The sequence below is a fragment of the Chrysemys picta genome, chromosome 1 (genome assembly GCF_011386835.1).
Source record: "Chrysemys picta bellii isolate R12L10 chromosome 1, ASM1138683v2, whole genome shotgun sequence".
In the NCBI taxonomy this organism is placed as follows: domain Eukaryota; kingdom Metazoa; phylum Chordata; order Testudines; family Emydidae; genus Chrysemys; species Chrysemys picta.
This window is the reverse complement of record NC_088791.1, coordinates 198,782,304-198,840,836: the sequence shown is the minus strand read 5'-3', so window position 1 is coordinate 198,840,836 and position 58,533 is coordinate 198,782,304. Positions and strand designations below refer to the sequence as shown.

The 58,533-nt window shown below is 46.2% G+C and overlaps 1 protein-coding gene across 3 annotated transcripts; it reads left to right on the top strand.

Annotated features, from left to right (window-relative positions):
- Positions 1 to 4,643: 4,643 nt before the first annotated feature.
- LOC101934026 (cystathionine beta-synthase-like) lies at positions 4,644 to 56,063 on the top strand. 3 transcript variants are annotated; one of them, XM_065578126.1, is made up of 17 exons: positions 4,681 to 4,697; positions 9,637 to 9,697; positions 14,331 to 14,515; positions 25,207 to 25,313; positions 33,199 to 33,333; positions 35,673 to 35,752; positions 37,005 to 37,136; positions 38,771 to 38,840; positions 40,292 to 40,383; positions 40,934 to 41,059; positions 42,605 to 42,689; positions 45,005 to 45,110; positions 45,771 to 45,842; positions 47,681 to 47,815; positions 48,964 to 49,072; positions 49,641 to 49,725; positions 53,358 to 56,063. In XM_065578126.1, exons 3-17 carry the CDS (start codon positions 14,337 to 14,339, stop codon positions 53,516 to 53,518), a joined length of 1,674 nt encoding a protein of 557 aa, XP_065434198.1. In that variant the 5' UTR covers positions 4,681 to 4,697; positions 9,637 to 9,697; positions 14,331 to 14,336; the 3' UTR covers positions 53,519 to 56,063. The 3 variants fall into 3 exon arrangements, with proteins under 3 accessions (XP_023956309.1, XP_065434198.1, XP_023956308.1); XM_024100541.3 differs by lacking the exon at positions 9,637 to 9,697 and having other exon boundaries at positions 4,644 to 4,697; XM_024100540.3 differs by lacking the exon at positions 4,681 to 4,697 and having other exon boundaries at positions 9,637 to 9,660.
- The last annotated feature ends 2,470 nt before the right edge of the window (positions 56,064 to 58,533 follow it).

The following is a 58,533-nucleotide window of genomic DNA, read 5'->3' as shown; positions in this document are numbered from 1 at the left end:
CAATGAATATTTAGTTCACAAAAACGGAACCACTCCAAGAGAGTGCCTAATTGTTAGGGCACTCAGGTGGGTTATGGGAGCCCCATAGTCACGTCCTGTTTCAAATCAAGGAGTGCAGGGGATCTGGAACAAAAAGGACCGAGTTCCCCTTCCCCACCTCCTTTTGGGCAACCCCCTTAGGAATGTCTGAAATTAAGGAGTGTGCAATGCCATGTGCCATGACCAAAATGAAGTATTTACCAGTTGCAGTGGGAGGCTTGGTGAAGAAGAATGTGTTTTACCTGTGGGTAATGGCTCAAGGAAAACAGAAACATCCTCCGTGTTTTAGAACTGCACAGCACTGGATCATTCTCATAGAAAACATGAACTGTTTACTGGGGAAAATATAAAGAAGCACAGTTTATCCCGTGGCTTGTATTATAATTTTGCCAGGTAACAAGACACCACAGCTCCTTGACCACACTGAGCCATAGTCTTCTTTCCTCTGCCAAACTCTGAGGTAACACAAACTGGACATCTCTGAGGGCACCAGCAATGAAGGAACAGATGGGAAGAGGTATTGTACCTTAAAATTAATGTGCAGGTGATACAAACAAATACTAAAATCTTTTGAAAAATATGGGCCCTATTGAGCCCCACATTGTGGTAACTAAGAGATTGTTGCATTCAGTTGTTGTACTCATTCAATTTCTGTCTGTAATACCATAAAGATTAGGACTCGACTTTGATATCCTCACTCATGTTGAGCAGTAGCTTACTTTGTAAGTGATACCACTGACTTCAGTTGGATTAAACATAAAATCAGATATACTCAGCATGAGCAGAGGTATTGGAATCTGACCCTTAGTGAGAAGAACATTTTATTGTTTTTAAAAAAGACTTTAAAAAATTTCTTTTCTTAATGAGAAAAAATAATTGTTGCTAGATGTTGTTTTTCAGGTTTCAGCCATGGAGTGACGCTTTATGTTCATATAAGGATTGTCTAGCATTCAAATCACTGATATAGCCAACCGCTGTTTCAACCTTTAAACACCCGGAATTTATACAATGTGAAAGTGAAAGGATCAAGTCCTCTATTGGCTGGCATAATTCCATTGACTTCAATGGAGTCATGCTAACCAGTACAGAATTTGTCTCTAGGCTCTCACATCAAAACAACTTTACCTTAAGACACCCTTTAAAACCCAGTGAAAAATGTTCTGCTTTGAATGTTCAAACCTGTCATTTTCAGCTTTGCTAGACTGTTTTTCTTCACGTGTGGGTGGATTTCCCTCCTCCTGGAGGAAGGCTGCACTCACACCAAGCTTCACACTGTAGCTTCAGTTGCTTTTTAAAAAGCCACAAGGAAATGTGTGTGGTTTTCTCTTTCCACTATGGAATAAGTTTAAAAAAAAAAAAAAAAAAAAAAAGCACTGAACCGATCTGCCTCCAAGTTTTCCCCAGAATTCACCTTTGTGCTGCACCCATCCTTCCTAATGAGAATTGTAGATTCCCATCGAAGAGAGAATCAAGCTGAGAGGTTGGCTTTGTGGTCATGAAATTCCAAAGCAGCTGGGCACCCGGCGGTACAAACTAGTGGAGCCAGATCAGCGCTTCATCTTTTCAAAGGCAGAATAAATCGCATAGTACTCAATTAATCAATGTGGAATCTTTCAGATGATACTTTAAAAACAGAAGCCCTATCTGCTGCTCATGGGCATGACTTATTCTGTGATGTCTTTCATGAGAGCAAGGAATTTTCCCAGATGTCTTTGCCCAAAATGTGACATCTTCTCTCTGCTACTGTTCTATGACGTGTTGTAGTCTGGTTGTCTACCTTGCTGCAACTTTCCTGCCCGAGGTGGCTCATTTCAATGGGAAGCACTCTGAGGTCTTTCAGGGTAAAAGCTGGTATGTAAATACAAAATCTGAATGCACCCCGCCTCAGAAACAACTTCCATTTACTAGGGTTACCATATTTCCACAAGCAAAAAAGAGGACACTGGGGGGGAGGAGCCCCGCTGTAGCCCCGCCCATGCCCAGCCCCCATCCACTCCCTCCCACTTCCCACCCCCTGCTTATCCCCCTCAGAAACGCCCCCCGCTCCTTGTCCCCTGACTGCCCCCTCCTGGGACCCCTGCCACTAACTGCCCCCTAGGACTCCGCCCCCTAGGACTCCACCCCCTATCTAAGCCGCCCTGCTTCTTGTCCCCTAACTGCCCCCTCCTGAGAACCCTCTACGACCCTACCTGTCCCCTGACTGCCCCGACCCTTATCCACACCCCTACCCCATATTCACACCCCCGCCCCCAGACAGACCCCCGGGGACTCCCATGCCCTATCCAACTGCTCCACACCCCCTGACAGGACCCCCAGAACTCCTGACCCATCCAACCCCCTCTGCTACCTGCCTGCCTCAACGCCTCTCCACACCCCTGCCCCCCTGACAGCCCCCCAAACTCCAGACCCATCCAACCCCTCCTCCCTGTCCCCTGACCAGGGCCGGCTTTAAAGAGCCCAGGAATCGGGCTGCACTCTGGCCGGCGCTCCGGCCGGGGTTGCGGGGCTTGGGGCAGGGCCGGAGGTGCTTGGCCAGCGCCGGGCTGGCGTACTCGGCCAGAACCGGGGTCGCTGCCCTGGGTCCGGAACCAGGGCTGGAACCGGGGCCAGAACCGCTGGGGCCCGAGCTGGGCCAGAGCCGCTGGGGCTGCTGGGTGCCGCTCGGCCCGGGCCGCGCCTCCCCGGAGCTCTCCTCCTCATGTCCCCTCCCCCCCCCGCCCCTGCTTACCTGCTGCTGCCTCCCACCTGCCCCTGCTTCTTTTTAGACTTCCCGCGAAGATCTGATTCGCGGGAAGCGGGGGAGGGGGAGGAGCAGGTGGGCGGAGCGTTCAGGGGAGTGGAGGAGGGGGAAGACAGCTGCGGGGCCGGACAGCATGGTAAGGCTGCAGGGGATGGGGGAGCCGGGAAGGAGCTTTGGGTGCCCAGCGGTGCTTGGCCGCCGGTTTTCTGTCTATAAATAGCTGACCGGGGGGAAATCCCAGACATTTTTAGATTTTTAAAAATCCCCCCCGGACGGCTATTTATAGACCAAAAAGCCAGATATGTCCTACATTTACTTATATGATCTGTTTTTTTGTCCACTGTTAACATTTGCAAATGGAACTTGAACATTGCACAGTGGAAAGATAAGAATTATATAACCATGTACCACATTATATTTTTATTGTTATATACTCGTGGTGAGATTAATGGGAGTTGTTTGCATGTAATGAAGATATAATGGGGTGTCAGAGCTAAATTCTGTTCCCCACAAGGTGTGTGGGCTGAACTTCCCCATCAGCTGAGCGCACACATTGGCAAGGCAGCATCAAACCAATACAAAATTCCTGTGTCTTCAGTAAAGAGTGCGCAGGGCAGATCTGGCTGTGTGAGGAGGTTGCAGATCCATGCTGCTCAAACACACTGTTGATGTTCAGCGCTCAATCAGTCCCATATCTAGACTAGATTTAAGCATGTATTGGTTCAAGGTATATTTGTGAAGGGAGATATCAAGGCCAGAATGGACCCTTGGGTTGTTCTTTAACTGGAATGTACACAGAACATCATTCTTACTGGGACTAACATTATTTGGAGCACCTTTATGTGTGACCTGGAAGACTGGGTCACATCAGATAACTCACAGGATTGTTCCACTATGGATTACCCCTGGCAATGTTTTCCAGAGATTTCACATATCACAAAAAGGCCAAAGATAATGTCATTCCTCTGCTGGGGCCTCTGTCTGTTATGTTTATTGCCTAGGAAAGGTTTGGGTCCAAAACAAATAGTCATTGCTGCTTTTTATAACCTGCGTTCATGTACGACAGCAAAGTTTCCCACACACCTGCTTTTTAATAGTTGTTCATCTCAGCCAGCATGTAATAGGTTGGGAATCTTTATGGAGTCCTTTAGCTAGGGGTGCAAAGGATCCTTAGGTGCTAAACCCCGATTTAGTAATAAAACTGCTAGCAATAGGAATCCGGGGGAAAAATCCATAACTAACCTCTTTCAGCACCAGCTCATCAATCTTAGTGTATCAGATATGCTAGGCGGCTAGTCACGTAATACTGGAACTGTTCTCCCATGATACCATGACTTTGCATTGCACCTAAGGTTGTGATTCTGTTACCCTCATGGGAGTTGGTGCTACTCAATGTGAGTAAGTGCTGCAGAATCAAGCCCTGAAAGTGTGTTTGATTGTAGGGTGCCCTAAAGGCATGAAGGATATTCGTACAATGGGGTGCACCAAAGTGTTTCTTATCCTTCTGTTATGGTCTTAGTTTCTGACTCAGCAAGGCCCCTAAGCACATGCTAATCTTTAAAGTTAAGCACATGCTTAAGTACTTTGTTGCATTGGGATGGGTTTAAGCATGTACTTAAGAGCTTGCCGAATGGAGGCCTTAATGTACATGTGCCTAGTGAATTTTTAAAACTAAAGCTAAGTAAATAAAAACGGAATCAATAAATAAATTGCACATTCTATTTACATCCTGATCATTAAGATTTTGAGAGGAATCACATACTAAACCTGAGCAGGTATACATGCTATGAGATCACCCAATCAGTATCTTTCATGAAGTGTTCTAACTCAGCTGATTGGCTTTCTCTCTCACTGCTGCAGATATAAACAGGCGAGCTAAAGCATTAGGGAAGTCACTCAGCAACTACCTTGAGGCCAGGTAAGTATATCTTATCTAATACTATGATTTTACTGTAGCCTGTGACTTGCGGGCCACGTTCCAAGATTCATTGAGAATCTGTGTTAACAATTTCTGGATAATCCTATTTCGAAAACTAACCTTCTATTTGTCTAGCTTGGTGAGATTTTTAAGAGAAACATTTTCTATTCACTCACTTTTAAATTACACAAAAGATTTGAATTTTCTTTGAGTGCTGCAAAAGATTGAATGGGCAAATTAGTATGAAAATCTGTCTACTGTGCCAACTCCTTTATCTCTTCATTCAGTCTAATGTATGAAGCTTTCTTCACAGAGCAGGGACGTTTTCTTCCATTGAAGAGTTATCAGTGCAATGTGATTAAATAGCCATAAACTAAAATCTGCAAAGCACTTCATACGCATCAGCCAAGGTGACGTGTCCTGTGCAGCCTGCTAGACACAAATTGCATAGTTGCAGCACCACAATCACATGCGCTCCAAGCCCTTTTTCCACCTTGCTGCCTCTCCGTCCAGTATGTCCTGTGTTATTAATTTAGATATTAAATTCAGTACATTTTGTGCTTGCACAAATGCTTCAATTTTCAATGTGCTGCAGACTTTTTGTGTTGAAAACGAGTAACTGCATCACAGAGGCTGTCAGGGAGGGGGCAGACCTGGATTTTTTTTACTAGTTGAGTAGAGACCAAGTGGAGCTTTTGCCACATGCGGGAGGTGGGTTTGGGCTTTTGGCAGCAGGAAAAGTAAGATTTCCCAGCCACCTCTTTAAATGTTTGATTAGTTAATGTCAAAGGCCAGTATAGAATGTGATTATTTAGCCAGGTAAGTAACGTCCTGATTTCAGATTATGTTCAAAGTACTGCATAATTGTGTCCCAGAATTTAAGTTTACATTTAAAACAAAATAAGTTTCTAGCCTTTATGGCTGGGAAGATAGCCTTCAAAAACAGGACTCAAGTGTAACCGATACCATAATATCTGCAGACTCAGACAGACAGACTGAGACAATGCCTCTAATAGAAATGTGAACTCCCCTATCTGTTATGAAGCCTAATCATAACAAGAGCGTATTATTCTAGTACTGACTGCTTTAGCAATAATATCCAGCAAATGTGCTCCTTGCTGGATGTAGGGACAGGTACTGGGGCAGGGAGTGGAGGTGGAGGAGCAATGGAGCAACTAACTGCAGTCAAGAATGGTTAGGGTTAGGAATGAGGAAATCAAACACTCTCTCCCAAAATTTTAAGTGACAAAGAAAAGTTATACCCCCTTCCTAGTGCCAAGCTTGTCTCCAGTGACCCTTGGTATGAGAGCTGCTTGTTGGGAAGTGTGTTAATCTCCTTTCATACTTCTTCAGTTAATCTCTTCTTTATAGACAAGTGACTTGTGCTCCTTGTCCCTTAATTCACAAGGCAAATAAGGATTTGCTTAGAGAGACACTCCCAAGGCTGGCAAACCCAAATTGTAAAAACACTAACATTTTTAAAACTTTTTTTTTAAATCTCCAAACTAGCTGCAGGTTCAGTGCAAGCATTGGGAAGGAGTTCAGAACATACATTTTTTAGCTAGATTGATTCACGTGTTCTTAGTCATAACTAGTACTTAGTCACCCATTTCCTTCCAGTGCTCCTGGTCTGTAAAATGCTGGCTGGAGTGAGTGCTGCAGGCACCAACCAGTCTAAAGGATCAATGCATGTTCTTCCATGGAACGTTTTATAAGAACAAAGCACCAGTAACATCGCCAACCTATGTGAGTCTTGTTATTAGTCTCACAATATCTTGTATTTTCCTTAAAGTCCCAGCACCTGGAACCAGTTGATGATGTGAGACTCTGTTTTCTTTCTTTCTTTCTTTCTTTCTTTCTTTCTTTCTTTCTTTCTTTTAAAGGTCTGTTTTTAGCTTTCAAAGTTGTGGAGAAAAATTTGAAAATGTGAATCTCAAAGACCAGAAGACAAACTAAAAGAACCCCAAGATCATTGGCTTGAAAATAATGAGACTTTAAAATTAATTCATAATTTTGAATGCTTCAATATGGCTAATTTGGGAGTAGGAGGATTGTATCAGATTAATAGATTCTAAGGCCATTGTGATCATCTAGTCTGATCTTCTGTATAATACAGGCCACAGAACTTCCCCAAGTAAATTCCTGGAGCAGATCTTTTAGAAAATCATCCAGTCTTGATTTAAAAATTGGCAGTGATGGAGAATCCCCCACAAACCTTGGTAAATTGTTCCAAAGATTAACACTCTCACTGTGGAAAAACTACACCTTATTTCCAGCCTGAATTTGTCTAGCTTCAATTTCCAGTCACATTATACCTATCTCTGCTAGACTGAAGAGCCCATGTAGGTACCTACAGATTATAATCAAGTCACCCCTGAACCTTTTCTTTGTTAAGCTAAATAGAGAGACTCAAGGAGCTCAATCATTATATGGCAAGTTTTCTAATCCTTTAATCATTCTCATGGCTCTTGTCTGACCCCTCTCCAATTTATCAACATCCTTCTGGAACTGTGGACACCAGAACTGGACACGGTATTCCAGCAACAGTCACACTAGTGCCAAATGCAGAGGTAAAATAACCTCTCTACTCCTACTCGAAATGTTCCTGTTTCTTCATCGCAGGATTGCATGAGCCTTTTTTGGACACAACATCACATTGGGAGCTCATTTTCAGCTGATTATCCACCCCCATCCCCAATTTTTTTTTCAAAGCACTGCTTCCCAGGATAGAGCCCCTCATCCTGTCAGTATGGCCTGCGCTCTTTGTTCCCAGATGTATATACCTTTACATGTATAATGTATAATGCTTGCTTGTGCCCAGTTTACCAAGCAATCTAGATCATTCTGAATTAGTGACCTGTCCTTTTCATTATTTACCGCTCCCCCAATTTATGTCATCTGCAAACATTATCATTTATTTTATGTTTTCTTTTAGGTCATTGATAAAGATGTTAAATAACATAGGGCCAAGAACCAATCCCTGAAGTGTCCCACAGTAAACACACACACTCAAACACACCCTATGTTCATCCTTTTTACAATACTATGATAAATTTTGTACAAAGTATGCCTTGTGAGGTATCATTTGATAACTCTCAATCTGCTGAACATTATTGTCCTGGTAAAATATGTATGGCAGCATTATATATAAAGTTATAAAAGATTCCACAATCCAGATTGTACCCTGGGAAATGTCACAGTGATGTTTCCCCATTTACAGTTACATTTTGAGACCTAAAAAAAAGAAGAACAGGAGTACTTGTGGCACCTTAGAGACTAACAAATTTATTAGAGCATAAGCTTTCGTGGACTACAGCCCACTTCTTCGGATGCATACGAATATGCATCCGAAGAAGTGGACTGTAGTCCACGAAAGCTTATGCTCTAATAAATTTGTTAGTCTCTAAGGTGCCACAAGTACTCCTGTTCTTCTTTTTGCGGATACAGACTAACACGGCTGCTACTCTGAAACCTGTCATTTTGAGACCTAGGAGTTAGCATGACCCACATTACATGGATTAAAAATGACTAAGTTTATATCATTCTAGTTTTTTAATCAAAGTCTTATGCAGCAACCAAGTCAAATGTCTTACAGAAGCCTAAGTATTTTACATCAACACTATTACCTTTATCATCCAAATTTATAATCTCATCAAAATATATGTTAGTTTGGCAGGCTCTATTTTCCATAAATCCTGTTGATTTGCATTAATTACACTACCTTCTTTTATTTCTTTATTAATCGAATCCTATATCAGTCGCTACATTGTCTTGCCCAGGACTGATGTCAGGCTGACTGGCCGATAATTACCTCGGTCATCCCTTATTCCCTTTTAAAATTTGGCAAAACCTTAGCTTTCTACCAGTCTTTCAGAACTTCCCAACTGTTCCTAGACTTATTGAAAATCAACATTAATGGTCCAGTGAACCTCCCAGTCAGCTATTTTAAAACTCCTGAATGCAAGTTATCTGGATCTACTGATTTTAAAAAGTCTGAGTTTAGTAGCCACAGCGATAATAGTGGCATGCGAAGAGTATTATCATCACCATATGATGAAATTGCATCATCTGTTCCCCCCCCTCCCAATACAGAACACAAATATTTATTGAACACTTCTGTGTTTTCTACATTATTATTAATTCTACCATTTCAACTAGTAAGGAACCAATACTATTGTAAGGATTCTTTTTGTTCCTAGTATTTTTTTAAAATTAATTATTGTCCTTAACATTGCTGACCATAGATTTCTTCTTGTGTCACTTGGCTCCTCTTGTCAATTTTCTACAATTCCTAACTTCTTCTAAGTTTACATTCATTACTATCAACTTCCCCTTTCTTCTATTTCTTATATATATTTTTACAGCTGCCTTTAATTCCCCTCAACCAGTTTTGTTTTTTAACCAGGACAGCCTTCGTCCTCAGTTGTGGGATTGTGGCTTTTTGGGCAACTAGTGAAGTGTTCTTAAATGATTCCCAATTATCATTCACATTTTTCTGATTATATTTTTCCTCTCAGCTGATTTGGAACATAATTGTTTTTAAGCTTTGTGAAATTATCCCTATTAAACCACCAAGTATATATATTACTAGCCTGGACTAGCTTATACAATATAGATGTGATCAAGTCATGATTACTTGTACCTAAGCTCCCATTAACTTTTATTTCTGTGATCAGTTCCTTTCTATCTGGTAGGAGACGGTCAAATATAGAATTCCCCCACACTGGCTGCAACACTTTCTGAGTTAGGAAATTGTCATCTATAAAGTTCAAGGATGTTTCAGTACTGGCACGGTGAGACCTCCAGCACAGGCCACTCAAACTGAAGTCCCCTATGATCACATACTGTAGATAGCGGTGTAAGGAACTGGTCATCCTGTTCCTTACTGTGAGTTGATGGAGGCTCCAACTAGTACCACATCTTGTGCTTTATCTTTTAGGACATTGATCCATAAGCATGCAAGGTAATTTTCTTCTGAGTTATCAGTGACTTGGAAACAGGTAATATCATTTTGACATAGAGTTCCCCCTCCGCATGGGTGGCGCATGAACTGCCAGCTGGGGGAGGCTAGCCCCCAGCCCCACCCCTTCCACCCGAGGCCCCGCCCTTTCCCCTCCCTGCTGGAGCCCAGAGCCCATCCCATCTTGGCTACCAGCACAGTCCTGCCCCAGGCTAGCCCCCCAGCCCCAAAGGAGCACTGGGACGACGGTCGGCGTGCAGCCGCAGCGCCCCCTCCCCCTTCAGCCGGAGCACTGGGGGCTGGAGGACTGGAGTGCACACGGGGTGGTGGTAAGCAGGGGGCGGTAGTAAGCAGGGGGCCTCCCCCAGCCTATGCAACCCGCTGTCCATGCCCCTCCTCTCTTTTCCCATTCAATCCATCCTAAATAGATTATAACCATTTAGAAACAGGGGCACCAAAAGGCCCCAAACTGATTGGAGGCCCAGTGTACTGTGTGTGTGTGTGTGTATGCATGTGTAAACACACACACACAGAGCAAATGACAGTCCCTACCCCAAAGAGCCCACAGTCTTAAATTTAAGACCAGATGTAACAAGAGAATGGGGGTAACAGTAAAACACAGCTATCGGCATGCTGTGTAGGTATGATGTCATGTTTTATTTTTACATCAATAAAGCATGCGAGTAGAGTTGTCACATCTGGCCACTTGCCCAGTCTCTATCAGTTGGCAACGTTTTGTAGACATTATAGTAAAAGTGGGTCTCTTGGCGGAATTAGAAGAGGGAGTGGTTTCACAGATTAGTGCAAGGATGACAGGCCCGGATTAACTCTCCTGTGGGCCCGGGGCTATTTGATTTTGTGGGGTCCCTGTATATAAGTCTTTTTCCTGGGAGGGAGTTTGGTGCAGGAGATTGGGATGCAAGAGGGGGATTCTGAGCTGGGGTAGGGGGTTGGGGTGGAGGAGAGGGTGTGAGGTGGAGGCTCCGGCCAGGAGGCGCTTACCACAGGTGCCTTCCATAGCCCCAAGCTGCTCCCCGAAGTGGCTGGCTGCTAGCACATCTCTGCGGCCCCTGGGGTTCCTGGCCAATGGGAACTGCGGGGACAGTATTGGGGGCAGCACGCAGAGCCTCTCCCCATCCCCTCACCCCCTGCCAGGGGCCACAGAGACGTGCTAGCAGCCGGCTGCTTCAAGGAGCAGCGTGGGGCCACGGCATGCAGGCAGCCTGCCCGAGCACCCCACTGTGCCACGGGACTTTTAGCAGCCCGGAGTTGGAGATTGCGGCCTGTGATTTATTTTTGTGAGGCCCTCCTTGAGCCGTGGCTCTGGGCTGCAGCTCCTAAAACCCCTGCCTTAATCCGGCCCTGAGGATGATGATCGACATGTGTGTCAGTGACCCTCTGTAACTCATGTGACAAATGCTGGTTTCAGCATGCACTCCCCCTCTGTACCTTGCACTGCCCTTGATGGAGGAGAAGCTACGGCAAGGGAGCCAACAGGGCAGCAGGCCACAGTCCAACCAGGCTGCTGGGGGATGGGAGAATGAAAAACCATGCTGAGGGGCTGGCAATATAACTGAGATTGGGATTTCCCACAGAACTTTGGGCTCCACATGGTTATCAGGCCACACCTCTATCCCTTCCATCCTACAGCTTTAAATATAACTTTCCCTCTTCTGTGTGCTTTGGGTGGAAGGAGCTGATTTAGCTCTTGGAGTCTGCACTCTGTTCACATATCAGCATGTGCAAAACAAAATGTATTAGGAATGTTCAGCAACGTCTGATAATGAGGAACTATTCTCTTCAGATTTGGCCACTCAGGGTATTTTCTTCCCGAGCCTCAGTGAATTTACAGACCCAGGCTGCTCTCTCTCTGTTAACTTCCATTGATGTCAGTGGGAGTTAGAAGCCTAAATACCTTTGTGGATTTGGACCTTAGTGTGTCTGTGCTTCAATCTCCCATTCGTAGGCACTTCTCTATCTCACAGGGCTGTTGTGAGGATGAATAGGTAGCCGTCACACTCTGTTTCTTCACCAAGATGAGTATTTATCTGCACACTGCTTTGTTGGTGTTCCTCCAGCTGGGTTAAACTTGGATTTTGTTGCAAACACCCAACTCAGCCCAAGTTGGTTGAGGTTCACAGGCCTTTCAAGGAAACAAGCAGTTTTGAGCAGCCCTTGGCTGACAGTTTAATGACAAAACCACATGAAGCTTAGTGATTTTTTTGAATGAGTTTTATTGTGAATATTTGTGGTGGTTTTTGCACCTGAATTTCAAAGCAGAACTCATGGGCTGCAAACCTGTAATCCCAATGGAATCATGGCTGTTGTGTTTGGCACAGCTGTTTGTAAATCTAAACTGGTGACAGTAATCCTGAAGAGCATAAGAACACTTGAAAATAAAAGCACACAGAGAATTAGTGTCCAAAAGTGGGTCAAGTTTTGGGCCGTTCACAACTTGTAACAGTGCCCCTTTAAACTAAGATGGGATCAAGCAAGCAGTAAAATTTGGATATGGATCTGTGTTTTGAACGTCCCCATTTTAGTGGGTGTTTAAATTTGGGGTTTTGGTTAAGCCTATAATAAAGCTAGAGACCATTTGCAAAGGTCTCATCTGGATCCAGATTTGGAGTGTGAACACCTCTGATGTTCAGGAATGCTTGGATCAAATGCTTTGATCTGGCCTATTATTAGCAGACCGGCCATTTCTAAAATTAGGGTCTGGATCATACTTTGGTCCCATCTCTACTTTTTGACCAAACCCGGGTCCCACTGAAGTCAATGACAAACCTTTTTTTGCCTTTCCTGGGACTTTGATTTGGCCCTTTCAGAGATTTCAGAATTGAACCTTTGGACTCAAACAGAAAGTGCAGGAGTTGCAAACCCTCAAGACAAGTGATGACATTTCTACTTGCAGTAATTACATAATAAAGCACCACAATAATGCAATAAGATATGGCTAGAATAATCTGTGCTGTTAGAGTAACGTCAAACCTCATAAATTATCCAAGATGCATGTCTGTGACCTGAGACTGAGTTGCAAAGTATGTTCATTTAACACAGACTGAAACAGGATTTGGATGGATTACAGTGCCTCCTGGGGTGCACCACTGCAGAAAAGAGGCTTTTAGTTACTAAATGCACTTTTTCTTTTGTTTCTTACAATTAGTAAGTATTGTTTAAGTCTTGGCAGTAATCTAAACTTCCTTGCTTATCTCTGCTACAAAGACAGCCAAATCATGGAATCCAATTACAATACATTTGTCCCCTCCTCTGGTTACAACACAGTTGCAATTATTTATAGTCTAGACCAGTGATTCTCAAAGCCGGTCCACCACTTGTTCAGGGAAAGCCCCTGGCGGGCCGGGCCACTTTGTTTACCTGCCACGTCCACAGGTTCGGCCGATCACGGCTCCCACCGGCCGCAGTTCACCGCTCCAGGCTAATGGGGGCTGCGGGAAGGGCGGCCAGCACATCCCTCAGCCCGCGCCACTTCCCGCAGCCCCCATTGGCCTGGAGCGGTGAACTGCGGCCAGTGGGAGCCGTGATCGGCCGAACCTGTGGACGTGGCAGGTAAACAAAGTGGCCCGGCCCGCCAGGGGCTTTCCCTGAACAAGTGGTGGACCGGCTTTGAGAACCACTGGTCTAGACAGAATCTTATTCATGCCCCTGACTTAGCTGTATTTGAAGTGTAGATAGGCCATAACTGTTTATCCTTCTACTTTTAAGCTGTTGTCAGTTGGCTCCTGAAACCTACAATATATCCCTCTGTCCCTTTAAGGCCACCAATCAGCTCAATCTGAGATACCTAGACCTGTTGTCAGAGTGTGCGGATGCCACAGCAGGAGATGGAATCTGACCCTCTCTTTTGCTTACCTTGCTGCCATCATTTCACAAGTTCTCCAGTCATCATATTTTTCAATCTGGACAAGATCTGAATTCCCAATGTAATAATCAAAATCTTTAAACACCAAAGCACTTTCTATGGGCCCATCTGTGTATCGTAAAGTAATAAGGAAAGACTAACCTCGTTTTACCCTTTTGCAGATCACCTTTAAATGCAATGCAAGTTTATGATGCTTTAAAAACAACAAATGTTGTAACATACATTATGGACCTGCTCTAGCATCCATTCAAGTCAATGATAAACTCCCATTGACTTCAGTGGGAGTGGCAGTGGGTCCTGTAATTAATGTCAGATCTCTGCAAACAGGTACAAGGGAGGGGAAAAGATTTGTTAATTTCGGAGGCATAGAGAACAGACAATCAAATTTCTACAGAAATCATCCTTAGGTGGCTTACTTACTATAAGTCTTGGAATATTGGTTTCCAGACTGTAAGAGTCACTGGGCTTTTCTGTAGTTATTTTTTTATCCATGTTTTGGTTTGGTTTTTTCACACTTACATTGCCAGCTGTACCATAATTAATTACAACTGAGGTTCCAGTTCCTTAATTGTGATGGTGAAAAATATTCCCCTAGACTAGATAGGCCCTCAATTCTTCAGTGCTATTTCCAAACTTGGATGCTCCAGTTACGGCACCCGGTTCGGCATTGAGGTCACTGTGTATCAGCTCAAGCGCCCCCGTGCAAACTGGTTACCCAGCATACACGCGCAAGGTTGAAAATCAAGCTCCCTGATTCTAACGGTTGCTTTTTCCACTCTTTTTCTCTCAGCTCAAGATGGCTTTTGTGTCCACACTGAACAGGAAGATCAAGAGCTCTCATTTGCAGAATGGCATTGATACGGAAAATCAGGAAACCAAAACCAATTATACATGGCTTCCTCCCAACTTGCCCAGTAAGTGCACATGGAAGCCAGGGAAGCCCATCTCCGACTCACCTCATTCCCATGTGCCCTTGTAAGTAACTCTCTTGTGCTAGTTATGTTCAGACTGTTTTATCTCCTCCCTACTGCAGGAAATTCCTCTGTGCCTCAAGGTTCCACTAGAACATTCATAGTCAGAATTCAGCATTTAAAGCAATGATTTTATGTATAAAAACTGCTATTATTTTTCCCAAAAGCGGGTCCTCTGATCCGTTAATATTTCCAGTCCACTCACGACTGCCCCTTCTCTTTCACCATGAAGAGCATTGACTTAAACTGGAATTGTGGATGCTCAGCAGCTCTCCTGCAAACCAGACCCGTAGGGATCTGAAGTTAGGCACCAGAAAACAAGGCACCCAACATTAGTGGGCACTTTTGGAGACTGCAGCCATAATGAATATAGAGCCTTCTAACCTATTGCTCCCACCCTCTCTCTATAGATTTATTAATGTGTTAACTAAGGGCCTAGTTCTATCACCTTTACTCACGTTGAGTGGTACCTTATTCTGGGAGCAGTCCATTGACTACTCATGGAGTAAACTACTGGAACTCAACATGAGTAAGGATAGCACCATCAGGTGGTAAAGGAATATTCAGTTTCCTCAGATCAGTATCGAGGCCACAGTCCTTCCTCCAGCGCCCAGACCAAGTAACTTGGCAGGAAGGAAGGGGGCATCTATTCTCCCAACCCCAAAGGCTGCATCATGAGAGCAGGGTCCACTTCATGGCTGCTACCTCACAGCCCTAGCATTCCTTTGCCATAGAGAAGGGTGTCAGTGTCTTACCAGTCCAGTGTTGGACCTTGTCACTGCCTCATTTTCCCCTTTTGGAGCTTCCCAATAACTGCCCCCAGACGCTCATATGGGAAAAATAACACCCCTTCTTGGGCCTCGTTTATTAAAGTATCGCAGTTCAAATATCTCAAATCCAAACAAGGTTTCCCCCACTCCATGGTTTGTTCAGTCCTTTGTTGGGCTCATAAGTTCTTTCCAAATTCCAAGTCCTGCTGCCTGATGTTTCCTCAGCCTCCTCCCTCATCATGCTTCTGCTCCGGCCCTTTGTGGCAGGTATCTCTAGCCAGCCCCTTTCACCTGTCTGGAGCTGGGAGCTCCATCCTTTCAGAGCCTGGATCCCCTCTTGATCCCTTGCAGAAGCCTCTCTGAATGTCTTTCACCTTCATTGCCCTTGTGTCAGGGTTTCAGGCCCCAGGGTCTCTCAAAGCTCCCTCTAACCAGGGGAACTCTGTCAGGCCTACTCAGATTCTCTGGAGAGACCTCCCCTAAGTCTTTCCTAGCCCCTTGTCTCCCACTATCTGCTGGAGTAGTCTCCATCCTAGAGGAACCCCATCTCCTGGCCTACCATCACATGATTCCTGATGATCTGACCCAACCACCAGCCCAAACCCGGGACCAGATGACAAGGCACAGGGGAGGCTGAGCCCAAATCCCTTAAAGGACCAGTCCACCCTATGACAAGGAGGATCTACAAAGTAAGATTCAAGGATCCCATTCCCTGATTTACCACTTCCTTGCCTCTGACTGCCAGACCCATGCTGCAGCAGACCAAGAACCTCTACAGACCTAGGCTCGTACTAGTGCAGAGGTTGTGCCACAAATCATGCCTGCAGGGCCAGCAAACTTGCCTTGATTGCACTGAAAAAGGGCAAGATGCTCCTCTGAATGAACACCTTTTCCACATGGTAGAATTTGTTTGGTCTACACCAAGTGGCGGTGATGTGAGGCAACATAAAATATTACTAATATTTTGCACTCCTACCTTTTTGTTTGAGGATCTCAAAGCACTTTACAAACATTAATTAATTAATTTAGGTGTTAACCCACCCCACCCTTGTGAGGTATTATCATTTTGCAGGTGGGGAAACTGATGCACACAGAAATTAAATGACTTTCCCAAGGCTATAGGGAGGCTATGGCAGAGCTAGGTATTGAATCCACATTTCCTGAGTCCTAGTCCAGTGCCATGTCCCCAGTCCCATACTTCTTCTCTGTTTCCTGCCATATTGATGTAACTCACTAATGCAGCACTGCCCAAAATAAATGTGTGGCTCTTTAATGTTCCTGCAAGCCAATCCAGACAGACCTATGAAAATAAGAGCTTTCCCAGAAGTCCAGAAAGACTGCCAGTCCCCAAGTCTGACTCTAAACAACTGGTGGGCCTAAGACCAAAGGTAGTATCAATACAGGATTTGATATATCTTCTGACTGGGGAGCATTTTCTGTCCTTGCAGGATAGATGGACTCAATGAATTTTCGAAGGTGTTCTATTAACTGTCACGTAGCCCACTGTTAGTTGGATCAGAAGCTAATGTCTTGGGCCTGTGTCTGATAGGCCCAATCTGGAACCCCTCATCCAAACACTTCTAAATTTTGGGGACATTTGTATCTGAATTTTGCGGTTTGAGGCAGTCTCTCGTCCTAATGTAAAGTACCATGATGGATCATGTGCCCCTCAAACAGCAATCTGATAAAAGGGTGCTCCATATGGAAAGCAATTACTTGTTCCTGTTTGACACTGAGGCAATTCTCTCTACTAGCACAGCTTGAACAAAGAAAGACCCTGTATACGGTTGTTACTTGGGTTTCTTAAAAGTAGTGATGCAAAACAATTTTTAATGTGTGCGTTTTGTAACTGTGGTATCCAAAGTCTATTTCCCAGGCAGCAGCTACCTCCTTTCAAGTGTCCACGTGATTTATTAGGCAATATCAATTAATTTTACAGAGTGCAGGGAGCATCAGAGCTGCATGTTGTTAAAACGTTGCTCAGAGATAGTGAAAGTCTCACGTTTCTTACACTGCTTCTGAAACTTTGCAATTGTTCCTGCCTTTCTTGCCAGTGACAGAGCAATGTGGTGTCAAAACCCTCCTTCCATCTTTAAACTGAAAACATGGAATACCAGTGAGAAATTCCGAATGACTAACAAAGGAGATTGTTCCACCCTTTCTCATAACTGTGATGTATTTAGCCACCTGATTAAACAATGCTTTGGAGATATAGTCCCTAAATTATCTTATTTATTTGCTGAATGTCTAGTGACTAAAGGAGCAGCTCTTTCAGTCAAATCAGTTTTCTTTTCAATATGCATGCTGACTGGGAATGACTTATTCTTTGGCAACATATGCTACCTATGGGGAAATCTGAATGAGACAATGAAGCACACGTGGAAATGATCATCTTGCAAAACTATTCTGGATGCCTTCTACCCAAGTGTACTCTCATGTCTCTATCCAGATTCCAACTTGCCCTGATTCCTCCAGAAACATGGCACTCTTTATAAAGTTAAAGAAAATATGTGCTACTCAGACTGCACTAATATACACCTTTGTGTAGCACGCTCTCTAGGGATATTGGGTATTACTATAACAGGGTTAAAAAGGGAACCAGATAAGTTCATGGAGGATAGGTCCATCAATGGCTATTAGCCAGGATGGGCAGGGATGGTGTCCCTAGCCTCTGTTTGCCAGAAGCTGGGAATGGGTGACAGGAGATGGATCACTCGATGATTACCTGTTCTGTTCACTCCCTCTGGGGCACCTGGCATTGGCCACTGTCGGTAGACAGGATACTGGGCTAGATGGACCTTTGGTCTGACCCAGTGTGGCCATTCTTATGTTCTTTTAACCTTGCGTAAATATCTAAATACAGACTATATTCTAGATTTCTATACCCAAGAATACATTGTGCAGTTCTGATCCTTGGGCAGTCTCAAGAACTGCAGCTAGCAGCTAGTGTAGAAAATCTCCAGACCTGCTGAGAGTCCAGTATAGATTGTGAGGGAGATTAGAAAAAGAAGAGTAGATCTTGGATCAGGTGAAGGGGATAATTACCTTAAAGCTTCAGAACGGTACAGGTTTGAGCTGGTTCTTACATTGTCTGAGCTAGTTATGCTACCTCATATAATTCAGGTAATGGCCAATCAAGTCTCACATCCTGATATGACAAGGTTTTCCTCTGGGCATTTTATATAGTAGCATGCCTCACAAAGTAAAAGCAGGATTTCTGGAGTGGAACCCTCTTGCTCCCAACTGAAACCAAATGCAGTGATACTGCAGTATCCCCAACAGCCATTCCAGTGAACCAAGGGCATTTCTCAGAGATCCTTTAGGCTCACACATTTCTCATAGAGCTTGGAAGCCCTGAGCCTAGCCTCCCCCGCCTTGAGGAGCCTGGGGCTGGCCTCTTAGCCACCCCAGATCCAGCATGGGGCATAATAAAGCAAAAATTTCATGCCAAACCCCACAACCAGGGGTCCAGCAGCCACGGCACCGCCAGGGAAAGCAGAACTTCCCCTGGCCTATTATACCCACCACCCTAGGGCTTTGTTTTATATAGGTGCCTATTACTCCCAACTATCTGTCCTGCTTTTTTACATTTGCTATCTGGTCACCCTAGTAAGGAGTGTCCACTTCCCTGCCACACTGATAGTTTCTGACTGCTAGTAAAGTCTTCTGACCAGACCAGCTCCCCTCTGATGCTTGTCACTGATTTCTGGAGCAGGGTGAAAATGGTGTGCTGTGCTGTGCTGTGTGTGTGTATGTATATATATATAATATGTGTGTGTGTGTGTGTGCGTGTGTATATCTATCTCTATATCTATAGATATCTATAGAGATAGATATATATTATCCACAAGTATTGGTTTGAATTTAAAAATGGATTCACTTTGGCCTTGCTTGCTTTGGCCTCTCCTGTATTGCTTTCTGCAAACATAACCCACTAGTCAGCACGTGTTACGTGTCCCAGTCTGGGCCAAGCCAGAGAGGATGTAAGTCTGTTACAGCTCGTATGGTGAAAGCTCTTTAGCTTAAACTGTAGGAACTCAGGCTCGTAGCTCTGGATGGCCTTAGTTCAGCCCCTGGTATGAAGGCTGTTCACGTGACGTGAGCATCTGAGCAGTTGTTTTACTCTTGGAATATGAATTTTGAGCTCCCATGCTTGAGCATTTATAGGTAGCAGAAGTGCCATGACAAATCCATGTTGGTGCTGATGTACAATGAAATCAGCTGTACAATGAATCCATTGAGAGAAGCCCAGGGCTAGGTCTGTGAATGATTCCTTATGTCTGTCTGGGGCCTAAATATGTCTTTTTAGCTAACAAATTTCCCCTTCTCTTCTGCTATGACTGTTTCTCTTCTCTGTCTGCTGGTCACTGATAAAGGCAGTCAGTATATTTGATAAAGGATGCTGTTTAATTCTACAAAACACCAGACAGGGCACAGAGGCAACTAAATAATCCAGACAAGGATTTGACCACACTTTTCACGCATCACAGTGTTACTTTGTGTATGTGACAAACAAAGTTAAATTTTAACTCTGCACTCACCAATAAACTTACTGTAGCCTTTTCTTTTCTAAGAATGATGCATTGGATAAGGTCTCTGGGGCCTAGATAGGATCTCCTAACCCTTCTTATCTGCTCTCTTCCACTAAATGGTCACCATTCCCTGAGATTCAAAGCCCTCAGAGCATCTTCAAGCCCTTCTCCTGGTAAGAGGAGTTATGCACACCCACTACAGAAACAAAGCATGTGGCTTTTGGGACCAATCATGACTAACCAAGAGAACTCAAATTTCAAATATCAAGTACTGAGTGCATGGAGTTGTGATCAATCCATAGAGCACACACACACACAAAAAAAGCAACAAAATTTGTCAGTTTTGAAGGAGAATTAAATCTATATTTACTACCTTTATCACCAGTAGGCCATATACATCTTGGGTATTTCAAGGATGAGGTGGGTTCAGAGTTCAAATTATGATAACAAATACGGGGTGTGTTTGTATATCTGAAATTGAATGGGAGGTGAACAACTCTGGGTTGTTACCCTTTTCAGAAGAAGAGTACTGAGAAGACCAAGGCAAGGAAATGGCTCCGCTCTGCCTTAAGATATGGATTCAATAAACACACCCCTTGAGTAATCTTTTTTTCTGAGTAAAAGGTCCAAGGACATAAACTTCCAATCTACTTGGCCAAAGGCCATTTAAATGTGTGTAATTTGCCTGGTAGTAGTGACATGCTCTAGTTCCACTGGAGCTGAACAGATAAACCCGGGCTGGAAGGCTATATTGCACCAGTCTAACTGAGAGCAGAATTTAGTCCTTTCTGGAAAAATCAGAGTTCTCTACTATATGACAGGATAAATATTTCTCTCTAAACAAAGGGAGGTCAGGTCCTAAACTGCTGTAAATTGGCAAAATTCTATTGAAACTGATTGACACCAGCTAAAATTCTGGCTCTGTTTGTGTTATAGACATGTGGACTGACACACATATTTAAAAAAAAATACTTGACACAAGTTTTTTGGGTTTGCTACTTAACTTTTCAGTACAGGCATACTACCTCCTTAATCTGCTAAGGGCATAGATTTGGGTATATCTACATTTGGAGCTGGGGGTGTGATTCACAGCTTGAGAAGACATACCTACACCAGCTCGGAGCAAGCCATTGTGCTAAAAATAGTGTAGCCACAGGTTGCGAGCAGCAGGAGGGGTTAGTCACACCAAGTTCATGCCTATGGTCTCAAGATGAGTACATATTCAGGGCAGCTAGCCCCTCCCACTTCTCACACTGCCATGGCTACCAGGGCTGTCCTTACCCATACGCAAAGTACGCAGCTGCGTAGGGCACCAGGCCTGCTCAGTTGCGTGCTGCTCCAGCCCCTGCTCTACCTCTTCCCCATGGCCCCCGCCCCTGCTCCGCCTCTTCCTGCCCCTGCTCCGCCGCAGCCCCACTTCCCTGAGGAGCGCGGGCGGGCTGGGCCTACACTCACCGGCGGCGGGAAGTGCAGCAGCCTGGCCCCAGCCACGCCGCCGGTAAGTGCTGGGAGGTAGTTCCCCCCTGTTCCCCAAGCCAGCCCTGCCCTCCCCCACACAGAGGCCTGGGGCCCCAGACACCTCCTCCCCCCCGTGGGGGGGAGGGCTGCGTAGGGCCCCAGAATAGCTAGGGATGGCCCTGATGGCTACGTTCTATTTTTAGCACAATAGCTCAATCAGAGCTAGTGCGAGTATGTCTTCTCCAGCTAGGCATTATACCCCCAACTCAAAGTGCAGACACAATCCAAAGAGTTTGCAGCCATAGGCTCTTGGCAGAAAAAGCTGACAAGACTGATGTTTTTTATGAGACCGGCAAATAAAGGCACAACCAGTCATTTAAAGGGCACTGAACTCCAGATCTGGTTTATTCACCTGTGCACTCTTGTTCCAAGTGAGTTATCAGAGTGAGTCTGATGCTAATAAACACATGATTCTCTAGCTAATGCTCTGGATTTGTGTGAATGAGAGACTAATTCTGGTCCAGAGTATCTATTTAAAATCTTGTTACCTGTGAGCAGCAATCCATTGTCGGGATTTTACTTGCACACCCTTGTGGCATGAGAATTTCAAAGAATTCCTCTTTGGGGATGTATTTGAAATATCGAGTATCTGAATTAACAAAGTATGACAGCATTGTCTTTAAACCCTACAATCCTTTAATGCAGTCATAGAATCATAGAACCATAGAAAATCAGGGTTGGAAGGGACCACAGGAGGTCATCTAGTCCAACCCCCTGCTCAAAGCAGGACTAATCCCCAACTAAATCATCCCAGCCAGGGCTTTGTCAAGCCTGACCTTAAAAACCTCTAAGGATTCCACCACCTCCCTAGGTAACCCAGTCCAGTGCTTCTCCAACCTCCTAGTGAAAAAGTTTTTCCTAATATACTACCTAAACCTCCCCCACTGCAACTTGAGACCATTACTGCTTGTTCTGTCTTCTGCTACCACTGAGAACAGTCTAGATCCATCCTCCTTGGAACCCCCTTTCAGGTAGTTGAAAGCAGCTATCAAATCCCCCCTCGTTCTTCTCTTCTGCAGACTAAATAAACCCAGTTCCCTCAGCCTCTCCTCATAAGTCATGTGCTCCAGCCCCCAATCATTTTTGTTGCCCTCCGCTGGACTCTTTCCAATTTTTTCACATCCTTCTTGTGGTGCGGGACCCAAAACTGGACACAGTCCTCCAGATGAGGCCTCACCAATGCCGAATAAAGGGATATGATCACATCCCTCGATCTGCTGGCAATGCTCTTACTTATACAGCCCAAAATGGTGTTAGCCTTCTTGGCAACAAGGGCACACTGTTGATTCATATCCAGCTTTTCATCCACTGTAACCCCTAGGTCCTTTTCTGCAGAACTGCTGCCTTGCCACTCGGTCCCTAATCTGTAGCAGTGCATGGGATTCTTCTGTCCTAAGTACAGGACTCTGCACTTGTCCTTGTTGAACCTCATGAAATTTCTTTTGGCCCAATCCTCTAATTTGTCTAGGTCCCTCTGTATCCTATCCCTACCCTTCAGCGTATCTACCACTCCTCCCAGTTTAGTGTCATCTGCAAACTTGCTGAGGGTGCAATCCACGCCATCCTCCAGATCATTAATGAAGATATTGAACAAAACCGGCCCCAGGACCGACCCTTGGGGCACTCCGCTTGATACTGGCTGCCAACTAGACATGGAGCCATTGATCACTACCTGTTGAGCCCGACGATCTAGCCAGCTTTCTATCCACCTTATAGTCCATTCATTCAGCCCATACTTCTTTAACTTGCTGGCAAGAATACTGTGGGAGACCGTATCAAAAGCTTTGCTAAAGTCAAGGAATAACATGTCCACTGCTTTCCCCTCATCCATAGAGCCAGTTATCACATTATAGAAGGCAATTAGGTTAGTCAGGCGTGACTTGCCCTTGGTGAATCCATGCTGTCTGTTCCTGATCACTTTCCTCTCTACTAAGTGCTTCAGAATTGATTCCTTGAGGACCTGCTCCATGATTTTTCCAGGGACCGAGGTGAGGCTGACTGGCCTGTAGTTCCCCGGATCCTCCTCCTTCCCTTTTTTAAAGATGGGCACTACATTAGCCTTTTTCCAGTCATCCGGGACGTCCCCTGATCACCATGAGTTTTCAAAGATAATAGCCAATGGCTCTGCAATCACATCCGCCAACTCCTTTAGCATCCTCAGATGCAGCGCATCCGGCCCCATGGTCTTGTGCTCGTCCAGCTTTTCTAAATGGTCCTGAACCACTTCTTTCTCCACAGAGGGCTGGTCACCTCCTCCCCATACAATCAGAGCCCTCCTGGGGGAGTGCATGCCTCCTCTAGATCAGGCTACAGGTGGCCTCACACCATCTGAACAAGTTTTTTTTACTTTCCATTTCCTGTCCTCTCTCTAACTCCACCCACTTGCAACCCAGTGAAGGAGCTGGGGAAGGGAAATGCATTACTATATACAGATGGGTACATCTACTGTTTCATCAAGGGGGAAAAAAGTCATGCACTATGCAAGTCAGTTTGGGCAGCTTCATTCCAATCAATGATGCTAGGAACTTTGACCCACCTCTGTAGCCACAGTTCACTTAGTGTCTATCGAAAAGAGCACAAGAAGAATAGATGACAGGCAGGCCCAAAAGTTCAGATTCACATACCTCCTGCCCACACACAGTGATGTGCTGGCAAACTTTAATAATGGCTCCCGTAGAAGTTTTCAGCCTCCGCAGATGGTGCATGGGCCACACCTTGTGTAAAATACATTCCCCTATTAAAAAATATCAATACATGTTTCTGCCACCATCCTGGCCCAGTATTTCCTGATGCACTGTGCTTAGCCCTTGAATGGAGGCATTTCTAGTTAACTCCCTTATCTGGAAGCTTTTCCTCAAAGCAGCAGCAGTGGTGGCAGGAGCTGTCTTGCAGCCTCTCCTCTCAGCAGTGGCTGGCTGGGTAAGCAGCTCCCTTCTGATAGAGGTCTAGTTGATCAGCTGGGGAATGAGTCTCCTTAGATTCTTGAGATGGGTGGGACTTACCTCACTGCTTACAGCCTTCCCTTGCATGTCCGTGAGTAGGTCCTAGCTAGCTAGTATGGCTGGGGAAGCACCAGCTGGCTCACAGACAACTGAAAATGTTAACAAGCTCTGCTGGTCTCAACTTTTCTTGCTCACATTCACTGTGTGGATCCTGTATAAGGGTGCTGTGGGATGGGCTGTACCTCAATCTTAACTGGCTTATTTTGTGTGTGTGTGTGTGAGAGAGAGAGAGAGAATCTTTAGATTGATCCCAGTCTTCTGCTGCAGCCTGGCTTATTTTTATTTTTATTTTTTTGCCCTAGTTATCAGGTTACGTTAGTTTACATTTGCAAGACTAACTTCACAAGGAAAAGGGCTACACATTTAGATTTTTGAAAGCCAAAGCTGAGTTTTTCCTTCATGGGGGGCTAAAAGGCCAACTCTGGTAACAGGTGGCTCTTTGAAGCCCCCCTCCAGCTGATCAGTGCATGCACAGCCACAGGGCAAGAGAAGTAAGAGGGTGGAAGCAGTAAGAAGGGACATGTTTGGTTTTTGAATGGGCAACAGTATCCTGCGAGTTGCATCACAAAGGCAGCTAAAATGAAGTTATTCATTGAGGGTGTTGCTGATGTAGGGGATGGCGGTATTTCGAACCACACCCTCCTGTAGTCCAGTTGACAGAGATTGTAGCTCTTTTCCATCACTGATGCCTATCATCATTAGTAATCTAGGCAATTAGTATGGTGTCCTGGAATCAAAATCTCCCTCAGCCCTCTCCTGCAGATGTTGAAGCCTCTATTTCTCTCAAGTTTTGCTCTGGTTTCCTTTTAATGTGGATTTGAATGACAGTCACAGTTACCCTCAGTATATTTTTTTCTGCCTCCACTAACACAGGCCGGAAGAAACAAACATCCTGCCGAATATTCTGAAGAAAGTTGGCCGCACCCCTCTGGTTCGAATCAACAAGATTGGGAAAGCCTATGGACTGAAGTGTGAGCTCTGTGAGTATCCGACATCCACTGCTCTTCTGTCAGGTTTTCTGAACTGAGTGGCAAGCTCAAAAGCTGGGGGGGACAAGGCCTCTTTTATAAGAGAGTCAGGAGTAACTAACTAAGGTTGGGAAAGTGTGAAAAGAAGGTGGAGAAATATGGCATATCTGGGATACTTCTAGACCTTTCCATTACGGTTATTTATCAGAGCTAAAATAGTGGTCTGCATTTCAAACTGCAGTGTAACAAGCACCTGACTGACAGTAACCCAGGCCTTGATCCAGCAAGATGGTCTTCACAGGAAGACTCTTACTACTACCATTACTAGCCCCACTGCTCAGCTGCATTTTTGTTACTGCTGGAGCGTACGTATCCTGTGATTTTAATCTCCATTTTTAAAAAACAGGCTGTGTGTTGTGGAGCAACTCAGCTACTTGCAATACCGAGTGCAATTGAGGAGTATCAGGGTCAGCAGTTTTGGAGGGAGAAAATCTCAGAGCTGATGTAGCTGCTGCTCCAGTTCTTTGGCAGAGCCTGGGGGAACAGCAAAACAGTACAAACCAATCTATTCTGTATGGCCCCCATTCCTGTAGTACCTGAACGCTGCACAATCTCTAATGTAGTTATCCTTGCAACACCTCTGTCAAGTAGGGAAGTTTTGTTATCCCCATTTTATGGATGGAGAACTGAGGCACAGAGAGGCTGAGTGACTTGCCCAAAATCACACAGAAAGAAAGGGGACTGGAATGGAGATCGCTGAAGTCTTAGGCTAGTGCTCTAACCACTGGACCATCCTTCTCCTTTAAAGATGGCAGCATCTCTCTCCTGCCTGCCCATCTTCCTACATTAGAGAGACACAAGCCGGGTGAGGTATTATCTCTTATTGGACCAACTTCTGTTGGTGAGAGAGACAAGCATTTGAGCCATACAGAGCTCTTCTTCAGGTCTGGGAAGCAGGGCCGGCTCTAGGGTTCTTGCATCCCCAAGTGGCGCAAAAAAAAAAAAAAAGTCGCGATTGCGATCTGCGGCGGCAATTCGGTGGGAGGTACTTTGCTCCGAGCGGGAGTGAGGGACCGTCCGCCGAATTGCCGACGAATAGCTGGACGTGCCGCCTCTCTCCGGAGTGGCCACCCCAAGCACCTGCTTGGCAAGCTGGTGCCTGGAGCCGGCCCTGCTGGGAAGGGTACTCCTAGCATCACAGCAAAATGCAAGGTGGAATAGATTGTTTAGCTTTAGCTTGTCTCTCTCACCAACAGAAGTTGGTGCAATAAAAGATATCACCTCATCCACCTTGTCTCTCTAATCTTCTGTAAGGTTGCCAGGTGTCCAGTTTTCGATCAGAACGCCCGGTTGAAAAGAGACCTGGCGGCTCCGGTCAGCATTGCTGACCGGGCCATTAAAAGTCTGGGGTCAAAGTAAAAAATTCCCATGATTCCTCTCCTGGTATCCATCTCTTCATCTGTATTTTGCCAGCACCATTTTAGAACTGCTGTCAGGCAGCATGGTGGAGGACACACTGCTGAGCACTAGGGTGACCACCTTTTCAAAAGGCAAAAGTGGGATACATGCAGGAGCCCGACCCCCGCCATCTTCTTCCTCCGTGGCCCCACCCCCGGCCAGGCTGGAAGCTGGAGCCTGGTCATGGTAAGAGCCGCCCAGGGAGCACAGACTGCTGTAGGGAACCCCGAATCCTGCACGTGCCCTGGGTGGGATGCCCAAAAGTGGCTCCTTGCCCATGTCCCCACCCCTGGGATGCGTCACCCAGGGCAGGTGGAGAGTCTGGGGCTCCCCACAGTGGCCCGGGCTCCCTGGGTGGCTCTTACCACCGCCCAGCTCCGGCTTCTGGCCTGGCCAGGGCCTTGGGGGTGGGATAGGAGGAGCAGGGGGTGGGGCCTCGTGGTGAGGGTAAGGCCCTCCTCAGCCCCCCCCCCGACACTAGGAAGAGGCTGGCGCTGCCCCTGAGTCTCAGGCAGGCGCAGAGCGGCGTCACAGGGAATCATTCAGCCCAGGAATGGGACTTGAACTCTGCATTTCGGGACTGTCCTACCCAATTCAAGTGGCTCCTGAGCGCCACAATTATGACAGCTGTTAATACAAACAGGATGAGGTATGTGCTTTGACAGTTGTGTACCCAGATGGGTTTGGCTTGGTGGCTTTGGATGGCTGGCCTATATGGCTACAGGTGAAGGAGGAGCAGAAGGATGAATTCAACTAGTTATTTCTTCAGGGAATTTTCCTGGAGCAGGTTCACGTGGATGAGAGCCCTTTATGGTCTCAAAGAATTAGCAGTGACTGGTGGGACAAGAGGGTGACTCAGAACTGGGATGACCAGCAGCAGCAGCAGAACTTCAGGAGGCGGACGGCTACTTTCCTATAGAGACCTGTGCAGAGCTCACCCCTGAGCTGCAGCAGCAGAACACCAACAGGAGAGGTCCCCTCAGCATGGAGAAATATGTGGCCCTCACCATCTGGGAGCTCACCGCCCCAATTGCCATTGGTCAGTGGCTAGCCAGTTTGTTGGTAGATCGACTGTCAGGCCTGTTGCCATTAAGGTTTGCAGTGCTGTTCAGAGGGAGCTGCTGTGCTTTGTCACAAAGCATAGCAATGAACAGGAATACTCAAAAACCAGTGGGAGAACACTTTAACCTGTCTGGTCATTCAGTGACAGACCTGCGGGTGGCTATATTACAACAGAAAAACTTCAAAAACAGACTCCAACGAGAGACTGCTGAGCTAGAATTGATATGCAAACTAGACACAATCAACTCCGGTTTGAATAAGGACTGGGAATGGTTGAGCCATTACAAACGTTGAATCTATCTCCCCTTGTAAGTATTCTCACACTTCTTATCAAACTGTCTGTACTGGGCTAGCTTGATTATCACTTCAAAAGTTTTTTTTCTCTTAATTAATTGGCCTCTCAGAGTTGGTAAGACAACTCCCACCTGCTTATGCTCTCTGTATGTGTGTATATATATCTCCTCAATATATGTTCCATTCTATATGCATCCGAAGAAGTGGGCTGTAGTCCACGAAAGCTTATGCTCTAATAAATTTGTTAGTCTCTAAGGTGCCACAAGTACTCCTGTTCTTCTTTTAATGAACAGGAAGTTATTGATGGCTTTGCATAGATGGGGTTCCTGAACTATATAGGGACTATTCTTTGCCCCCCACACCACATCAAAGATTTTATCAACAGGAAGGATATGTCTCATTGCTGCAAGGGCTGGCCAATCACTGTGAAAGGTTCACAGCTATTAATGCCAGGTGATCTGGAAAGGTCCAGGATGCCAGGATCTTTAGAAATTTAGGCCTGTTTGCTGGAATGAGCAAAGGGAACTTCTGCTCTCAGGATACCATAGACATTAGTGAAGTTGATTCCTCCTGCCATTCTGGGAGACGCAGCTTTGCCCTCTGCCTCCTTTTACTGGACACTTCGGGAAGAAAAAAGTTGACTTTTAACGATACCGTGTGTGGTTGCTGAATGAGAGCAGAGTGTGCATTCGAAAAGACTGAAGGGAAGGTGGAGGTGTCTCATGGCAAGGCCGGATGACATGCCTTCTGTGATAGCTGCTTACTGCATTTTGCACATCTGCGAGAGCAAGGGAGGGAGCCTCACAGAGGAAAGGGAGGAGGAGGTGGAGAGACTTTCTGAATGTTATGGACAGCTGGAGGGAGCGCCTCTGCAAAATGTCCCAACTGGTTAGAGAAATAGAGTCAGGGATGTGTGTTGCTCTTACTTTGAGGCCAGGGGTAGTTGTGGATAATGAATGTTTTGTATCCAAGGAAATGACTGAAAAGTTTGTGTATTGATTTCAGGAGGAACTAGCTGAAAGCCCATGCTGTTGCATGGGTGTAATTCATAGTTCTGTGTAAAAACGCTGACAATCACCTGACAACTTAACAATTGGATAGTAGCAGACTGTAAATCCCAGTGATGATTGAACCTGGTGAAATCCTGGACAAAAGGAGCTCTCAACCATGCTTGCAGCTGCTTCTATTGCTTCACACTGACTCAGACGTTCTAGGCTTCAGAATGACACACACACAGAATGATAACCCTGGAATCTTATTATATAGATTAATACTATGGGATGAGTATCAAAGGGGTAGCCGTGTTAGTCTGGATCTATAAAAGCAGCAAAGAGTCCTGTGGCACCTTATAGACTAACAGACATATTGGAGCATGAGCTTTCATGGGTGAATGGGATGGATATTCTAATGATGCAAGAGAGTTGTTCCTCAGTGAAATTTTTTAGCTTTGTCTTGTCCCATCATTTGGGGTTGGTGGTTCTTGTTTGTCATCCCAAATATTTTTATCAAGTGCGTTTTCCAAGCTGACACATACTTTCTTCATGTCCTCCTTCAGTGTCTCAAACCACCTTTTTCTAGGTCTTCCTCATTTTTGTCCTGGTATTACTAGCGCTTGTACTCTCTGGCCAACATATCCCATGTCTCATTGTCTCAGGTGATCCAGCAAATGACACAGTTAATAAATAACATGCCTTGAATAAAAAAAGAGCATAGTGCATACATCATGTGCATCAGGTCCCTCTCCAGAACCATACATTCCATTCTGATTCTTTATGAATGCTCCAGGAACCCATCCCTTCACTCCTCTGCCTTCATATCCCTTTATTGGGATACAGTCACTACAGTCCCTCAACAGCATCTTTTTCTTCGCTTGGAGGATTGCTAGTCTTTCAGCAGGTGATAAGGCCCCTGTATGTGCAGGCTGTAGCATTGCAGGTGCTAAGGGAAATCAGAAAAAGCACAGGCAGTTATTGTCCTGTGGCTTGTCTCCATGCTAACAATGATTAAATGTTTGTTTTCTCCCAGTTTTGGGGTCCCATTCCCATCTGCTCTTCTCACTCTGAGGTTCATTTCAAGATAAGACATTTTCCAGTGTACCTTTCCCCTGGTATAGGGCCCCTGTATCAAAGGCTGGATGAGTTGGTGTAGCAGGGATGGAGAGAGGACAGGCAACGGGCAGATTATTAATTACTTGTGCACCTCTGCAGGCTGCCCATACATTGGAGGTTGTTACTAGGAGGCATGTCCCCAGGAGACACAGAAGGGGCTTGTTCAAAGAGTCAGTGAGCAAACCAGGAAGATATGCAGTGCTGCTATTTACCAGGATGTTATCTCCCCAGCTGGTGCAGGACTGGAAGGGAAACATAAGTTAAATGAGTGGCCTTACGGTCTCTTTTATTACACCTGTCGATCAGCACAAAGTACACTGCAAAATAAACTTTTGCGGTAACTGGTGTGAACAAGGGGTTAACAATGCTGTGGGAATGACTAAAAATAGTCATGTTTGCCTTTTGGAATGTCCCTGTAGCCTGATTTTGGCAATTTACCTCATAAAATTTAAACCCTGAAAGTACATTGTCTACTGATTTGTTTTCATAAGGGCGTTCCTTGCAGAGTACGGTCCTTACAACTCAGCGTGGGTTAAGGTGATACAAACTGGCTCTTAGATTGTAAATTCCATCCTGTCTCCTCCCTGTTCTGTTCAGCATGAGTTCAGCTGTTGGCCTTCAACAAACAGGGCCAGGTTCTGTTACCCCTCCTCTCCCTGAGTAGTATTTACTCCAAAAGTTGTCCCGGCCCCCTGGACTTCTTGTGGAGTAAGGTCCCAATCCTGCTCTGATTGAAGCCAGTATCAAAACTCCCTTGGCTTCAAAGGGAGCATGAACCGGCTCTAAGATACTACTCAAGAGGAGTAAGAATATGAGACTCTGGCCCAGTGATAATTATTTATTTCATTAGGTAGCGTAGAAAAACAGCACAAAAAGTTACTTTCAAAGCTCTACGTCTTTATAAATCTACAATAGGGTTACCATATTTAACAAATAAAAAAAGAGGACCCTCCACGGGGCCCTGACCCCGCCCATTTCCCACCCCCAGCCCCGCCCCAACTCCGCCCCTTCCCCGCCCTAACTCCGCCCCCTCCTCCCTCCCACTCCCAGCCAAGCGAAAAGGGCTGCCCGAGCGCTACCGGCTTCACGGTTTGCCAGGCAGCCCCCAGACCCTGCGCCCCCGGCCGGCGCTTCCCCAGCGCAGCTGGAGCCTGGGAGGGGAAGCGCCCAGCCGGGGGCGCAGGGTCTGGAGGCTGCCCGGCAAACCGTGAAGCCGGTAGCGCTTGGGCTTCAGGCAGCCCCTATGCCTCCAGACCCTGCGCCCCCGGCCGGGCACTTCCCCTCCCGGGCTCCGGCGGCACAGGGTCCGGAGGCACGGGGGCTGCCCAAAGCCCGTAGCGCTCGGCTCTTAAACAGAGCCGAAGAGTCAGGGGAGGAGCAGAGCCGCCGCGGCCGGAGGCTCTGCTCCTCCCCTGACTCTTTGGCTCTGTTTAAGAGCCGAGCTGCCCGAGCGCTACCGGCTTCGGGCAGCCCCCATGCCTCCGGACCCTGCACCGCCGGAGCCCGGGAGGGGAAGTGCCCGGCCGGCGGCTGGGGTCCGGAGGCAAGGGGGCTGCCTGAAGCCCATAGCGCTCGGGCAGCTCGGCTCTTAAACAGAGCCGAAGAGTCAGGGGAGGAGCAGAGCAGCCGCGGGAGGGGAAATGCCCGGACGGCATTTTCCCGGACATGTTCGGCTTTTTGGCAATTCCCCCCGGATGGGGGTTTGATTGCCGAAAAGCCGGACATGTCCGGGAAAAAACGGACGTATGGTAACCCTAATCTACAACAACACAGGAACTGCTGCACCAGAAAAGGCCGGTGATTAAGGCTGTGAGTTTGCAGCAGAGGTCGTGGAAGTCATGGATTCCGTGACTTTCTGTGACCTCCATGAAATTCCGTAGCTGCAGCGGACAGTGTGGCTGACCCTAGGGCCACCAGAGCAACTGGCCCTGGAGCCAGCTGCTTAGGCAGCCCTGGGGCCAGCCAGTGCCAATGTCAGCTGCTAAGGTGGTCCCACAGCCCGCCAGACGGGCAGCTTTTGAGCGGTCCCGGGGATAATTGCACCAGCTGCTGCTTGGTGGCCCTGGCCAGCTGGCCCCAGAGACTGTCCTAGCAGTGGCTGGGTGTGACTGGCCCTGGGGACCGCCTGAGCAGCTGTCCTGGGGTGGCGGAGCAGCGGCCAGAGTGCGGCCCTGGGGGTGACCAGAGCAGCCGTTGCTCGGCAGCCTCAGGCATCTGGCCCCGGGGCCCCCCAGAGCAGTGGTTGGTGGGGCTGGACCCAGGCTCCCCAGAGTAGCGGCACCCTGAGGGCCCCCCAGAGCAGCGGTGGCTGCGGGGCCAGGACAGCTAAGATTTAGTCAGGGGTGTTTATAGTAAAAGTCATAGTCATAGGCCATGAGTTTTTGTTTATTGCCCATGACCATGACTTTTACTAAAAATACCCATGACTAAATCGTAGCCTTAACCATGAGCCGTGCACTCACTTCTTCCATCTCTGACACTGGCTGCTGTTGGATGCCTCAGAGGAAGGAGAAACACCCACTTTATGACTGTGTGACCCAGCCTGGCAATCCTCTTGTGCCCAGAAATGGGAGGACTGGTAGCTCATGAAACAGACTTAGAAATCTGGCACTCGGTAGTAGAACTTGTTATTATTTATTGACTTGAATTTTTCTGAATAACAAATGCTATTAAAATGTAAAACAAACAATATCTCTTCATTCCATCTCTTATGTACATGGCCCTTATGCTATAGACTAACGCTGCAGATGATGTGTTTGGGGGTTTGCTAGTGGTTAATTACAATGACATACCGTACTTTTTGTGTTCTTGGAGGGGGGTGAATGGTGAGAATCTGAGAAGAACTGATGTGTTTCTCTGTGTAGAAGGCCATTCTGTTGTGATGGTTTTAGTGTATTTGATAGCAGGGATTAAATTGTATGCAGGCAAGTTGGATTTGGGCTCATTTGTAATTTGGGCTCCCCTTCAAATTCTAGTGGCAAAGTGCGAGTACTTCAATGCTGGGGGGAGTGTGAAGGATCGAATCGCCCTGAGGATGGTGGAGGATGCCGAAAGAGCTGGGATCATAAAACCCGGAGACACACTCATTGAGCCAACATCAGGAAACACAGGTAGGGACTGGATTTGTGGCCCTGCATTTGAACAGCATGGTAATGGAATAGAATGATGGCCTGATATTTTCGAGGGAGAGTGGAGGGGGTGGGATGGAAGCTTTTGGAACCTTTCAGCTCCTACTACAATGAAGAGGGGAAATGAGGCTTACTAAACCTTTTCTGTTAAATGCAGTTTTCCCTTTTCCAGTACCCATTGACCCTATCTGTTGCTGATGTATTCATGTTTGCAGGGAAAGTTTGATTAAGAAAATTTACCCCCTTGCCCGAGGTGCAGTTGCAGACATGTGTGTTACATTGTTTTACATGCTTTAGTCTGGAAATTAGCCTCTGTCCTTATAACTCTGTCTCTGTCCACAACTCACCCACCCCATCTCAAACTGTGCCTAGGTGTTGCAACACACCAGAGGAAGTGAGATCTCAGGGGTGATTTAGTGCTGAAATTCCTAGATGGGTTAAAACCGCACTAAGGTGTCAAAACTGCAGAGCCAGTGTGTGGTAATATTGGGAGTTCGCTAACAACAATGCATCTAACAAAAAGTTCTAGAGGAGCTGATGCACGTAAAGCACATTTCCTGGCTGCGAGGTTATTGAATAGTTAGAGTGAGTTTTCACAGGGGAATTTCCCTGAATTCCCCCAGCAAATAAATAGGCTTGGAAGGATTAGAAATGTCAGTAAATATTGATTTCACTGTACACACACACAAACCAATGGAAAAATAATTCCATCACTAACAATCAAAATTTACAGATAGGCAAAGTAAGAAAAATGCTGCTTGAGACATTATTATAGACAAAGTCCAGTGATCTGGACTTTTGAATTAGGCTTGTTACAAATGGACAAGTGAATGAATAGTAAAAGCAGGTGGGATTTGATGGTAGAAAGCTCTTTAGGTTGTATATTTTGACAGGTGATGTGGACGGTTTGTGTTTTAGCAGCTATAAAGCTTTAACTTTTTGAACCTTGATGTCTATTGTCATTAAGTCATTCTCTTACCCTGCCCCCATAATGTTCCACAACTTTGATCATTTAAATGGCTACAAATCTTTTAAAATGCTTAAAAATAAACATCAATATGATCCATCACAATGATAGCACAAATGAAAATTGAATTTTGCCAAGCTTACAAATATATCATCGCTTCTTCCATATCTGCCTTATTTAGCCTCAGCTGGCCAGGAACAAGCTAGGGCCAGTTCATGGTTGGGAGAGAAGGTGCAGGAGCTTTTCCCCATTCTGTAGCTTGCACAAGAAGAAGACACAACTGGCCAGGGCTGCACCCTTCCTGTTTTCCTGGTGGAGTGCAGCACCCCCAAGCAGCTAGGGCTATGGGTCTGTCTCCCCACAACCCCTCCTCTAGCAGGCCAAACAAGACCAGCATAGTTGAGGGGGATTAAACTGCACCCTATGCAAGGGTGTAGATGCCACAGACCTCAGGAAGGAATTCTGCACCCCTGAGGCAGCATTCCTCCTTGTACTTGTCTAGGGGTCATGTGACTCCACACCGCCTCCCACACTGGGCTGTGCCTGAATGACATGATTGAGCTCAGAGTCAGGGCCTTACAGTGGAATTTCTTTGCCTTTCTCTTATCTGACCATTTGATCTAGCTCTAATACTAAAGCTATTTCTACCAATCCTCTGACAGGCTGCAGCCTGAATTTAACCTCCTGCGGGTATTGCAGTCTTTTTCAACAGCGTGTCCTAGTACAGAAGCAATGTTTCACGCCTGCCCTGTGCATCCTCTTGTATCAATTCAGAATCTAAAGCCTCATTTGCCTTCCCCAGCCAGCATGGGAACAGCTGGCTCGGTCAGTCATTCAGAGTGAAATTAGAGCACAGATACACTTTGCCAACTAGCTATGGAGTGAGACTGGCGCATGGGCAGCCTTATCCCACAAATTAGACTGCTGGGGGTGGGGTGCGTTAAGCAGACCTGAGGAGAACAGAGAGCTGTCTAAGTGTAATTATATCTTTTCTGTGTGAAACGACACATGTGGGAAAACAAGAGACTGGCGCTTTGCTAAGTGTAGAAAAATGCTTCTGAGCCTTTCCAGTCCCTTCAGTTTGTATGCTGTGAAAATACACTGCTCCTCCCCAGTTCTCAGGGACACAGAGACTTAATTACAAGTAAGCTCTCAAATTAGAACATCCTCCTACACTAGGACTGTCAGAGAGCATGCAAAAAGTCTAAGATGGTACATTGCTATTTAGCTTTTAAGTGCAAATCCATGAGCTACATTTACCAGATTAATGCAGGAGGTGCAGGAGACTATGACTGTCAGTTGACCTTGCCAAATGCTGTCATTGAATAATTCCCTTTCCTCCCTCACTGCCTAGGAATCGGGCTGGCCCTGGTTGCTGCAGTGAAAGGCTATCGCTGCATCATTGTGTTGCCAGAGAAAATGAGCATGGAGAAGGTCAGAGTCCTTTATGGTATTACACTGAAATCCTGGGAATGGGGAAAGTTCTCTCTCTTGAGAACTAGTGAACCCTTTCCTATATAGGGTAACGATCCTAGTTACAAGTAATGGCATATTTTTGTAGTTATTCAAAAGAGTTCTCTGGACAATGAAGCAGGCAATGATAATCTGACTGATTATCTGGTGTCAGCTATGCAGCTGGTGCAATATATTAGCCAAATATGGTACATTTCTGCACAGAGATGATGCAATTTTATGTCTACGGGTGTGTGTGATGGTTAGAGCAAAGGAAAGGTATGCAGGGCTCCTTGGTTCTATTTCCAGTTCTGCTGCCAACTTCTTGTGTGACTTTTGGCAAGTCACTTAACCTCTCTGTCCATTTCCCTCTATGTAAACTGAAGATATTTATATTAACTTCATAGGAGTATTAACCAGATTTCTCAAGAAACCCCATCAAGATGGCAGAAATTTCACATGATCTTGTGAGATTTCCTCCATTTGGGGCAAAAATCTCACAATAACAGTTTGCAAGACTTTGGCGCCTTTGAATTCAGACCTGAATCCTAGCCCTGACTTGGCTCAAACCTCAACCCTAACGTAAACCTCACCTGGATCAAACACCACCTCCTCAGCCCAACTGTAATAACCCACCCAACAAATGATCAGAAACCGAAGAGCTCTAATACCTAGCTCTCCTGTTCTCACCGCTAGACAAGTGTCTCTCTGTTGATAAACACTCATTCTCAGGTACTCCGTTCCTGTGCTTATGGCCAGTTTGCTCTACCTGTGTTCTGGGTCTGTGCTGGGGCTGCCCAGTCCATGGTGTACATTAGAGCAGCCTTGGGAGTGCTCTAACATATGCTTTGCTCCATATGCCTCTTGGAAACCAGCAAATAGTAGTAGTGCAGTGGATTCTGGTCATGCCCCCCAGCTACCACTTCATTGTAGAGGCTAGGAGCATGGCCAGGCTAGAATCCTTATGCCAGGTTGGGAAGGCCTTCTGTATTTAGGAGTATTTTCAGGCGGCATTTCTAACCAATTTAAAGGCCCATTATGCTGCCAGAACGATGTAAAAGAGCATTAGTGAGTGTGACTGAGAATCAGACATTGTATCTCTAAACCACTCTAAATGTTAAATGTCTTATGAATGCAAAGCCCACTCTGGCTTTTGACACTAATATGAATATATAGGTTCAGATTACCGGCAGTACAGGAGATCACTTTATTGTGTCTGCTTTATGATTTACAGGTTGATATACTAAGGGCTCTTGGTTCTGAGATTGTTAGGACTCCAGCCACCAACTTTGATTCCCCTGAGTCTAATGTTTCTGTTGCTCGGAGGCTGAGATATGAAATCCCGAACTCCCACATTCTGGACCAGGTAAATTCAATTACTTTTTGGGTTCTCTCTTTAAATCTGATTGCACAGGATTGCCTAGGTCTGCTCATCTCTCTCATCTCTCTGTAAGATGCTCAGTACCATTGTGGCACTTCTTGCCACCGCATTTCTTCTCCCAGACACCAATGCTCATTTTTATGGCACGTGTGACTTGACTTCTCTTCCTTGAAGCACTGGGCTGCAAAAACAAAATAAGAGGCATATTTAGAGACTGTGAAACCTGAGGCAAAGTTTTTGGAGGTTTGAGCACATTTTGATCCGGTTCTATCTGGAGAATGTTTTACCACCACTTTAAAGTAAATTTTTATGCTTATGAAAGGTTCTTGACTGGCAGCACTGGAAAAAAATATGTTGTGTATATAAATAGGCTCACAGTGAAGGTCAAACAAACTGCTTGTAGTAACCCATGCTACAGAATGGGCAGTGGTAATCTGAGCCCCACACATTGACGCATACATACAAGGATCACATTATCAGGGATGGTATGTTCCTGCCACAGGGTTCACCTGCGGGGGGGAGAGATTAGTTTAGTCTTCTTACCTAGATGTTCATTGACCTCTCTACAGACCTCTCTGCGAATGAGCTTCAAACAACAACAAATACATGGGGGGGGAGGGTTCTTTGCCATGTGGATTATGTGCTTTTTGGGTGCACTCTGGTCACATTTGCAGGTTTTTCTCTGCAACCATGTGGATTCAAAACTCACTTTTTTTAAAAATGAAAGCTGAGTTTCTCAGGGAATTGCTGGCCTCCAGGAGCTGGAGCTTTAAGAAAAGCACCAAATAGCACAAGAATTGGCACCACTGAACTAGAAACACCCATGCCAGCAGCCCTGCACCAACTGCAGGGCTCAGAGTTCTGGGAGCTCCTTCTTTCCCCTCACCCCCTAGCCCTGCAGGCTGGGAGGTAGCTAGGAGTGCTTGTCCTCTGGAAGCACAAGACGGGGTGGCCAGCAGCATACTCTGTCCCAGAAGGAATATGTCTGAGCAGGGCACAGTGGTCGTGCCCCTTCACCCCCATGAACACCTGACAGTGGCAAGAGATTAGCACAGAGGGGAGGCACAAACAACATCTGTTCGATAGTGTCACAGCACTCCTATGAGCATAATTTCCCCTTCATGCCCGCTTCTGGTCTCTGCCAGTGTGTTGCCTCCAGAATTCCCTTGCTCAGACACTACACCCCCCTCCCATACCCTCATGCAGCTCCCCCTCTTGCCAGTCTTCATGAGGCTCTGTCTGTTTTGTTTTCAGTCATGAAGGGATGTGCCATCTGACAGCATTGCCAGCACCAGGTTTTCTATCAGCCTGTGTCTTCCATGGGGGGCATTGGGTTGGGTTTAGGGCCATAGCTGGGGACAACATTCCCGTCCTTCTGTTTAGCTCCTCACTGGAAAACATACCACACACTGCAGTACCTCCCTAAAGCCCAAGACACCAAGTTACAAGACTACTAGGACTCTCTCCCTGGGCCTGCTTGGACTGTGGTGCAGTGTTGCGCAGGACAAGGGGGGGGGCTTTTTATGCCTTGAGTAAAACACCTCTGTAGCTGTTCTTAGTTCAGTGTCTGACCCACCTTGTTAACCGTAACATACACTGTTCTCTGTTGTAATAAACAGTACCGAAATCCCGGCAACCCGATGGCTCATTATGACACCACCGCTGAGGAGATCCTGGAGCAGTGCGAAGGTACTGTTTGTTCTATCTCGGCCATGAATTGCACATGCCATATCCTTCTGAGGGAGGGTTCTGTTACTTTATGGACTTATTTATTTAAATGTATAGAAAAGCTAAAAAGGGACTTGGTAAGTTACAGGCACCCTTGACATAACTTTAAATAAAGCCTGAGTGCAGCAATTTAAGATGACCCACCTCCCCCTTGAACAATTTCCCACCCTTGTAATTACAATTCCCCTCCATTTTCAAAAGCCTGGGAAAAGAGATGAGCCTTGCAACACAGTTGGGCTCATTTGGATCCTGGGAGGAAGCGAATTGCAAAGTAGTGGGTCCCTCATGGAGAATGGCTAACCAGCAGTCTCCTCTCTCTTGTACCTAATGGGGCTTCAGCTCAACTGCCTCTGCTGCTCTCAACTGTGACAGGATGGCCTGGGGAATGTGTGGACATGACAAAGTGCTGAATGACACAGTGGAGGTGGCCATCTATCTGCAGTTGTGGCATCACTGTAATGGGTTAGTTAAGAGGATGAAATGGCTCAAGAGGCCTCCCTGGGACTATCCATATGAGTAATCGGCACACGGTAGCTGATCCTGCAAAGTCATTAGTAAATTAAAATGGCTCAAAACTTTGCGAGTGCTGCAGAGACTAATCCAGCTTCATTTGGTGGCTGGAATAGGCAATAAAAGAATTTCAGTCCTTGTCTAGATGGGCAAAAATGGAACCCATCCCCAGTGGTAGAAAGAGTGAAAGGCGTAGTGAAAACAGGGCTCAGGTGCTTTAACAAGGTTAGTTGACAATGGTGGCAAGAAAGCCTGAGCCCTACCTATCCTATAACGTGTACCATTGCTAGCCCTGGCAGCAGCCAGTAACAAATTATGTCTCATTTTTGCCAGTGTAGTTACAGCCTAAAACTCTCAGGGCCTGAGTCTACTCTCACTTCCACCACTTTTACACCAGTGTAAATACAATGACTTCAGTGGAGCTGTTCCTGGCTTATACTGATGTCAGAGCAGAATCAGGCTCTCTCTTAGCTGAATGCTAAGACTAGCCAAACCAATGCGTGCTATTGCTAATAAAAGTACTTGTGGCTCTAATACATTTGTTAGTCTCTAAGGTGCCACAAGTACTCCTGTTCTTTTTGAGGATACAGACTAACACGGCTGCTACCCTGAAACCTGCTATTGCTAATGTGTCTGCAGCATTTCAACACAATATAGTCCAAAAGGATCGAGTTACCAAGCTAGCAATCTATCAAAGTACAATGGGGTGAAGCTTATTGGCACATCACAGCACTACAATGCTTCTGCTCACTGGCATGAATTCTGTCCAGTTTTTGACATGCACACGTTCTCTGCGCACAAGAACATGTGTAAAATACCTACTGATGTGACATGCCAGAATAAACCAATTGTGGAGAACATTTCCATCCTCTCTAAATGCTTCTCACCTCCTTTAACTGCAGGCAAGGTCCACATGGTCGTGGGTGGAGCTGGGACAGGAGGTACCATCACTGGCATTGGCAGAAAGCTGAAGGAGAAGTGCCCGGAATGCAAAGTAGGTAGAAAGACTGACCTGTGCATTGAGCATTAGTGGCTACCTGGTGTTTTTCTGCCCTTTTCTTTGACTAGAGTAATGCCCTTGATGTCACCTCTGGGGCGATGCCATTGACTGACTGCTCGCTCACCTACAGCTGGGGTGAGCCTGATTATTAGAGTGTCTGTTTTCCACTTTTTCTGAACCAGGAAGTGTACGGATACAGCTCACTTTTGATAGTAACAATTTTCAGTTACTCTCAACGTGAGCTGGATTCAGACTAGTGACTTAGAGGTAAAAGGCTTCACAGACCCATCACTAATCCTTGAGACTTTCAGTTCCCCATGCTTCTAAGATTAAATTGTAAAGCTGAGGAGAAGGAAAACTTCTGGGCAAAAGGGTCCTGTCTGTCCATGCCAACGGACAGGAATATTCATGCATACCTTGGGAAGAAAAACATTTTGCAGCCAAATATGGTTATATGAACACTGGTATTTTTTTCATTGGAGATGTTTCTGCTTCATTTCCCCTAGGTTCTTAGTGTGGCTAACAAGTGATTCTTCCCTTTCAGATTGTTGGTGTAGATCCTGAAGGTTCCATTGTCGCTCTGCCCAGTGAGCTGAACACGGCAGAGGACGCAACCATGGAAGTAGAGGGGATTGGACATGACTTTATCCCAACTGTCCTTGACAGATCAGTATGTAGCATTGTGACAAGCAATGGGGAAGTGGGGAAGGAGGAGTGGTTAGGGCCCAGCCATGAAGTTTGGCTCTCGGACCAAACTGTCTCCACGTTCAGAAGTGTTCAGATCCAGCGTCCGGTTCTGGCCCATCACTAATTGTTGAAAGTTAGCTGAAGTAGTTACCAATGCAAAAGAAGCTATCGCTGGTGGCTTAGAACCTGCCAAACCCATGGCACCATTCTCCATATGTCTGATCTAAATGAGCTGCAGGGAGAAGCCAAATTTAAGAGACAACCAGAAATATGCTGCAACACTGCACCCCATTGTTCTGTCTTTCTTTACAAACTTTCAGGCAGTTCTTATGGCCTTGTTAATAATGGGTCCCAGTGCTTTTCATTATTATCGTTATTTACTATTTGAATTCTAATAGAGCCTGAAGGCCCTGACCAGGGATAGGATCCGATAGTGCTAGATGCTGTGTACACAGAGGTTATTTCTAGACATACCACACCCTAGCTTTAGTGTAGCTAGCTCAGATGCTGGTAGAAATAAAGCTGCAGCAGCGTGGGCTGCGGTACAGGCTGTCTGCCGGAGTAATTACCAAGGGTTCTGGGCAGGCTCGGACAGCCAGTGCTGAAGCTCACGCTGCTGCAACTTCCCTGCTACTAGTGCCTGAGTTAGCTAGATTAAAGTTATCGTGGGTATGTCTTCACAAGCTGCACTCACACCTGTGATTGCAGTGTAGACACATCTATGGAAGAGTCAGAGACCTTGACCTGAAGAGCTTACAATCTAAAAGACACAGCAGGCAAACAGAGAGACAGTTATAAACAAACAACAATTGCCAGAAGTGCAACGCAACGTCATCTCACTTTCTCCTTCACACAGCAACTCCCTTGCCCACCAGTCTGACCCATACCCAGTTGCCAGTCAGAGTTCTTCACAGCCCTAGCTTAGCCTGAATGACCTCCTTCCCCACTCCCCGCCTCCACAGGAAAACACTCAGCCTGGTTCTCGGAGTCGCACACAAAACCAGAACCTCAGGTGTGAGCCCCTTCACGTTTTAGATCTGGTTGAATAACAGCGCTTGAATTTGAACCCATTCCTAGGGTTTTGGCCTGAAATCTCTGCCAAAGCATTTTGCAAGCCATCAGCACCACTGAATCTCTCCCTGAACCTTAACCCTGGTTCAGAAAAACCCTGAACCCTAGCTTACCCCTGACCCCGACGGGGATCTGAACACCACTTCCTCAGCCCACCACTACTCAAAACACATTAGACACTAACAGTTTTACTTCTGCAGCGTTGGCAGGAGCATATGAGGAATTAATTAATTAATTAAAATTCACTCCAGTGGAAGCTGAGGATGAAGCCTACACATGCTTTGCCATATGTGTTCGTTTTCAAGTGCAGCAGCAAGTGATTTGATGCTGATGGATTTGATGCAGGTGCTCAGCTCCTCTGAAAACCCGGCCTCCTGTACAGAGCAGAATGCGCCAGAGGGGTGAAGCCCAAAATAACATGTCTAGGACCCTAAAATCTTTCTCTCCTTCCTTTCAGGTGGTGGATCTGTGGTGCAAGTCCAATGACGCAGATTCCTTTCTCATGGCTCGCAGGCTGATTAGAGAGGAAGGATTATTGTGTGGTAAATTACTGAAGAATGTTATATCTGTTCATAAACATTTTCCATTTTAATTCCATCTTTTAATCATTTTAGACTAGAAAGCTCTTCAGGGCAGGCGGTGTCTGTGTTTTTGTGTCTTATACAGTTCCGAGCACGTTCTCTATGCTATACTGATCGGACCAGATCCTGAGTTGGTGTGAATTGATTTCATGGAGCTACAATGATTTATAGCAGCCCTGGATCTGACTCATGCTAAATAATTGTAATCTCATTTCATGTTCACACTTTTGTATAAGGAGGTAGAACTTCTGGGGCTACCTTTTTTTGGGTGCAGTGTCACATGAGCTGAGTGGAAAGATTAGTGGGATTCAGAGCAGGACAAACGGACAAAAACTGCAGCTCCACTAAGTCAGCCATAGGAGGTTATATTTGCTGTCTTTGAGCTGTTGCCATATGATACTGGAAGGTGCAAGGATTGAAGCAGGACGTTTTGAGATGTCCTGTTAAAGTAAGGTGTTCTTACAGCTCCCAGTCCCTGGTGCAAGGAGAAATACTTTGTAAGAGAAACCAAACAGCTTTTCAAAATGAACGGTTGTCCTTGTGCAAATGCTGTTTACAGATGGATGTCAGTGCCACTCCACAAGGCATCAGTGCAACTCAGCTGGCTGCACTCTCAGCCCTGGGCCAGATGCTCATGGGTTCAAATCCAATACCAGCCAGTACGTGGGCTCATGCTGACAGCTAAAGAAGTAGTGAGAAACCACAACTTCCATTGAAGTCAAGGGAGCTGCAGGTGCTCGGCACCATTGAAAAATCAGGCCTCTTTTATTTAGATGCCTACATTTGGATTTAGGTGCCTAATTTTAGGCACCTAAGTCTGAAAATGTTACCTTGGTATATATGTAACACAAGTATATAAGAAGCACATTTTTAAAGGTATTTTGGCTCCTGATTCCCATTGATACCAGTGGGTGTTAGGCACATAAGTACCTTTAAAAATTGGCCTTAAGTGTCTTCCAACACTCAAGGTTATCTCCAGAGATATGTTTCCACATTTCAAAAGACAGCATCTGCAAGTCTAAAGAAAATTGCCATATAAATGATAAAATAACAATCTATGACTAAACTTAACTCCTAATGTCTGAGATTTCATGTGATAGAGAACAAAATAAGGACTTTTTCTACATTTGCTAGAGTACTGCTAGTTTACAAAACTGACTTACTTGCGTCTGACGAAGTGGGTATTCACCCACGAAAGTTTATGCTCCAATACTTCTGTTAGTCTTAAAAGTGCCACAGGACCCTCTGTTGCTGAATTACTACAACTCACTCACTTACAAAATGTCACTTGCACTCAGAAGTGTTACATTCATACTGTAATTCCTTTTGCGGTCAATGGTGTCACACCAAGACCAAATTTGGTTCAGAAATCCGAAGTGCACATGGACTGAGGACTATTATGACCCTTAGTCTTTCCTAAGCTGAAATATTAGCAGGTGAGAAGCCAATATTACCTGTGAGAAGCCAAGGACCTTTTTTTGAGTTACACACAGGAAAACGAAAACACACAGATGCATACGCGCGCACACACACACGCATTCACGGCCCCAAACACCATCATTGGCTGATATCCCGTGTATAATTGCAATTTTAATTTTCCTTCTTTTCGACCATTTATTTAAAGTGCACTAAGCACCTGTAAAATGTGTTAGCTCAACAGCTCTGGAGAGTGAAATGTTCTCTGTACCAACAAAACAAGGACAGCATGGGCAAGTTGCTCCCAGCCCCCCTGCCCCTCACCTGAAAGGGCCATCTCAAAGGCTGGAAGGGAATTTGGTCTCTCTGGCTAGACCCTCAAAGATATGAAATCAATGGAAGTTAGATGCCTACATACCTTTGAGGAACTGGGGCCGTGCCCTTTCAATCCTTGTCCTCCCTGCAGATACTGCTCCCAGAGTGATGATGGGGCCATTTGTGATGGGGCCACAAACTGGACTAGAATCACCACTCCCATAATCCATTCAACAGCCCTCGCCTGCACATTCTCCTTTGGTCACTACCTGGTCTCTGTTGGAGCTAGGGGCTTACAAGAGTATAGGTCTGATTCTCCTCTCCCGTACACCAGTGTAACTGCACCGGCTTTATTGGAGTTATGCCTGATACACACTGGTGCCGGTGAGAGGAGAATCATGCCCTAAAGGTTCAGTGTCCCATTACCGAACCCTGACCCAACTTGTCACTGCAGGGGCATTACCCTAGGCCACTCTGTCATGATATGTTATTGTCTCATGTGCTGTTAGCTCTTGTGTGTGTCTATTTTCTTGTTCATTCGTCAGGTGGCAGCTCCGGCAGTGCAATGTCTATTGCTGTGAAGGCTGCCAGGACTCTGACGGAGGGTCAGCGCTGTGTTGTCATCTTGCCCGACTCCGTCAGGAACTACATGTAAGACTCCTCTTCTGTAGTGCTTCCGACCTGCTGCTTTCACCGAGGTGACAGCGCTGCAGGGTTCAGCCATAGCAATGGAAATAACATTCACGGACCAAATGAGTAATGTGGCCATACAAAAGCTTTGCTGTCACATGGCCAGTTCTTCTCTGTGGCAGAGGGGAAATTACCTCCATCAGTCAGTAGAGGAGGAAACACTATGGACCCACTTCACTACGCTGTTTTGCCAGTGTAACACCACTGAAAGCAGGCACATGTAAATCAATGGAATTACACCAGCATAAAACTGGAGTGGTGAAAGAGACCATAAATAAGGAGTCAATTTATCTTCCTCACGGGGGCGGGGCTTTGCAGAACGCTTGGATTTTATTTCACTCGTCACTGACATACTCTATTATGCTCCAGGAAAAATCACCTAGGCTGAAATTTTCAAACTTGGGTGCTTAAACTTAGGCACCTAAATAACTGGTGTAATTTCACCTGCTCCTCCCATTCACCTCAAAAGGGGCCAACATCAGCTGATTGCTCAAAGTATGGGAGCCATGGTGAAACATTAAGGCCTAATGCGTTTAAATCTCTCCTCCTCACCCCCCCCCCTCCAATTTCTTGCTGGGTGCATTACAGACTTCTTCCTTGTTCTTTGCTAATGATTTCTAGGTCCAAGTTCTTGAATGATAGGTGGATGGGCAAGAATGGATTTCTAAAAAATGTCCAGGAACATAAGCCTTGGTAAGGTTCTACTTCCTTCTACATTAACTGCCCTCATTGCTAGGGAAATAATCACTCTGCATTTGGAAATGATCATCTATTTTTAATTTTCTTTGAATAATTCAGTCCCTTTGAAAAGTTAATCTAGGCCAGGGGTTCTCAAACTTCATTGCACTGTGACCCCCTTCTGACAACAAAAATTGCTACATGACCCCAGGAGGGGGGACTGAAGCCTGAGCCCATCCTGCCACCCTGGTGGGGGGGGGGAGATGGAGGCAAAGCCAAAGCCCCACTGCCCCAGGGACGGAGGGAAGCCCAAGCCCAGGGGGCTTCAGCCCTAGGCAGGGGGCCCTTAATCTGAGCCCCACTGCCCAAGGCTGAAGCCCTAAGGTTTTGGCCCCAGACAGTGACTCTCTTTCAAATGTTGGTTTCCCTGTTCATTGGTCTAGTCCATAAAGGAGGAGTTTATTTTCTGCAGAAATTAATTCTTTCATACTGACCAGGCTCTTGTGTCTGTCTACAGTGAAGAACAATTTGGAATGAATTTCTAGGTCAGTGTCAAATGTCCTCCCCAGCAAGGCTGCTCTCAGCAGATCTGTGGTGACAATTGTCATAGACAATAGAGATGAAGGGCCCTTTTAAATATCTCCGTTTTCTATTCAGGCAGGAAACATAAAGTTTCCGTTTTAGATTAATGGATTCTAAGGGCACAAGGCATCATTGTGATAATCTAGTCTGACCTCCTGCATAGACCTCCCAGGCCATAGAATTTCGCCAAGTGATTCTTGCAGTGGAGGGAATTTAGTCTTCTCTACTACATAAGTGAACACTTTTGAGCCCAATGACTCATGGGGGTACTACAGCACAGTTTTTAGAAAGACAGCTAATCTCAGTTTAAAGACTCCGAGTGATGATGAGTTTACCACATCCTTTGGGATGTTGCTCCAAAGGTTAATTAAAAGAGTTGTATCTTATTTCCAGTCGTGGGTGGTGGGTATCATAGCCTGGGGGAGGCTGAGCCTCCCTAAACAACCAAGCATGGCCCCGCCCATGCTCCGCCCCCAGTCCGCCTCCTGCTTCTGGGCTCTGCGGCTCTTCCCCTGTGCCATGGCCCAGGCTCGGGCTGGGCCTGCACTGCCCGCCCTCCTGGGGCTATGGGAACTGCGGGGTGGCCCTCCAGGGCTGAGGGCACTAGCCTGAGGCAGGGGCCGGTGGCTGCAGTGGGGGGGGCTCTGGGTTCCAGGGGGGCATGGAAGGGGTGGGGCCTAGGGTGGAAGGGGCGGGGCTGGGGGCTAGCCTCCCTAAGCCAGCGGTTCACACGCCGCCCATGTTTCCAATTTGAGTTTTTCTAATTTCGGCTTACAACTATCAGATCTTGCTTTGCCTTTGTCTGCTGGATTGAAGGGCCCTTTAATGTCAGATGACTTCCGACTTGCGGATTTCCTTCCATTCAGAGAGAACAGGAATATCCAAACCTTCTTCCAGAAGCCATACCTGCTGTGTTGTAGGACTCTCTTTTTGTGCTGGGGCTACATGCTCCAGGCCTTAAGAAACCAGGGTACAAATGAAAGAAGTGAAGTCAAGTGAGAATACTCCCCTTCTTACAGTTAAGCACTTGCTTAAGGGCTTTGGTGGATCAGGGACAGCATGCTCAGCGCTGCAGGCTCAAGCCCTGAGTCAGGAGTGACACTTGCCTGAGTACACATCTGAGCTCAAGTGTGGTGACCTCAGTCTAAATCTGCCTATACTGTCTGTATCTGAGAGAGCTCTGTCTAAACAAGAGGAGGAGCAGCTCAGACTCAGCCCCACACATGCCTCACGCTTGTGAAGAACAATAAACTGCTGTCGTTTTCCTATAGGTGGTGGAATGTCAAGGTGCAAAAGCTGAATCTCTCGGCCCCTCTGCTTCTTGTCCCAGAAGTCAACTGTCAAAAGGCAATCGAAATCCTCAAGGAGAAGGGCTACGCCCAGGCGCCAGTGGTTGCTGAATCTGGGTATCTCTTTTACTGGCTGGGTGGATGATTATGTGAATGAATAACAGCAATGAGGAAACCAATGACAAAATACTTTATAGTTGTACAATAAACCTGATTTATTTAGTCCCTTCAATACACTTTTTAATGTACCATTCAAAAACCTGTACGGTAAAGGGAAAAATAATGACACGGGCCTAATCCTGAGAGATTAGTGGCATGGGAGTTGCATGTGCTCAGCACCTCTTAGGATCAGCTCCCTATATTGTTTCAAATCCTCATTTTTGCTATAGTCAGTAATAACAGATGTGGCCCATCAAGGAAACATTACATAAATTAGCAAAGAGAAGAACTGGCCAGATCCAACACCCACTGACGTCAATGGGTGTTGGACCAGGCTCCTAATCAATAAGTGTACAGTAAAGGTAAGGCATAGATATGAACCTCACTGGTAAATGACAGCAAGTACCCATTGGCTGACTTTTCTTCAAATGTTAAATCCCGAGCTGCAAATTTCAGACAATAATTGCTGTTAAAAACACTTTATTAGGGAGAGGATCCTCCTCTTGCGGATGCATGTTTTAATGAAACAGCTACAATAGCAGCTGGGGGTATACAATGGAGTCCCTCACTGGCTAAACAAGTTGAGCTTTTCCTACAGCACAGTGTGTCTCAGCTAATAATGATCTGGCCCCAGGCTCTGGTTTGGAGATGGAACGTTCCCAATCTGAAATTGTATCCCCATCTCTCCATATTAGCATCTAAATGTTGTGCTGTTATTATTTCCTTGCTATGTACTTTGCTTGGCTGCTTCCTCCCATACCAGATGGTACACAAGTCAGAAATATGTTCGCCTGCGGTGGAAACTGATTCTAGTACAGGAGGATAGGCTCACCCCATAGCCCAGGAAGGGAGGAAGAAAGAGATGACCCAACAGTGAGCTGATTTTCTCAGCTTTGTTTTTACTGTGACACTCCAACAAATGACAGTCCGGAAGACGTGCACCCACTAAAAGATGCTTGGATGAACTAAGGGCCACCTCCTTCTCCCATTGAAGGCAGGAAATTTTGTCATTAACTTCAAAGGGAGCAGGATTGGTCCCTAAAAACTGTTTAGCCATTTGACCACCTCAAGCCTGACCCTTTGCAAATCTCGCTGTTCTCTTACAGTCACATTCTGGGAATGGTGACTCCCAGTAACATCCTCTCCTCCGTGCTAGCTGGAAATGCCCAGTTCTCAGACCCGGTCATCAAGGTCATCAGTGACCAGTTTTCAAAGGTATTACAGTTATTATTGACTTGTTTCAAATAGAACCCAGAGGCGAGCTAGGCACCTCCTAACACAGAAAGAAGGCATTATCCCCACTCCAAGGACTGATTCTATATATAGCCTGTGTTTCTGAAGCATTCCATTGTATGACTTGTCTAATTACAAGTTAGATTATGCCAGGCTTTCTGCAGATGTGCAAAGGAGGGAGAGCAAAAGGGGTATTCCCCAATTTCTCTGCTCCCATGCAAGGTCTGGGGATGACTACTATCACTGGGCCAGATCCTCAGGTGGTATAGACTGATGTAGCTCCAGTGGGGTTAATGGAGCTACTCCAAACTATACCTGGTGAGGACTTGGTCCTTTGTGCTTGTTTTTGTGTTTCTCCTGCACTCCCCAAAGCTCCAGGAAGTGCTGCGTCTGCATCAACACACCTGTGCCTTCTGATATTCCCTTCCTCCACCTCTATACTGCCCCAAGCACAGTACTGTGCTTTAAAAGTAAGACTTGGGTCCCTAATGCTGTCACAAAGTGCAGTGTTTAAATGCCCTTTTTCTTTTTTTTGGTCCCTTCTCTTTAGATTAGCCTGGATGACAACCTTGGAAACCTCTCTAGTATCCTGGAGAATGATCATTTTGCTATAGTTGTACATGATCAGATGCAATGTAAGTATCTTTTAATGAGGAAAAGGAAAGAACCTCTTTAAAAGCCAAACTCTGACTTCTGCACCAACCAGATTATGTGGGCTTTGTACAGGCATTCTCTGGGGGAATGGAATCCTCACAACAGGGCAGAGCAGGTGGGCAGTAGCACCTGCGACCCTATGCTCCTCCTGCATGAGGGATTTTTCCCCATCACTCAGCAGAGTCATGGATCCACCGGCCATTCACCCCTCTCCAAAGCCCCATGCATGGTAGCATGAAGAGAGGCAGGGTGAGCCTGAAATACTAAGGTTCTTATTCTGATTATTTAACTTGCTCTACAGCTGGACACAAACAGATTTATTTTAGTGATGCCCTCATGCCTATGGTAAAGTGTCATTTCTTGGCCAGATGATCAAAAGAGGAAGCCTGATCTGTGGTAAAAAGGCACCAGACTGAGACTCAGGAAGTCAGAGTTCAAGTCCCAGCTCTGTTGCGGACTGTGTGCGCAACCATGGGCAAGTCGCGCAGTCTCTGTGCCTCAGTTTCCCATCTCTAAACCAGGGATAACAGTACTGCTTTTTTCTCACCTGTTGTCTGTTGGCATTGTAGGCTCTTCAGGGGAGTGTCTGTTCTTTACTATGTTCATGTACAGCACCCAACATAACAGTGTCCTGATCCGAGCTGGAGCCTTTGGCCAGGATTGTAGTAACACAGCCGCCATGGCTGAGTCCCCCCATCTCTGTGCAGCAGCAGCTGCAGAAAGGAGTTTGTGTGGTAATGCTGTTGAGAGCAGTGTTAATACCCCAGTGGATTCCTAATAGGAGACCTGAGGAGACGCGTACCACTGAGAACGGAGGAGCTGCCAGAGTGCCAGAGAAGAGGCGCTTGCTAAGGGGACCGCACTCCCCACTTCCCTGCCCCTGGGCTTGAACCCAAGAGCTCCTGTACGTTTGTGCAGATGGAAGGGAGAGTGCTCTCTCTTGTCACTTGCTCTTTAAGATAGCAAGGATTGGGTGGGGCAGCTTGCTTAGCTGTGAGAAGGAGGGAATCCTTCGTTGGACTTCAGAGTGAGCCGTTTGGCCAAGGAAAGAATGACACTGATGGGCTCCACAGTGGGTATGTCTACACAGCAAAGAAAACCTTGTGGCTGGCCCATACTGCTCGACTCAGGCTCACGGGGCTAGGGCTGCGGGGCTGTTTCATTGCTGTGTAGAGATCCGGACTTGGGCTGTGCCCTGAGCTCTGGGAGCGCCCACCTCACAGGGCCCTAGAGCCCAGGCTCCAGCGCCAGCCCAGATGTCTACATAGCAGTGAAACAGCCCCGCAACCTGAGACCTCTGAGTCGGCCGGCACAGGCCAGCTGCAGGTGTCTAGTTGCTGTGTAGATATACTCAGAGAGTCCCATTCACTTCTCAGCTGAGACCTGGACTCAGAAGGGTGGGGTGAAGTTAGGTGATTAAGGTGGGGAAAAGTTTGTTTTGTTATTCTTTAGGCGTATTGCAATTGCTTGCCAGGGGCTCCAATCAGACTTGCCAGCCTCTCTAAGCCCTCTTAGCCATATTGGCCACTAGGGGGCTCATTGCTCTTCTGCCCTCCCTCATGCCCCCCAAGCACATGGCGTGTTTTGCCCGACTCTGCTGTGTGTTCACACTCAGGCAGCACTTTGGTTTTCTGTGCCCCGTCTGCTCACTACCATCTCCTGGTCACTCTGCTCACCAGGAACTGAGCCAACCCATGCGTGCAAGGCAGCACTCCATGGCTCTGCCCAGAATCATGGTACCAAGCGTGCTCAGGTCTGGGCTGGATTTTCCCATTTGGAGATGAGACCTGACGGGCAGTTCCTCCTGGCGGAGTTGCAGCAGAACCTGGCCCTCTCCTCCGCCCTGAGTAGCGTTCTCCAGGGCAGTCTGGCTCCAATCAGTCTAGAGCCCCATTGGGCTGGGTGCTGTACAGATATAAAGTAAATGACAATGCCTGCCCTGGAAAGCCTCTGTAAATGATAAAGTCGAGTTCTCCGGCTATGTACACACTACAGCTTAGGTCAGTATAAGTTATGTCACTCGAGTGTGAATAAGTCACCCCCTGAGCGAGGTAAGTTACACCAACTTAAGTGTCAGTGTGGACAGCGCTATGCAGGTGGGAGAGCGTCTCCTGCCGACATAGCTGCCACCACTCATGGGAGCTGGAGTAATGAAGCTGACAGGCGCGCTCTTTCGCGTCCGCTTAGAGCAGCTACATTAGAGAGCTTACGGCAGCGCAGCTGCATCATCTGTAGTGTAGCCAGAGCCTCCGCAAACTGTTTCCACAAAGGGGATAATTACTTAGGCTTTGCTCACACTTAAAAAGTTTTGCCACTTTACCGATGCTGCCATAGAGCAGTGAAACCTTCCTAGTGTAGACGCAATTATACTGGGCTAAAAGTGCTGAGACTGGCGTAGCTTCTTCTGGCTCAGGGAAATGAAATAACTTAAACCAGTATATAGTCCCTTATGCTAGTATAACTGCATCCACACAAGGGTTTTTAGAGATCTACCTATGTTGGCAAAAATAACACCCCTTACCACATAGTTATGTGGTAAAAATTTGTAAGTGTAGATGATGCCTTCTCTTATGGGAGGTGCTTTGTTTAAGATTTCACTGCTACAACAAAGCAGTCAAGATAACTGCTCTCTGGATAACATTAGAACTTCAGGGTGTAATTAGGCTGATTTTATAGTTGAACAACGTTAAATGTACAGCCCGCTCATGCACATGAGCTGGTGAAATAGCGTGCCATGTTGGTTTGTTCGCCTGCAAGGGGCTCAGGCCAGCATGCTAAAGTCAGACCCTGCAAATCCATATGTATCTCCCAACACAAGAAAATCAAGCAATGGCTCTGTGAATCACTCTGTGATTATACTTCCTCTGTGGGAAGGGGAGGCTGGCCATCAATCTCAGCTGTGGAGGGTTGAAAAAAAACAGGTATTTTTCTGTAAAATATTAAGACCAAAACAATTTGATTTTAAAATATTTCGGGAAGATTTGGGGGAGGGGGGGGCATTTTCATAAAAAAAAAATTTTTTTTTCACTGAAAAAAATGGTGGTGGTAGAAAAACTCAGCCAGTTAAACTCACCTCACTTTTTGAACACTTTTCGTAGTCAACAGGTGCTATTTTAGTCTGACCACAGTTCACCCCATTTTTATTACTTTCCTCCCATCCCTCCCAACATATACTTCATTCTTTGATTTAGACACCCTCACCTGCTTTTTATTTGTTTGCTTTTAAGAGGACATGTGTTTTAAAAAGTTACACTTTATTGCACTTTATATTGTTTGGTAGTGGTGTGGTACAGCACTATGTCAGCTGCAATGGGGGCCAAGGGTTGTTTATAAATACAGTTATCTCCGCTGCTGTTAAAGATTATCATTGATTTGGGATGGGGAATCATTGGAACAAAAGTCTCATAAGGTCAAGTGACAAATTAGACTCCTTGTAGTGGTAAAGAATTCACTGTTGCGCAATACATCCCTGATGTGACCCGATTGACTTTTTAGTAGAATCATAGCAGGGATGATGCTGGCCTGTTTGAGGTCTTATCTTTATAAAAATCACAGCCATTTCTGGACTGCTTTTTCAGATAACTCAGTAATGTACTTTGCTGTGTGCTTACAGACATTGGAGATGGCAGTTATGCCAAGAAGCAGATGGTGTTTGGAGTGGTGACGGCCCTGAATCTCCTGAACTTCATTACCCGAAAGGACAAGAGCCAGCAACAAAAAGTTGCTTCATCAAGGGGCTCTATTGCCTCAGATGAATCTGAAATTAGCCACTGAAGATTTTTCAAAATTATGAGGCTATGATTTTAATTGACTAATCCTCTGTCCCATACATTTGACCGCATCTGAAATGACATCAAAGGAATCTGTGGATCAGGATGATCTGACTAAAGAACAAAGTTTAATTAAAATAAGGAGTTATACTGAGATAATATTATAACACAACATTGGGGGGATGGTGAGGGAGTTAATATATGGGTCTTATTGCACAGATTTTGTAAGACTTGTCTCTTGCTGTTTCATGGTTAATTAACACCTTCTAAATGTTAATTAACACCTTCTCCCACTTCAAGAGATACATGATTATGGCTGGGGCTGGAGCCATGATGGGAGAAGCTCCAGCCCTCTCCCAAATTTCATCCCTGGCTGGGGGAAACCCCTGCTGATTGGCTGTCTTCCCCACTCACCACCCTTCTGGGGAAGAGCAGCCAATCAGAGCTACTGCAGGCAGAGTTTCTCTCCTCCTTCCCTCAGGGACAGACCCTGTTCTTACAGGAGGGGAGAAGGGAGCATGTAGGACCCATCAGGTTAGGGCAGCTCTGCTTCCTTTCACTCCAGTGAACAATGGGATGGCTCCTCTGCTCCTCCCCCATTTGCCCTCCGTCCCTGCCACACCTGGACTGGGAAGGAGAAGAGGGGACCCTGAAGCAGCCCCCACATCAGGGCCTAGGAGAGAGGGGTGAAGACTCTCAGGTGCTGTAGGAAGAGCACAGGTGAGGCTGGTGGGGCTGAATTGATGTGGGGAATGAGGGAATGGGCAGAACCAATGCAGGAGCTACCAGGGGGACAGGATTGGTATGGGAGTTGAAGGGCAGGATTATTTCCTGAACATGGGTTGTGCAGATGGGGAGGGGAGAGCTCCTGTAGCAAAGGCCAAAATCCCCTTACCCAAGACCTTTGGGAGAATGGCCAGCACTAATTGTCACCTAGACACACTGGGGATGGGCAGGGGGAGCTCCAAACTCAAAAGACAGCCCAAAACCACAAAGTAATCTTTTACTTTAAAAAAATCATGATTTTGGGGCCAATTAATTATTTTTGGGGTCTGATGTGATTTTTGAAGCTTTGGAGTCCATTCCAGGAGCTGTTAGCAGAGCTCAGAAGAGCCACTTGTTAGAGCTGCAAAAACACAGAAGGAATTAAGTGCACAGCAAGAGAAGAGTAAACAAACGAAATCACTTTTGCAGCCCAGTTTAGGGGAATAGGCACAATTGCTTCAGGCATGTGCTGTGGACAGATTGAGAGAGGAGCAACTACTTTCAGTTTTAGCTTTTCCTAAGCGACAAGTCTGTGTTTTTAATCTAATCTAGTATGTACAAGGTTTTTGATAAATGATGAAGTATTTATGGTTAGGAATGGTGTCTGCTGCTTTTTGTTTGCTGAGTTATACACAATACATCAAATCTTTTGCAAGTATTTGGGTAAGTGTTTGTTCACATCTGGTTTATGGCCAAAAAAGCAGACCACCCCAAGAAGCTGTCCTCCTAATATTTCCCACTAGAGCTAGAACTGGAAATCTCAGGAGATCCTTTGCAGAATCAGGAAGTTCAGACAGTTTGGGATGGCCTCCACACCAAACCCAAAAACCATGGTGGGGGAGGGCGGGAGCGGAGAGGAGGGGGAATAACAAAATGTGATAAAGTCTCTCTTCCAAAACCAGAGAGGGCATCCTGAAGAACAATGTTTGTTACCTGGATGGAGACTTAGGGCTTGTCTTCATGTACAATGCTACAGCGGTGTAGTTAATCCACCTCCCCGAGAGGCAGTAGCCATATTCATGGGAGAAGCTCTTCCATCGACACAGCGCTGTCTACACAGGGGGTTACGACAGTATAACGATGTCACTCAAGCGTGTGGATTTGTCACGCCCCAAGCGACATAGTTATACCACTACAGGTCTGTAGTGTCGCCCTGGCTTTAGGGCTTGTCTATGCTTATAGCACTGCATCACTGCAGCACTTAGTGAAGATGCTACCTATGCTGACAGGAGAGCGTCTCCCATTGGCATAGTTAATGCAGCTCCCTGAGAGGCGGTAGCTATGGTGACGGAAGAAGCTCTCATAGCGCTGTCTACACTGGGAGTTAGGCTGGTATAACTACATCACTCAGGGTTGCAGATTTTCCACACCCGTGAGTGACGTAGTTATGCTGACATAAGTTGATAGCGTAGACCAAGCCTGAGGGTCAGATCCTACCCTTACTGAACTGAAGGAACCTCACCTTTGATTTCAGAGAAAACAGAATCAGGCCCTTGCTGGTGGATTTTTTTTTCTCAAATTCATCCAGAGAATGGTTTCATAAATTGAGAGGGGAAAAAATCACCAAATGAATCACAAGAACAAGAACTTTTCAGTAGGAAGGAGTGTGGCTGGCTGTATGCATGTGTGTGTGAGAGAGAGATTTCCATTTGCTGTTTGTCCAGCAGCACACAAGGTTCTGATAGCTGCAAGAAATTGTCTTTGTTATATATATGAAGAAAAATCATTGTACTTTATATGACTGCGTACTCAAATAAAAACAAATACAATATTTAAAACAAAAATATAGTGAATTATTTATTTGAGAGGGTTTTGCCCCTTTAGGACAAGATCTGAAACAGAGCTCAGAGGCCTGAGTCATTTGTGGTCATTAAAGAATCCATGGAATGTTTTGCAGGAGTAAAGGGGGGGGATTGTTAACTCAGTGTGTTGGCCATATTCCAATGTGTGTAATTAAATTTCTCCCTGCAGCGTACAGTAGTCTTTCTGTTCGGTCCTAAACTGCTGTAGTGTTGCTGTGCACTATCTGACATATGTCACATTCCACCGTAGAAGAAGCTGCATTCCAGCAGAGGGGGTAATGATACCTGTAGCTTAACCATGTTTCTGCAGTGACTTAAGCATGAACTTTAAGCGTGGGAATCAATAGTTAGAGTTAAGATTATTATTTTTATTATTTGTATTACCATAGGGTGTAGGAGCCCAAGTCATGCTGCTTCAATCGATGCAGGATTGGGTTCAATTTAGGGTTACCATATGTCCGGATTTTCCCGGACATGTCCAGCTTTTGGGCCTCAAATCCCAAAAAGTCGGACATGTCCGGGAAAATAGGGAGGGAGGGAGGAAGGGGCCGGCGGTGCTCGGCCGGGGCCACTGGGGCCGGCGGTGCAGGGCCGGGGCCCAGCGGTGTAGGGCCGGCGGTGCTCGGCCGGGGGCCGGCGCCCCAGGGCCCAAGCCAAACCGGGTGGGAGACGCCAGGGCCAGAGCCTCTTGGCCTTGGCCGGCCGGCTGGCCGGCCACTAGAGGGAGCCACTTGGCCAGACTGGGCCGCACCGTGCCCCAGCGCCAGCTTACCTTCTGCCTCCCTGTTTCAGGCTTCCCGTGAACATTTGATTCGCGGGAAGCGGGGTGGGGGGGAGAGGAGCAGGGGGCGGAGCGTTCAGGGGAGGGGCAGAATTGGGGTGGGGCTGGGCGCGGGAAAGGGGCGGAGTTGGGGTGGGGGCGGGGCCCCGTGGAGTGTCCTCCTTTTTTTAAATTAAATTATGGTAAGCCTAGGTTCATTGTTTGTAAAATATTTTGGGATCCTTCTGAGTAGGATCGGAGAAAAATTCTTTATAAAAGTCATTCTCATTCATGCCTAACTCAAGGCCAAGTGTGTGCTGCCTGAAGCAAACTACCTACAATCAGTAGCAAGGCACCTTGGTTTCTGAGTAACTGGTTTCATTTATTTTCAAAAGGAATATTCTCTCAAATGATTCAGAGCCATGAGATTGTTAACCTGTGAAAGCTGGCGTCTTTATTATCATTACCCTTGTCCTCCATGCCCTCTTGTCTGTTACAACTAGGGTGACCAGATGTCCCGATTTTACAGGGACAGTCCCGATTTTTGGGTCTTTTTCTTATATAGGCACCTATTACCCCCCAGCCCCGTCCCGATTTTTCATATTTGCTGTCTGGTCACCCTAGTTACAACCACATTTTGTTTGGCTTTCGACTGTAAAACCCTAAGGGCAGGAGCCATGACCTTGATCATACAATCATGAATAATCAGAATTGCAATACATTTTCTAAGGCAGACTACAAATTCTGGGGTAGACACAGGTAAATTTAAAATAAAGGATTGTATGAAATATGAAAATGAACAAATACATCCCAAACTAAATTCCCCGTGCTATTTGTTTTTATATTACATTTACTTTACGCTGTACATTTTCACTTTGGTACAGATTTTTGTAGTGACAAAGCAAAACTGTTTTGTAGACGTTATGAGTGTGGAAGAAGGTGGCTTAACTCAGACAGCCGGGTGGGGATTTTATTTGCTGGGACAGTATGTGAGGAATTTGAGATTGTGTGATAGAACCATAATGACAATACTTAGCTCTTGTATAGTATGGCTTATCTGTAGCTCTCAAAGGGCTTTACAAAGGAGATGAAATATCATTGTCTCTCTCAGGCAAAAAGACTGCAGGATTAAACAAACACGGGATAGAGCAAACAAAAAACAGCAATTAGCTATTTCAGCCTTTGCCTCAGCTACACTTCCCCATGCATTTGGGGCCAATATACTGCAATTATGTAGCTAAACAACAAAACCTGTGATCTAACAGGTCTTTCTATCTATTTTCTCTCCCCCTCTGACTGACAGCTTTTTTTTTTTTTTTTTTTTTTTTTTTTTGGTATTACAGTAAAGTCTCTCCCTTTCCCACTGTTTATAGCCACAAGTGCTTTGTATACAGGGGCGGCTCCAGGCACCAGCACACCAAGCGTGTGCCTGGGGCAGCAAGCCGTGGAGGGCAGCCTGCAGGTCGCCGTGAGGGCGGCAGTCAGGCCGCTTTCGGCGGCTTGCCTGCAGGAGGTCCGACGGTCCCACAGGTTCGTCGAAGATGCGGGACGGGTGGACCTCCCACAGGCATGCCACCAAATCCGCGTGAGCAGCGGACCACCCGCAGGCATGCCGCCAAAGGCTGCCTCACTGCCGTGCTTGGGGCGGCAAAATACATAGAGCCGCTCCTGTTTGTATAATCCTTGTTTGCA

Excerpts from the sequence above, each read along its gene's own strand:
- LOC101934026 (XM_024100541.3), top strand. The coding sequence starts at position 14,337 with ATGGCTTTTGTGTCCACACTGAACAGGAAGATCAAGAGCTCTCATTTG. Across the intron at positions 42,690-45,004 it reads AGAGGAAGGATTATTGTGTG|GTGGCAGCTCCGGCAGTGCA; the intron begins GTAAATTACTGA and ends TTCATTCGTCAG. Across the intron at positions 49,726-53,357 it reads TGTACATGATCAGATGCAAT|ACATTGGAGATGGCAGTTAT; the intron begins GTAAGTATCTTT and ends GTGTGCTTACAG.